The sequence below is a fragment of the Piliocolobus tephrosceles genome, chromosome 1, assembly GCF_002776525.5.
Source record: "Piliocolobus tephrosceles isolate RC106 chromosome 1, ASM277652v3, whole genome shotgun sequence".
Classification (NCBI taxonomy): domain Eukaryota; kingdom Metazoa; phylum Chordata; class Mammalia; order Primates; family Cercopithecidae; genus Piliocolobus; species Piliocolobus tephrosceles.
This window is the reverse complement of record NC_045434.1, coordinates 127693827-127765550: the sequence shown is the minus strand read 5'-3', so window position 1 is coordinate 127765550 and position 71724 is coordinate 127693827. Positions and strand designations below refer to the sequence as shown.

Sequence of the window (71724 nt, the reverse complement as noted above, 5' to 3'; positions counted from 1 at the left end):
CCATGAAATCTTCACAATTTATGTTCTTCTGCCATGGCTTCAGCTGATCCCTCCGTTCAGGTTCTCTGACTTCCCGCAACATCACCCTTACCCCACTAAATGCCAATATCCCATCCCACAGCATGCTTTAAAAGGATTAAAGCCTGTTATCACTTGCCTGTTACAGCATGGCCTTTTAAAGCCTATAAACTCTCCTTACAATTCCTCCATTTTACCTGTCAAAAAACCGGACAAGTCTTACAGGTTATTTCAGGATCTGTGCTTTATCAACCAAATTGTCTTGTCTATCCACCCCATGGTGCCAAACCCATATACTCTCCTATCCCTCAATACCTCCCTCCACAACCCATTATTCTATTCTAGATAAACCTAGCTGACCCCATGGATCCTAAGTCCTTTCCCTATTCCTCTTTCCATTCCTTAAAAACAGCCCTAAAAGCTGCTCCCACACTAGCTCTCCCTAACTCATCCCAACCTTTTTCATTACATACAGCTAAAGTGCAGGGCTGTGTGGTTAGAATTCTTACCCAAGAGCCAGGACTGTGCCCTGTAGCCTTTCTGTCCAAACAACTTGACCTTACTCTTTCAGCCTAGCCGTCACATCTGTGTGTGGTGGCTGCTGCTGCTTTAATACTTTTAGAGGCCCTCAAAATCACAAACTATGCTCAACTCACTCTCTACAGTTCTCATAACTTCCAAAATCTATTTTCTTCCTCACATCTGACACATATACTTTCTGCCCTCCAGCTCCTTTGGCTAAACTCACTCTTTGTTGTGTCTCCCACAATTACCATTGTTCCTGGCCCGGACTTCAATCTGGCCTTCCACATTATTCCTGATACCACACCTGACCTCCATGACTACCTCTCTGATCCACCTGACATTCACTCCATCTCCCCATATTTCCTTCTTTCCTGTTCCTCATCCTGATCACACTTGGTTTATTGATGGCAGTTCCACCAGGCCTAATCGCCACTCACCAGCAAAGGCAGGCTATGCTATAATATCTTCCACATCTATCATTGAGGCTACCACTCTGCTTCCCTCCCACTACCTCTCAGAAAGCTGAATTCACCGCCTTAACTCAGGCCCTCACTCTTGCAAAGGGACTACACGTCAATATTTATACTGACTCTAAATATGCCTTCCATATCCTACACCACCATGTTGTTATATGGGCTGAAAGAGGTTTCCTCACTATTCAAGGGTCCTCCATCATTAACACCTCTTTAATAAAAACTCTTCTCAAGGCCACTTTACTTCCAAAGGAAGCTGGAGTCATTCACTACAAGGGCCATCAAAAGGCATCAGATCCCATCACTCAGGGCAACGCTTATGCTGATAAGGTAGCTATAGAAGCAGCTTAGCATTCCAACTTCTGTCCCTCACAGCCAGTTTTTTCCTCCTCTTTGGTCACTCCCACCTACTCTCCCACTGAAACTTCCACCTATCAATCTCTTCCCACACAAGGCAAATGATTCCTGGACCAAGGAAAATATCTCCTTCCAGCCTCACAGGCCCATTCTATTGTGTTGTTATTTCATAACCTCTTCCATATAGGTTACAAGCTGCTAGCCCGACTCTTAGAACCTCTCATTTCCTTTCTATTGTGGAAATCTATCCTCAAGGAAATCACTTCCCAGTGTTCCATGTCCTATTCTATTCCTCAGGGATTGTTCAGACCCCCTCCCTTCCCTACACATCAAGCTCGGGGATTTGTCCCTGCCCAGGACTGGCAAATTGACTTTACTCACATGCCCCAAGTCAGGAAACCAAAATACCTCTTGGTCTAGGTAGACACTTTCACTGGATGGGTAGAGGCCTTTCCCACAGGGTCTGAGAAGGCCACCACAGTCATTTCTTCCCTTCTGTCAGACATAATTCCTCAGTTTGGCCTTCCCACCTCTATACAGTCTGATAATGGACTGGCCCTTATTAGTCAAATCACCCAAGCAGTTTCTCAGGCTCTTGGTATTCAGTGGAACCTTTGTACCCCTTACCATCCTCAATCTTCAGGAAAGGTAAAATGGACTAATAGTCTTTTAAAGACACACCTCACCAAGCTCAGCCTCCCACTTAAAAAGGACTGGACAGTACTTTTACCTCTTGCCCTTCTCAGAATTAGAGCCTGTCCTCAAGATGCTGCAGGGTACAGCCCATTTAAGCTCCTGTATGGACTCTCCTTTTTATTAGGCCCCAGTCTCATTCCAGACACCAGCCCAACTTGAACTGCATCCCCAAAAGTTGGAAGAGCCTAAAAACTTGCCAATCAAAAAAGTAATTATGCTGAACTCCCTGGGGCACTCTCTAATTAGATGTACTGGGTCCTCTCAATTCTTAGTTCTTTAATACCTGTTTTTCTCCTTCTCTTATTTGGACCCCATGTCTTCCATTTAGTTTTTCAATTCATACAAAACGGCATCCAGGTCATCAACAATCATTCTATATGACAAATGCTCCTTCTAACAACCTTAATCTCTCCCACTGTAGGTTGCCACACCACCCCTAATCCCTCTTGAAGCAGAAACATCACCCATTATCTCTCCATACCACCCCCCAGAATTTTCACTGACCCAACACTTGACCACTATTTCATTTTATCTTTCTTATTAACATAAGAAGACAGAAATGTCAGGCCTCTGAGCCCAAGCCTGCATGTATACATCCAGATGGCCTGAAGTAACTGAAGAATCACAACATAAGTGAAAATGGCCAGTTCCTGCCTTAACTGATGACATTCCACCATTGTCATTTGTTCCTGCCCCACCTTAACTGAGTGATTAACCTTGTGAAATTCCTTCTCCTGGCTCAGAAATTCCCCCGCTGAGCACCTTGTGACCCCCACCCCTGCCTGCAAGAGAAAAACTCCCTTTGACTGTAATTTTCCACTACCCACCCAAATCCTATAAAATGGCCCCACCCCATCTCCCTTCGCTGACTCTCTTTTTGGACTCAGCCTGCCTACACCCAGGTGATTAAAAAGCTTTATTGCTCACACAAAGCCTGTTTGGTAGTCTCTTCACATGGACATGCGTGACAGCATCAGTAATCCCAGCTATTTGGGAGGCTGAGGCAGGAGAATCACTTGAACCCAGGAGGCAGAGGTTGCACTGAGCTGAGATTGCGCCATTGCACTCCAGCCCAGGTGACAAAGCAAGACTCCGTCTCAAAAAAATAAAAAATAAAAATAAAAAAATAAATAAATTACCCAGTCTGAGGTATGTCTTTATAGCAATGTGAGAATGGACTAATACAGTTACCTAATATAGAATAAAGCTCCAGTTCATTTAAGCCTCAGTTGCTCTGTTTTGTGTTTTCTGCATTTCATTCACTTAGCTGAATGTAATTGATGCACCTTCTTTCTTCTTGCTCCCTCTTCATTTCCCCAAACTTCATTGAGCTTCTACCCACTCAGCTCCTGTTCCTGGTCTCTCCTTCCTTTTTACTTCTCTGTTGCTTCCAAATTTTGCCTCCAGATTTACTGGAGAGCCATATTAATCCATTCTCAGTTCGACTTACTTTAAATTCTTATTCCTGCTCCAAGATTCGTCTTGTTGCAGCTCAGAGACTGCTGGGTCCCACCCCTTCAAGATTCCTAGCCAATCAGGCTCCACTTCTCTCCTTCTAACCTAAAAATAAGTCCTATAAGTCCTATAAGTAAGCCATATCGGGTTGGGTTTTAAACATTTCTTTGTTTTCTGGCTTGCAACATGGAGCCACATTCTTCATTCTAGGTCCCATCTGTAATGAATGGTACAGTGTGGGTACCAGCCCAGCAGAGTGGTGGGTAGCCTGCTCAATGGGAATGGGCTCTGGCCCTTACTCCATGTTAGTACCTATGAGCTCAGTATCAGCCCCAGTCATAAATGTACCTGAAGAATTAATTGATCCATCCATCCATTTAATACCCACATGAGTCATGTTCAAGGCTCTAGCATGGACTCTGTTAGGACAGTATCTACAGGGTCTTTCCATGTATCATTATTGCTTGCCACAGGCTTAGAAATGATAAACCCTTGGCTAGCAAGTAAGATCATCCAGAGAAACGGGGGAAGGGATGGCCCCTCTCTTTCTCTCTTTATGCTCCTGGCCTTAGTCTGTTTTGTATTGCTATAAAAGAATACTAGAGACTGGGTAATTTATAAAGAAAAGAGATTTGCTTAGCTCACAGTTCTGCAGGCTGAGCAGTTCAAGGGCATGGCCCTGCTTCCCACAAGGGCTTTTGTGCTGCATCACAACATGGCAAAGGAGATCAAAAGGGAAGTGGACATGTGTGAAGAGGGAGAAAAACCTGAGGAGCATCCTATCTTTATTACAGCCCAATCCATGGGAACCAATCCATATCCATGAGAAGTAATCCAGTCTAGCAACAGTGAGAACTCATGTACTACTATGAGAATAGCACCAAGCCATTCATAAAGGATCCAGCCTCATTACCCAAATACCCCCCACTAGGTCTGACCTCCAACATTGCCACACTGGGGATCAAATATCAACATGCGTTTTGGTGGGAACAAACTAACTCTATCCAAACCATAGCACCTCTCCATTACTAGTGTTGAAAAACTTGACACTAAGTAGCCCTCCCTTTTCTGGTCATTTAGTCTACTACTGAAGATCTGAGAAAAAATGGGATGCTGATCTTACCATTCTACAAATGAATTTGCAATTATACAATTAGACCGTCAGGGATCCAGAAGTAAATAATTTGCATTCAAGGGCAGACATTCCGAGCAAGGAGGGCAATTTCAGCCAGTGTATTTGCTACTGGTTGTGACTATCTACCTGATGTCTTGAGATATAATAAAATGTACAGAATGGATCATTTCAAGGAAAAGTGGGCAAAGACTAAAAAGTGAAATAGGGAAACATGGAGCATCCCAGTGGACCTCCATGTTCTTCAGATGAACTGGGATACATTCTGAGTCTAGTTCCAAATTTCAGTTATTTAGTTATAAATAAACAAAAGCAACAGCAAATAGAAATTAAAAAGTGCCAGGCGTGGTGGCTCACACCTGTAATCCCAGCACTTTGGGAGGCCAAGGCAGGTGGATCGCCTGAGCTCAGGAGTTTGAGACCAGCCAGGCCAACATGGTAAAACCCTGTCTCTCCAGCCTGGGCAAAAAGAGTGAAACTCAGTCTCAAAAAAAAAAAAAAAAAAAAAAAAAAAAGAAAAGAAAAAAGAAAAAAACTAAATTAAACTAAACTAAAAAGTGGGCAATGTATCTAGTTAGATTCAGAAAGCTGAATGACAAATAACAAGATCTCAATTGGGACAAGGATTGCTAGTGTCATCTATGGGTCTATAACAGGAACATATCTTTGGGAAACAGCAGAAGTTGTGAAAGCTTAGATACCTCTGGTTGGAGGATTTTCTTTATCAATCAGCTTGGTACTCAAGTATGGTCATTGCTTAACTGAGGTCGTAGGCCTGATCCTTCTGACTCAGAAGAAGGAAGGCAGCCAGGAGTTACTCATCTGCCTCTTCTAGATTGGATTGAACCTATATTCTGTTAGACACCATTAGCGATACAACTTTTCTTCCTCACTTCCCTCACACAATGAGAAGTAAAAGGTTATAGTTTCCTCTGAAGTAATTTTTTTGGGCCAATATATCAGATTGATTCTGAGCTTTTTGATGGAGTTCTGAGATTTGCTTATTAAGGATTTAAATTCATGCTAATAACTGACACCCAAGTAAAATAATGAGAGCTCGAATACCTAAGCCCTAAACCAGTGCATCTTAAACATTAGTGCAAATGAGTCACATAGGGGATCTTAGTAAAATACAGATTTGATTCAGCAGGTCTAGGGTGGGGCCCGAGAACCTGCACTTCTAATCTGCTTCCAGATCAAGCTGATGCTCCTGGTTCATGGTCAGCATTTTTGCAAGAAGGGCAGAGGGCATTATTTTCCAATTTGGCTACATATGAGAATCACCTAGGGAGTTTAAAAAAAAAGTGCTGATGCCGGGGTCCCATCCCCAGAAATTCTGATTTAACTGGCTTCAGGGTGCATCCTGAGCATCAGGATTCTAGAGCGTGGTAGAGTTTGAAGACCACTAGTCTAACAAGTCTGCTCCCAGTTGCTTGCTGATCCTCTCCTGATTTCTTTTCTAGGAGAAACTGCTGCAGTCCAAGGTATATGTGAACTTGGGGACAGGCGTCTGGATTCAATCCTGCTGCTTTCCTTGTGGTCTGCCTTCCCATCTGGGAATGGGGCAATGATCCTGCTATCTTAGAGGGTTGTTATGAAAATTAAGTGAGGTCTGATATACATGAAGAACCCAGAAAAGTGCCTGGTATGATGTGTTATTACTTCATTATTATTTTCAACAGCTAAACAATTAAGATTCACTAAGCTTTAATAGATGGTTATTTGTTGTGAGGCCCAGGAGTGGGGCTCAGAATGCCTTTCCTCCCAAATACGCTTACCAAAAGAAGTCATCCTGCTAATTTGTTGAGCACTTAAAAGGCAGAGATGCCATTCTGAGGGGAAGAAATTTAAGACCTACTCCCCAAACTGGGTCACTGAAAGCAGGAATTAGGACACCGAAGATCAACTTCTACTTCCACAAAGGCATTCAGGCAACATTTATGGAGTGTCCACTGTGTACAGGGCATTCTGCTAAGCCTTGGGGAGAATTACAAAACAGCTAGAAAGCATGGATGTTTAGCTTTCAAGAGCTTCTGGTCTAATGCAGAAGACAAGTTAGGCACAAAGTAAAGTAGCTTCCTTATTGCCTACAGGACTCATTCATTTGTTCAGTCAATATCCAAAGCTGCTTGTTGTGAGCTAGCCACAATGCTAGGGACTGAGGTTACAAAGATAAAGAAAAAGAAGACGTGTTCCCCCCACCTTCCTCCCACTCCCCCAAGATGCTTATTGTCTGGGAGAAGAGACAGAAAATCACACAAAAAATTATAGAGCTTTGAAAGTACTTTGGGAACCCAGGAGGCCCTCCCCACCACCAGGAGACTAGGCTGTAGAAGAATGTCTGGGAAAATTCTCGGAGGAGGTGACATGGGGCTGCTCAACCCCAGGCTCCTTAGCTTTGCATCTAAAGCGCTTCCGGATCTCTGCCCCACTGATTTTCTCAGCTCTATCTCTTAAGTCAAGCCCATTTCCTATACTCATCCCATTTCCTATACTCATCCATACTCTGTGTCTGACTTTGCTCAAGATTACAAGGTCCATAGCAGCAATGACAGCATTTGTCTTCTTCACCAAAGTGTCCCAAGAGACTTGTGGAGAGCCTGGCTAGTCTTAATGCTTAAATGAATGAATGTGGTCTTTTGTTTGTGCAGGGACAAGCTCGACCAGCCTTGAAGACCCAAGTAAGGCTCAGCCTTTGTTTAGCCATCTCAACAGCAGACAGGTAACTGCCACTTACAAGATACTCCTACATCCTTCCTGAGCCCTACTAGGCTTGGAAGCCTGGTCAGCAGCCCTAGGCAACCAGCCATGAGATCTGGAACTGGTGGTGCTGCCTGCCTTAGACACGATATACCTGCATCTGCCTCAGTTTTCCTTCATGACTAGACCTCTTCTCTGAATACCACCCTACCGTCTAAGTCTTTCAGTCAGCCCCCCAAGCCTTCCCCTGTTGGAGCCAGATCATGTTCCCTTTATCCTTAGCTATGATTCTTGTCCTCTTGTGAACAGGCTGATGGCACAGAACCATGACTTTGTCATCAGTACTCCGAATCCCAATGACCTTCTTTACCGGCATCTGCTGCAACCAAGACAAAGTTTGCGGCACCCTTTTAAACACTGTGCACTGAACTGCTCAGCCTCCATTATTTTCCCAGCCTTGTCCTATCTTCTTCCTCATAACCCCTGAGTCTGGTTTCTACCCCTGTGCCCTAGCCACAGCATTCCTTGTATGCAAGTCAGTCCTAGATTAGCTAGCCCATTTCAAATGCAGCCTCCCTGTTTAATTCCCTCTCAGAATGTAATCTCTCTCTTCCCTGAAGTCCCGTATCACCACACCTGCACCTCACTTAAAGACCTTTTTACTTTACATCACAGCTGTTTGTGTAACTGTCATCCTTTATTTTTCTTTTTCTTTTTTTTCCTTCTTCTGGAGATGGAGTCTCACTCTGTTGCCCAGGCTGGAATGCAAATGCTGTGATCTTGGCTCACTGCAACCTCTGCCTCCCAGGTTCAAGCGGTTCTCCTGTCTCAGCCTCTCGAGTGGCTGGGATTACAGGCACGTGCCACTACACCTGGGTAATTTTTGTATTTTTAGTAAAGACGGGGTTTCACCATGTTGGCCAGGTTGGTCTTGAACTCCTGAGCTCAGGTAATCCACCCACCTCAGCCTCCCCAAGTGCTAGGATTACAGCCATGAGCTACCACGCCTGGCCTATCATCCTTTCTATAAGGCTTATAAGCCAAGCACATGTGTTTTTCATCTTTGTATGCCCCAAGGTCACTACAACTAGACCCTCAGACAGCTTGCTGAAGAGATGAAGAAATCATACAAATTAAATAGGATGCAGTAGTCTGCCTGACCCTCTGGCCCCATTCCATTCTGCCTGCACATTCCCTCCTATAGTAATCACTCTAAACACAGCCTTTCTCATGCCAAATGCCTTTCCCATTGCCACATTCCTTATCCTGAATCAAGTCTGCCCCTACCCCTTTTGCTGTATCTGGCCTGGATCCTACCTTCCCAACCTCATCTATTGACACATCTTCCATCACCCCAAACTATACTTCCATAAGGACCCATTCAACTCTCATTTTTGTCTTGATGTTCTGTTTTTCTTCATCCTGGAAAATTTTCTTTTCCTTCCCCTATTCCTGCCTGGCCATCTAATGTGGTTTGGCTACTGGCCTGGCTCAATAATCACACTCAGCACTAAGATATTTGAGGATGAAAAAGGCCTTTATTTCAAAGTTGTGAGTAGATTTTAAGATGAAAAAGGCCTTCATTTCAACGTTGTGAGTAGATTTTATCTAACAAGAAATGAGTCTTCACAAGTCCTTAAGAGTGGATGGTACTCTTGTTTTGGGAAACCATGTGGTGGGTAGGGCAAATGAAAATAAAAATGTGCCTAAGGTTCTTGAACAGAGAACTGTGAGGAATTGAAGCTGAAGGAGATGTCTTCAGTCTAAGAAGCTAAGTGTTCTGTTTGGTAACAGAAATGAAATGTACAGCTGAGTAGGAGTTGGGTAGGGAGCTGTAGAATGTCCCTCCGGTTGCAACAAATTTAGCTGATGCTGTATCTGTACTGTCCTTTGTTTCTGCAGGATGTGGGATTTCTTTATTAAGAGCTGCTTACTAAAATAATAGCAAATATTTGTTACACCAGGACTGAGATAAATCCTTGAGAGGATTAACTACTGCAATTCTCATAACAATTTTATAATTTTTCAGGCAGAGAAGTTAAGGATCATGTCCTGCAAATAAACGCAGAACCAAGATTTGAACGACAGGGTCCTGACTCCACAGGCTGTACTCTTAACCCCTACTACCACAGTTTTTTTTTTTTTTTTTTTAAATCTCACCCTTTAAAAATTCATTTTTAGATATGTTTTATAATTAGTACCATAGAGCATCCTTGTTCCTTGGGGGTCCAAACTCAAAAAATTTTTACTGGTAGGAATGCCCAATCACATTATGCCACTTTTTCACATTCTACCTTCTTCATTTGCTTGTTGCTTCATATTCATAAATCGTATTTCTCCTAGGAAATTTGCAGTGTCCTTGAAGGTAGGGATTATGTCTTAAACTTTCACTTTATTCCCACAGTAGGCCTAACTGCATTGTCCCTACTCATTGAATTGAACAAAACTGGTGCTTCAGCAAACTTATCCTTCTGGAGTAAAGCAAAGCTAGTGAAAATATATACAGTAGAAGTATAGTCGATTTCCAGAGCTTCTGGGAAGGCCGAAATCGCAGTAACTTAAAAATAATTCTGCTGGCCGGGCACAGTGGCTCACACCTCACTTTGGGAGGCCGAGGCAGGCAGGTCACAAGGTCAGGAGTTCAAGACCCACTTGGACAACACGGTGAAACCCCGTCTATACTAAAAATACAAAAATTAGCCGGATGTGTTGGCACATGCCTGTAATACCGGCTACTAAGGAGGCTGAGGCAGGAGAATCACTTGAACTCGGGAAGTGGAGGTTGCAGTGAGCCGAGATCACGCCATCGCACTCCAGCCTGGGTGACAGAGTGAGACTCTCTCAAAATAAAAATAAAAATGAAAAAAATAAAAATAAAAAAATGAAGTCGTATTTAATTTAGGGCTTTGCTGTCCAGTGAACTCAAACTGCAGATGTGCAGAAATCAGCCCAATTGAAGGTGGCTATAACCCATGCTTTGACTCCCTCTGTTGGCAGGAAGAGTTTGCTTTCTCACTTGTGGGAATTCCTGGCTCAGGTTGTATCATGGCTGTTTACTATACATACAGCCTGAGAAAATTCAGCCAGATTAGAAAAGAGGAAGACAAAACCCACTGAATCTTTCTCCCCAGATGGCAACGAAACACTCTTTTCGTTTTTTTTCTTTTGGAGATGGGGTCTCACTCTGTCACCCAGGCTGGAGTGCAGTGGTGCAAATGATAGTTCACTGTAACCTCAAGCTCCTGGCCTCAAGTGATCCTCCCGCCTCAGCCTCCTGAAATGCTGGAATTACAGGTGTGAGCCACTGCACCTGGCCCCAGTCTTCTAATTGCAGGGCATAAAAAGTACAACCTTGATAGCTCACAGGAGGCTGCACATGGAAAGCCTGGCTTTCCCACACTCTCTGCTAACACTGTATCTCTAATATTTTCCATGATATAGAATTTTTTTTTGGTCTCATCTAGTGGAATATCTAAAATTATTCGTTCGATTCATTAAGTGGAATTAAACACATACACATCTTTCCTTAGCACATTGTTTCTTTCCCAATTCTCCCTTTCCAGAATTTTTATGTATGTGTCTCAATTGTCATTTAATCGCATCAATGGCTCCTCATCATTTGAGATCTGGCTCCAATACCCCAGGCAGAATTCCTCCGTATGGTTTTCCCACAGGCATACAGAGCATCTCTTCTCCCATTTGGGCTGTAAGCAACTCCTAGGACCAGTGGAGACCCTGAGATGCCACCAGTGCCTGGCATATTTCAGAATTCAAAAAAGATTTGCTTAAATAAATACAATTTAAAACCATATTCCATTTTAAGGGCTTATTTTATCCATGTGAGAATTCTCCCTGCACGCAATGTGAAGACATTTATTTCATTAAAGGGGCATAACAATTATATATATGTGTGTATGTGTGTATATACATATACACACATCTACCATGTTGTCAAGAAACTTTGTTTACATTGGAGTAGAATTAAATAGGCCTGGCACCAATCAGGGCTCTGCCACTTACTGTTTGGAGAAGCGATTCACAATCGGCATCCTTGCACGTTCTTGCTAGATGTGCCAAGAATGCAAGACCCTGAACACACTTTACTTGGGCCATTTCTTGGGCCATTTCTCGGCGTTGTGTTTGTAGCGAGCAATCTTGAGGGATGAGGTAATGTCTCCCTATGGAACAAAGAGCAGGCTTGCTTACTGCTCACTATAACATGGTGGGTTCCCCAAGCTCAGCATTCCTCTTCTGTAATGCAACCCATCTTGTGTGTAAGCATGCATCTGGGCCCGTGTGCTTCGTTCCTGTGAGAATTGGGGTCCAGAGAGCCAACTCAAACATGGTGACACTCTGGCTATTGCTTTTGCTGTAATAGTCTTTTATCTCTGACTCAGAAGTCTGGTGTGTTCTGTCAGCATTCACGAAACCGTGAAAACGACCACGTTAGTTTGCAAACATAACAAAATATCAGATTCATCACAGTTCTCCACCCTCACTAGCTGGGTGTCCTTACCCAAGTTTTTCAACCTTTCTTAGCTGCAGTTTCCCTTCTTTATATTGTAAAGGGGACAGTGGTATGTACCCGCCTCATAGCTTTGTCTTGGGGTTAAGTTAAATAAGACCGTAAAATCCCTACCACACTAGACTTTTCCCGGGTGTTCCCTTTCCCTCTTTGAACTCTGCCAGAAACTATTCCGCATTGAGGCCTGGCGATGCTGGGCAGGGTCGGGTACGGGTGGAGCACAGAGTGGGCCGCGGCTGGCGGGTTTGGTGCAGAAGCAAGCTGTGGCCAAGCCGGGAGAGCGCGCCCAGCGGCCGCCCTGCGAATCTTCCGTAGGCGGGGCTGGGGCTGCGGCGAGCTAATAGGAGCGGGAGCCGGGCGTTTGGTCTCGCCGCGGCAGCAGCAGAGCAACCACGCGGCTTTGAAAGTCTATTTCAAAGGACTTCGGGGTCTTGCGGATGGGGATCACTGCGGGCACTGGAGACCTGCAGGTCCGCACCCATCCGCCTCTGATTCGTGGCGACCGCACCCTTCCGGGCAGCGGTGCCAGGCCCTCTGCCGTCCCAGCCACTGGGAAAACCTGGCGGCCGCGCTCGAGCGCGCGCCCTCCGGCCACATGCACCCGCACACGCATGCTCCCAGCGCTCCCACGCGTGCTGGCACCCTCTCAGCTTCCGCCCACGCAGTCGCGGGCCCCGGGCGCGCGGACTCGGGGCGGCTGCGCGGCGTCCTTGGAGGCAGGTGCTGGCGGCAAGACGAGCTGTCGGAGGATGCTGCGGCGCGGGGCGCGTCGCCCCCCTCAGTCCACCAGAGCCCGGATACCTCAGAAATTCGGCTCTGGGTCTGTGGGGAGCGAAATGCAACCCAAACCCCATTTTTCCGAACCCCGCGCAAATAAACACGCACAAGCACGCACACAGACGTCGCCGCGGCTGGCGCTCGCCGCCTCAGGTCTAGGCTGGCCGCCGGCCGGCCCGGGCCGCGAGGGAAGAGCCCAGGCCCGAGAGGGGTCGCCGTCTACGTCTCGCAGCCTGAGGGGTGGCCGCTCGGCCTCGGCCGCTCACAGGCGCGACGTAAGTGCCCGGCGTCAGCGGCCCGGCTTAACGGTGCAACGGCCGGCCTGGGCCTGCAACTCTGGGGTCCCGGTCGGGCTGGAGCGGCCACCAGAGAGACCTGGTAGGCGGGGCGCTTGGGGCAGGAAGGGAGCCGGGGAGGGAAAAGCGCGACTGTGATTTGTACGGCTGGGCCCGGACCGTGAAGGAGACCGGGTTGCCGCTGCCCTCACACCGACCACCTGGGACCGGCGGACTGCGGCCGCTCTTCGCTCAACTGGGTCGCCGACCTTGTTGAGGGGCGACCACTGCGGGGAGGCCGGGAGCCTGCGGCCCGCGTTTGAGGTGAATGGCAGTGTCCTGAGTGCGGCGGCTGGGTCTCGGTGACACTGACGACTGGAGGGGCGGTCGGAAGAGCGCGGGGCCGTCGCCTCTGGCTTAACATGGCAGATGCGCCAAGACTCCAACAGGTGGCTCCGTGGCGCAATGGATAGCGCATTGGACTTCTAGAGGCTGAAGGCATTCAAAGGTTCCGGGTTCGAGTCCCGGCGGAGTCGTAACGCTTTTTATCCCTACCCCTCACAATCTACTTTCTTCTCCTGTCATGTCTCCTATTTCCTTTTTGTTTTTCGGCTGAACGGTTTAACTTGTCTCTCATTCCCTGCTCTCGCAGTTCACTGCATTCGGCTCTTGCGGTCCTTTGCTCTTAAGCGGCTCGAAGGGTGCCGAGCCCCTCAGCTCCCGGAGCCTCGGTGGCTCAGGGCCCGGCTCAGCCGACTCGGCAGTCGATCTAGGTCCTGAGAAGAGCGATGGCGGCAGCGGCGAAGGAAAAGCGACAGCGAAGCGAGGGCTCGCGGTTTCGGCCTAAAGGAAAGTGTAGGGGAGGCCCGGGTCTCGGGTGACACCCCCACGCCTCTAGCGGGATTGTGGCTGCGAGGGAGGTACGAGAAAACGCGCCTACACCCTGCGTGCGCTGTGCTGACTACCTCTCCAGCATGGAGGCTTCCAGATGAGCAGGCACCCGAATCCCAGCGGGAGCCCGTCAAAAATGGGGATTTCTGCCGTCACTCTGGGACTCTTAATTCGGTCCGTCTAGGGTGGAGCCCAGGAATCTGCATTTCTGATAAGGTCACCTGCTCACCTCCCCCATTATTCCAGTGCAAAGAGGTCCTAGGCCCACTAGCCATCAGCTCCTCAAGACAGGAGTTACTATATCTTTTTCTGACAACTGTTAGCTTTGCACAAGGTTAGCAAATAAATCCAGGAATGAATGGAATCTTAAACTCGTAAAAAACAATGAAAGGTAATTCACACAAAAGATACAAAATCGAAAATTGTCAAAAAAGGTACAGGGAAAAGTAAGCATCCTTGTTATTCCTATAGGCCAGCCTCGCAATTCTCTCCACAAGCCATTAGTGGTAATGGTTTCTTGGAAATATTTTCAGATTTATTTTATGCCCATAGCAGCATTTTTAACATCTTTTGTCATAAATATGTCATAAATAACAGTGTTATTGATATATGTGATATGTATCCTTTTAAAAACACAAATTGTAGTATGCTATACTTGCTTGTTTTACTTATGAATACATGTAGAGCTGCCTTGTTCCATTGTACATATGATTTAACAGTCCCTAATAGCTGGACATTTAGATTTCCAGTATTTTCCTATTACAAACAATGCATCAGTGAACATCCTTGTTCTTATATTATTGTATACAAGTACAGGTACATGTATCTGTAGGATAGATTCCTAGAAAGTTGAATTGCTGGTTCAAAGTTTTGTGCGTTCTTAATCTGTACTTTTTTTAATATATATTGGCAAATTGCCCCTTAGAGATCGTATCCATTTTTCTCTCCCTAGCAATGTGTGTGAGTGCCTGTTTCCCCACAACCCACATGTTCTCAAAAGGTGGTTTCTAGCTGTGATTTTAATTCATGTCTCTTATATTGATTTTTAAAAATTTGTGTTTATATTATTACTATTATTTGAGACAGGGTCTTGTTCTGTTGCCCAGATGGGAGTGCAGTGGCACTATCACAGCTCATTGCACCCTCAACCTCCTGGGCTCAAGCAGTGCTTCCACCTCAGCCTTCCAGGTAGTTGGAACTACAGGTGCATGCTGACATACCCGGCTAATTTTAAAAATTTTTTGTAGAGATGGGGGTCACTCTATGTTGTCTAAGCTGGTGTTGAACTCCTGGACTCAAGTGATCCTCCCATCTTGATCTCCCTAAGTGCTGGGATGACAGACGGGAGCTACTATGCCTGGCCTATGTCTTTTATTATGAATCAAGATGAATATCTTTCCATACAGAGAATAATTTGGAATTTTTTTCTTGTGATTTATCTGTTCTTCAGTTGTGTTCATTTTTCTGTGGTATCATGATAAACAGCCCTTTGTGATATATGTTACAATTATTCTTTTTCAGTCTTTTTGTCATTTGATTTGTTTATGGCATTTTGTTTTGTTTTTCTGTCTTACAGAAATTCATGTTTTAGGATTTATCAGTCTTTTATGGCTTCTGGGTTTGGAGCCATACTACACTCAGATTCTTATTTCTTTAATGGCTTTATTTTTATGGTTTTATTTATCTTTGCTTCATCTGGAATGTGTTTTTGTGTAAGGAGTGCAGTGGGAGTTTTGTCCCAAAATCACTTTGAATGAACACTCCTTATCTACACAATGTCATTTGAAATGCCACATTTATATATATAAATATATATATTTATATATATATATTTTAAGCAGAGTCTTGCTCTGTCGCCCAGGCTGGAGTGCAGTGGTACAATCTCAGCTCACTGCAACCTCCACCTCCCAGGTTCAAGCGATTCTCTTGCCTCAGCCTCCCGAGTAGCTGGGATTACAGGCGCAGGCCACCACACCTGGCTAATTTTTGTATTTTTAGTGGAGACGACGGGGTTTCGCCATGTTGGCCAGGCTGGTCTTGAACTCCTGAGCTCAGGCGATCCACCTGCCTTGGCTTCCTAAAGTGCTGGGATTACAGGTGTGAGCCACCATGTCCGCCCCACATTTATAATTTTCTAAATTCCCACATGCATACGGGTTTCTGGATTCTCTTCTGCATATGGGTTTCTGGATTATCTGCTCTATTCTACTGACTTTTCTGTCTTAATTTTGATTCACCAGAACTGTGCTGTGTTACCATTTAGTAGGGTCAGTCCTCTCTCATTACTCTTGTTTTTTTTTTTAAAGATTTTTCTACCCGTTCTTGAATTATTATTTTTCCTCAGCAAATAATACTAGTTAGCACTTATTTGGCACTTGTTATATGCCAGGTACTATTCTCAGTGCTCTATGTATCTTCATTTAATCCTCCTGACAGCCCTACCAGGCAGATACTATTATCCCCTTTCATGGGAGAGGCATCTTAGACAGCGAGGTTAAGTAACTTGTGCAAGGATATGCAGTTAATAAGCAACAAGCCTGGATGATAACCCAGAAAGGCTGGGTCTATGGGTAAAACCACAATTCCTTATCATCTTTTCACATGAGCTTTGGCTACAGCTAGTCTGGCTCTAATTTTAGGAGGTATTTTTGTTGGAGTCATGTTATATTTATAGATTAAAATAGAACTGGGCCAGGTGCTGTGGCTCATGTCTGTAATCCCAGCATTTTGGGAGGCCAAGGCAGGTGGATTACTTGAGGCCAGGAATTTGAGATGAGTCTGGCCAACATGGCGAAACCCCGTCTCTACAAAAAATATAAAAATTAGCTGGGCATGTTGGCACATGCCTGTAATCCCAGCTGCTTGGGAGGCTGAGGCATGAGAATCACTTGAACCTGGGAGGTGGAGGTTGCAGTGAGGTGAGATTGCATGACTACACTCCGGCCTGGGTGACAGAGCCAGACTCTGTCGAGAGAGAGAGAGAGAGAGAGAGAGAGACAGAGAGACAGAGAGAGAGAGAGAGCAATGAGAATTGAACTAATAAGGATGTGGAATCTTCCTGTGTAAGAGCAACAGGAGGAAATAAAGAACAAGTATGCCTTTTCATTTTCAGTCCTTCTGTGCTCTTCTGGAGTGTGTTAAATATAAATCTTGACTTTTTTTTAAAGTTTATTCCCAGATAGTTTATCTTTTTTTGTTGGAATCCTTTCCTCCACTGTATTTTGTAACTCGTTATTATTTATATATAAGAAGGCTTTTGATATTTTAAATAATAATTTTGTATCTCATTAAATTATCTTACTATTTAAAATAATTTTTCAGTTCTAAATCACAATGAGATACCACTTCACACCCAGTAGGATGGCTGTAATAAAAAAGACAGACAATACAAGCATTGGCAAGGATTGGAACCCTCATACATTGCCAGTGGGGATGTAAAATGTGTGGCCTCTTTGGAAAACAGTTTGGCAATTCCTCAAAAAATTAAATATTAGAGTTAGGACCCAGCAATTCCACTTCTGGGTATATCCCCAAGAGAACTAAAAACATATGTCCACACAAAAATATGTACAGGAATATCCATAGCAGCATTATTTTTGTTGTGGTGATTGAGACAGGGTCTTGCTGTGTTGTCCAGGCTGGAGTGCAGTGGAGTGCAGCGGCATGATCACGGCTCACTGCAGCCTCGACCTCTTGAGCTGAAGGGAGCCTCCCATCTCAGCCTCCCAAGTAGCTGGGACTACAGGTGTGCACCACCACGCTCTGCTAATTTTTGTATTTTTTGTAGAGATGGGGTTTTGCCATGTTGCCCCAGGCTGGTCTCGAACTCCTGGGCTCGAGTGATCTGCCTGCCTCAGCCTTCCAAAGTGCTGGGATTACAGGTGTGAACCACCATGCCCGGCTAGCATTGTTTTTAATAACCAGAAAGTGAAAACAATCCAGATGTCCATCAAATGATGATTGGATACACAAGATCTGGTATACCTATTTGATGAAATATTATTTAGCAAAAAAAAGGAATGAAGTAGTGATTCATGTTACAATATTAATGAGCCTTGAAAGCATGCTAAGTGAAAGAAGCCAGTCACAAAAGACCATATATCGTATGATTCCATTTATATGAAATGTCTAAAATAGGCAAATCCATAGAGACAGAAAGTAAATTAGTGGTTGCCAGGCATTGGGAGTGGGGAGAATGTGATGTGACTGACTGCTAATGGATATGGGGTTTCTTTTTGGGATGACGAAAATGTTCTGGAAGTAGTGGTGATAGTTGCACAATTATGAATATACAAAAATCCATTGTATTATGCACTTTTCAAATGGGTGAATTTTATGATAAGTGAGTTATATCTCAATTTAAAAAAGGAAAAATAGTTTTTCAGTTAGACTAAGTTGTGTTACCTGGAAATATACTCAAATTATAAGTTTACTTTTTCCTTTCTAATTTTTATGCTTAATATTATTTTTCTTGTAATAGCATCAGCTAGTACAGTATATCCAGAAAATGTTAAATATTTTTTCATGATAATGGTGATAGTGGACTTCTTTGACTTGTTCCTGGTCATTATAGAAATAGAAATGCTTCTCCACTAAGCATGACGCTAGCTTTTGGGGTTGGTGTGGCATGAGCACACACACGTTTTATCACATTAAGAAAATACCTATCCCTATTTGTCTATAATCTATGGAGATTTTTCTTTGATCTAATATTCCATGATATATTAACAGATTTTCTAATATTTAACTCAATTTACATTCTTGAAATGATGCTATCTGGTTGTGGTGTATACTTATTTTAATATTTTATAATTTTTGCATAGTTAGAAAGATTGATATTTAATTATCTCTCTCTCATAAAATGAATAGCAAGTACAGCATTGTTTGTAATGGCTCCCAAACTGGAAATAACCTAGATGTTCGTCAGTAATAGTCTGTTTAAAGAAAGTGTGGTACATGTATAGAATTAAATACAACGAAGACATTTAAAAAATGAGAAAGATCTATATATACTGCTATATCCAAGAATATCCAAGATTATGTGAAAAAATAAGATATGCAGATGAATATTTTAAATGAGATTCCATTTGTGTTAAATAATGCCCATAGTAACAGTAGAAATTATATATGTTTATTCCTATCATTGTGCATGCATAGATGATTTCTAGAAAGATATTCAAACAATTAGCAGTGGTTACTTTAGGGTAGTCCTGGGTTGGGGGAAGCAGTGGTATGAAGGGAGGGAGCCTTCCTTTTTACTGTATACCTGTATGTAATGTTTCAAGTTTTTTCTTAATAAGCCCATCTTACCTTTATAATAAAAAGTTAATTTTTAAAAAGTTAAAGGTAGGCTAGGCATGGTGGCTCATGCCTGTAATCCCAGCACTTTGGGAGGCCGAGGTGGGTAGATCACCTGAGGTCGGGAGTTCGAGACCAACCTGACCAACATGGAGAAACCCCGTCTCTACTAAAAATACAAAATTAGCCAGGTGTGGTAGTGCATACCTGTAATCCCAGCTACTCAGGAGGCTGAGGTTGGAGAATCGTTTGAACCCAGGAGGTGGAAGTTGCACTTCAGCCTGGGCAACGAGAGCAAAACTCTGTCTCAAAAACAAAAAAATGCTAAAGAGGAAGGAAAAAAGAATACCTACCTGTTCCTGGATCACTTTCAGACAGGTAGCTGTAATACTGCTTATCCATTAAATATTTCTCAAATTTGGTTTTTAAAAAACATTTATTGACCCTTTATGCTCTACTATATGCCCAATCTCAGTGATTAATAAGCCCATTAGGAGCCCATCTGTTAAGCATCTCTAGGAACTCCTCCTGATACTATTGGAGAAACATATAAATATGTCTTTTCAGAGTGATTCCAGCAGGGATCATATCTTGGAAGTCTTGTACACTGTGTTGAAGAGTGTGGACTTTACCCTAAAGGCAATGGGAAACCACTGAATAGTTTTTAGTTGAGAAGCAGGAGGATTAGATGTGTGTTTTGTACCATCTGACTGCAGTGTGGATCACGGGCTGGAATAACACAAAACTGAAAGTTGGAAGACCAGTCTGAGGCAATCGGAGATATCTAGTTAAGAAAATGATGAGGACTAGAACCAGGGAGGTGGTTTGGAGAGAAGGTTAAGTATACAAACTGGAGATGTTTCAGGGGAGGCCAAATTGATAGGCCTTGATGAATTAAGGGATGTCAAGGAGAGAGGGAGCAGTCAGAATGACTCCCATTTCTAATTAGGCAGATGGGTGGGTGCTGAAGTAGTCACTGGGACCACAAACAAAGTAGCAAGAAGTGAGTTTGGGAATGGAGGATGGAAATGAGTTCAGATTTGCAGATGTTGAGTTTGAGGTCTGTGGAGCATCCTGGCAGCTGGATATACAATGCCAAACACATAGCAGGCTCTCAATAAGTATTTATAGAATGAAAGAATATCAGGAGGAGAATTATAGGAAGGGAAATGTATAGGGAGAGGGAAGAAAAAGAAGAGAAGGTCTGGAGCTCAGGAGACAGATCTATGCTTGGGATTTAAAATTCATTATCGTACAGATGGCACTTGAAGCTCTGGACATAGATGAGATCGTGTAGGGAGAGTGAACGGTAAGAAAAGATGGGCCAGGCGCGGTGGCTCACGCCTGTAATCTCAACACTTTGGGAGGCTGAGGTGGGTGGATCACGTGAGGTCAGAAGTTCAAGACCAGCCTGACCTACATGGAGAAACCCTGTCTCTACTAAAAATACAAAATTAGCTGGGCGTGGTGGCACATGCCTGTAATCCCAGCTACTTGGGAGGCTGAGGCAAGAGAATTGCTTGAACCCAGGAGGTGGAGGTTGCGGTGAGCTGAGATTGTGCCATTGCAGTCCAGCCTGGGCAACAAGAGCAAAACTAACTCTCTCTCTCAAAAAAAAAAAAAAAAAAAAAAAAAAAGAGGACTGAGTATAGAGGACAGAAACCCAGCACAGACATTTGAGGTATAGGTAAATAATGAGTCCTCCAAAGAGACCAGGAGAGGGTGTCTAGAGAGATAGGAAGAGATGCAGGGAAATGGTGTTTCCCCAAGAACCAATGGAGCACGTTTCCTCTGGAGGAGAAGGGGGTTAAGAGGAAAAGAGAATCACCTAACATTTTTTGAACACCTGCTTTATGCCAGAACATTTATTTAACCCTTACCATTTAATTATCCCCTAATTCTAAGAAGTGTGAATTATCCCCATTTTACAGATGAGAAAGTTAAGATGCAAAGATGTTCTGGGAGTCAGGTGAAAGGATCAGCCTAGGAATGGTAGAAAAATGCCTGTCCTTCTGAGGCAAGTGGGAGGGGGGCAGAGATAAAAGCATGAAGGTAGACAGGGGACAACTGAAGGTGTTCATGTTGGAAGACCTAGTTTCCTTGTGCTCTCTTTTACAGCCCTACCTCATACCTAGGACCCAGGGAAGGCATTGACAAAGCAGAAGCTGCCTTAAAGGATGAGACACTGCCACTTTTTTGTCGCCTATGACCAATACAGATTCTAAAAGACCAGAGGTCAGGAACGGTTTCATACCAATTTCCTCCTTATCTGGGACCTTCTGCATCTATCTGTTTATATTTTATAACCCACTCACCCTCAGCATGTAACTTTTGAGTAGTAGTTTGTGCAAGGAACTATGCACGAAGGAAATAAAAACATGAGTGAGATAGAGTGTATTTTCTTAAAAGTTGAGCCTAGTGAGGGACAGAGAGCATGGATTGGTGATTTCATTAATTAGGATCAGTTTCAGCTATGAGTGTGACAGGACACCCACAATAACAGTGGACTTTACAAGATAAAGGCTTTTTCTCTCTCATGTAAAAATGACAGCTACCAGGGAATAGCAGCTACTTAATCATGAGAGATCCAGGTTCTTTCTTATTCTTCCATCCTCAAAATGCAGCTTCCACTTCCTGCTCCAAGATGGCTGCTTCTGGTCAACATAATAGGAGCCATCAGGTCAACATACTAGCTTGTGGGAAGGAGATGAAAGGAAAGAGAAGGGCCCTCCTCCAACCTCATCCATCTTTGAAGGACACTTCCTAAAAGCTGCACATACTACTTCTTTCTACTCACATCCCATAGGAAGGTGGGAATTACAGCTTTTTTCCCCCAGGTGGCCACATTCTCAGCCAAAAATTAAGTGTCCTGTAACTACAGAAGAAAGTAAAAGTCCAGCAGTTTCTGCCAGTGATGATGAAATAGGTGTGCAGATAGCTGTAGTGCAAGACAAGAATAAAAGTGTGACAGAGATTTACACTTACTAGTTCTGTGACCATAGGTTAACCTCTGTGCCTCAGTTTCTCACTTATAAAATGGGATAATAGCACCTACCTCATAGGTTTACCAAATGCCTAAGTTATTACATACAAATATAATGTTACATATGTACATACAAACTTAGGTACATAAGGGTAACATAAAAATAAGTTATATGTGTAAGTCCTTAGAACAGGCCCTGATGATAAGTGCTATATAGACATTTGTTAAATAGAAGTAAGTGGAGTAAAAGTAAGCACAGGCAAATAGGAGTATATACATCAGTGGAGAGAATCTGAAAAAGGCATTCTGAAGCATGTAGACTATCAGCTCTGTGATGACTAGGATGACCTCCTTTCCTGTGCACCCCTAGCACCTAGTGTGGTTTGATGCTCAAAATATTGGTTGCTGAATAGGCTTCAGGTCAGTACTAGTTTGTTAGGTGAAATGGAGGCAGGAAAGATATTTTAGGTGGAATTAACCGTATGAACAAAGACATAAAAGCTGAACCTGTCATGGTACTTGGTGTGCATGGAACTCAGTATATGTTGACTGAATGCTCAGTGTCAAGTAGTTTGGTTTGGCTGAAATGTTATCAGTCAGGTTTGGACAGAAAAACACATTGCTGTAGATAATTTAATATAGGGAATTGTTCCACAGGTGACAGAAATGCTGAAAGTGTTGGCAACTCAGATACTGCAACAGTGGGAAACCTCTACTACCTCTAGTGCCAGAGGGACAGTGGGAGATGGTGTTACCAGAACCTGGAAGCCTGAGTCATCTGGCTGGTGGGGGCTGGGAGCATGATGGGGCCGCAACCCAAACCAAGGCAGAGAGAAATACCCTGGTTTCTCTCCTCTTCCTGCCCCTCTGTCTTTTGTCAGTGTCTTACTGTGAAGCCAGTGGGCAAGGGAATCTGGGAAATGTAGTTTCCTGCAAACCAGAGAAAGGGCTGTGAAAAGAGCTGAGAGAGAAATAGGCAAGTAAGTAGCACAAGTGAAGTTTAGGGCATGAGTAGGAAAGCAGTGAATATAAACCTGTGGTGGCGTCATTTTGTGGAGGGGCTTGAATGTCGGGTCTTGAATGTAGGGTTTCTGTATGTGTCATTAGGCAGAGGTGAGCCATAGAGAGTAAAATGCAGTATGGCCTCATTAAAACTGTTCAATGGGGAGGTTGCAGGAGAAAACGGAAACAGTAGCTTCCCTTTGAGTACTTGTTATTTGCAAGGCATGGTGCTAGTTTTTATTTAATCATCTCAGAAAGATGATGTGTCTGGTTCCGGATATGTTCAATTTGAGATAACTTCCTAGTACTTCATATGGTTAATTTATTTGCACAGTTAATTGGAAATGTGAGTCTGCAACAGAGGGTGGGGGATAGAGATGTAAGGATGGAGAATCTGGAGTCATCTAAAGAGGTGAGAGCATAAGTTGAAGGAGAGGGAGGACAAGACACTCAAGTCAAACAGTATAGAGAAAGAAGACGAAGGCAGGCATTAGGGAAACCAACAATTTAAGTGATGGACAGAGTAGAGTAAGAAAATAAAGACTAGGTAGAAGCAGAAAAGCTGATCTTGCTACCAAAGCAGAGCAGCTCAAACTTCAAGAAGGGGAAGATCAGTAGTGTCAAAAGACATTGGTTAGAAGGGATGAAGACTGAGAAAAAAATTGAATATAGCAGTAAGGAGGTATGTAGGAACAGTTTCTCTAGACTGGTGGGGCCATGAGGTGGTAAGGCAGGCTTCATCAGATGGCCGTGGCTGGTTTAGTGAAGGAGTAAGTAGTTTGCTGAGGCTAGGCGTGGAAGTTGGGTTCTGGGAGAATGGAAGTGTCTGGTATCTCCTGCATGCTCTTTGGGTGTAGAGGCTGCATTAGCTTCCCTGCTGTACCCAAGTGCTTATATAATGCACAGGACTCAATTTATTTGTGTTAGCTGACTTGCAGGATAAATGAATGAATTTGGTGGAAAATATTTAAAATTTAATAAATAGATTGTGGAGTAGCAGTGAAAACCCAGCTGAGAGTCAATAGCATCATTATACTTTCCTGAATCTCAATAATCTGGACTGGTAAGAATAGTGTTTCTCTGACTGGGATTGGTGAGGTGAGAGTAACAGAAACAGATGAATTGGGTCTAGATTGGTTAGGGAGAAAAATGTATCTTCATGGGGATAGAGGATTCAGAGAATGAGTGGCTGAAAGGCTTGAAATCATGATTTCACAATGTTTGTGGGGGGAGACCCAGGCATCAGCCATTTTGAAGTCACCATAGGTAATTCCAAATTGCAGCCAAGGCTAAGTTGGAGAGAACTGAAGTAAAGGCTAACAGGATAACAGATTGGGGTAGTCTGAGTTAAGAATCTTGACCACTGAATTCTGAAACAATGAGTCTAAGGCCATGATAGTGATTCACTAAAGTGAACTGGAAATGAGGGTAACTGGAATTGATAAAATTGAGCTTGAGGAACTACAGGGCCATCTTGATTTGAAGGTGTATCTTGTATATCGTCCTAGAAATCCTCTATGCACAAACTTACCTAATTTTACATTTCATTGTTCATTTGAGATGTCTCTAGAACACTGATGTGCTTATGATTTAATTATAGGTCATGGTATTGACCCTACTTCTTGGAAGCATTTCTTCACTTCAAAAACTATGTGACAATGAGAATAATTGCACTTTACCTGAGACTGAATACCTGGTACATGTTAACTTTTTTTTTCCCATTATGATATTTTCTTTAACTTGCCGTTTCTAAGAATGGGATCCTATTAATGTGTATACCAGTTACTAAGGTTTTGTTGAACTTTTTTATATAGCCTCCACGCTCCCGACTCCTTTTGTGACATCCTACTTATGGGACCCAAAATAGACATTTTCCCAGGTTTCAGTAAGAGGAATATTGGTGTTTCTCTAGAGCAGTTGGTTTATCATACAGCAGAACACTGAACACAGAACTCATTGTGTTAGATGCTAAGAACCTAGCCCAGAGCCCACCTTTATCAACTGTAGTCTTACAGCATCTACTTTGTCTTAAGAACATTTTGGGCTGGGCATGGTGGCTCCCACCTGTAATCCCAGCACTTTGGGAGGCTGAGGCAGGTGGATCACCTGATGTCAGAAGTTCAAGACCAGCCTGGCCAACATGGTGAAACCCCATCTCTACTAAAAGTACAAAAATTAGCGTGGTGTGGTGGTGGGTGCCTGTAATCCCAGTTACTCAGGAGGCTGAGGCAGGAGAAATGCTTGAACCCGGGAAGCAGAGGTTGCAGTGAGCCGAGATCATGCCACTGCACTCCAACCTGGGCGACAGAGCGACACTCCATCTCAAAAAAACAAAAAAACAAAAAAACAAAAAAAAAAAAAAGGATTTTGAAACCAGATGATGTATAAATACAGCATTCTTTTAGAAATCTTTCAGTATCTTCTCAGGGGTATTTTGAAGGTCTCTTTCACCAGCACACCTGACTGTGGCAGCACTTTATATTCTTTACATTTTTCCGGTATAAAGCCTTCAAATAGTTCCAGTTGGCCGGGCACGGTGGCTCACACCTGTAATCCCAGCACTTTGGGAGGCCAAGGTGGGTGGATCACTGGAGGTAAGGATGGCAAAACCCCATCTGTACTAAAAATATAAAAGTTAGCTGGGCATAATGGCATACCCAGTAGTCGCAGCTACTTGGGTGGCTGAGGCACGATAATCACTTGAACTTGGGAGGTGGAGGTTGCAGTAAGCTGAGATGGCACTGGGTGATGGAGTGAGACTGTCTCAAAAAAAAAAAAAAAAACAGTTCTAGTAGGTGAACTGAGTTTAGTGACACAGGCCAAAGTCAGTAAAACCTATTTCTCAAAAGACTTCCTTATTAAAAAGCAAAACATAACTTCATCCATTATTTAAATATCCAGATCTTTGTAGAAGGCCAGAAGCACTAAAGGAGACAATTCTCTCATACTAAGTCCTTATTTTATCCAGTAGAAGGCAAAACATAATACTCCAGAAACAAAAGTAGTTTTTTATAAAAGAGAACAGACATAGATGCTTCCCTAACTCCACCTATGAATATTACTGTCAGTTCTGCTATTACTAGGTTGTGACTCCAGTAAATACGAGATTTCGGACATAGGTGTGGGCAGACTTCATGACTAAAACATCAAAAGCAATGGCAACAAAAGCCAAAATTGACAAATGGGATCTAATTAAAGTGCTTCTGCACAGCAAAAGACACTATTATCAGAGTGAACAGGCAACCTACAAAATGGGAGAAAAAATTTGCAATCTATCCATCTGACAAAGGGCTAATTTCCAGAAATCTACAAAGAACTTAAACAAATTTACAAGAAGAAAACAACCCCATCAAAAAGTGGGTGAAGGATATGAAACGACACTTCTCAAAAGAAGATATTTATGCAGCCAACAAACATGAAAAAACACTCATCATCACTGGTCATTAGAGAAATGCAAATCAAAACCACAATGAGATACCATCTCACACCAGTTAGAATGGTGATCATTAAAAAGTCAGGAAACAATAGATGTTGGAGAGGATGTGGAGAAATAGGAATGCTTTTACACTGTTGGCGGGAGTGTAAATTAGTTCAACCATTGTGGAAGACAGTGTGGCGATTCCGCAAGGATCTAGAACCAGAAATACCATTTGACCCAGCAATCCCATTACTGGGTATATACCCGAAGGATTATAAATCATTCTACTGTAAAGACACATGCACACGTATGTTTACTGTGGCACTGTTCACAAGAGCAAAGACTTGGAACCAACCCAAAGGCCCATGAATGATAAAGAACATGTGGCACATATACACCATGGAATACTATGTAGACATAAAAAAGGATGAGTTCATGTCCTTTGCAGGGACATGGATGAAGCTGGAAAGTATCTCAGCAACCTAACACAAGAACAGAAAACCAAACACCACATGTTCTCACTCATAAGTGGGAGTTCAATAATGAGAACACAAGGACATAGGGAGGGGAACATCACACACTGAGGTGTGTTGTGGGTGGGGACCTAGGGGAGGAATACTACTAGGAGAAATACCTAATGTAGATAGGCTGATGGGTGCAGCAAACCACCATGGCACATGTATACCTAGGTAACCTGCACGTTCTACACATGTACCCCAAAACTATTATTAAAAAAAGATTTCATATTTGCTGATATCTCAAGGAAGCAGTATGCTGGAAAAATAGAGGTGAAGTGAATAGTAACATAAAAGGAAGCTACAACTCACTTAAGTATCAACAGAAATGATCAACACTCCTTGGATGCCAGAAACCAGCTTAGCCAGGGTGCATACTTGTACCACTGGAGAAGAGGTAAGCTGGGTTAACTTCAAAGACCCCCTGGCCAACTTAAAATTATATTGTTTAATCCTGTTTTACTCGGACCACAACACTGAATCTGGATAAAAACCAGTTATTCCTTTCTGTTTCAGTTGCCAAGCAAGGAAAACAGCTCTTCTGCCCAAGCTTTCTAGGTCATATTCTTCATATCTTTGTATCCCAACTTTCTGGATCTGAATTTTATAGCTAACAATAGGGCATTGCCTCTCTACCATCTCCTGTCCCCTACAGACACACACACACACACACACACATAAAACTCTTAATTACAATAATGTTTATATATCTTTGAATATTTTTTTAAAGTTCTTTGAACATGTTAGCAAACTTTATCCTACCTTTTAAATTTTCTTTAAGCATTGAAAACTTTACAAACCATCAGTTATCTTAAAATGGTTGAGATTCTTTTTCCTTTTTTCCCTTAAAGAATCTACACCAGGGTGGGTCTTTTAGACACCCCTATTTTCTAAGGGCATGTAATCGATTCTCAAATCAACTTTTTCCAAATAGAAATTCCTGTACCAACAGGGCCCGTCTACGGTAAATTAATTTAGATGATGGTGTTAGTTTTCAAAACGCCTTTAATAAGCAAATAAAGGAGCGATGTAAAATGTAGCAGTTTGCTTGGTAAATCTTAATTGCGAAATTTCTTCTTCTTTCGGAACTTTTTTCCTGCTGCATTTGCTGCTTTTTCAGCCATGATCTCTAAGTACTTCCTTCGGTTGTATCTGAAAAGAAAAATCAGAACTTTATGTTTGATATATCAGACATCAGAAGTTAATATAATCTTGGGGTAAAAGTTGGGAATGGAGTGGTGGACAAGACAGTGTAGTCTCTGACCTCATAGCGCTTGCTTGCAATCTAGGGAGAAAAAATGGCAACCGTAGTTGGAAGACTTTCCTACTATATGCACTATATCCATCTATCTATCCATATATCCATATATCATCTATATCCATATATCATCTATATATGCACTATATCCATCTACCAGGCTGTATCAAATGCTTTAAACATTTTTGATGGATAAAAATGCAAAAATCAGGACTAGAGCAAAACACACTTAAGCTGAAAATCCACAGTATGATTTATTTCTTAGAACTGACCAATGGTTTTCAAAGTGTGGTCTGTGGAGTAGACCCTTTCAAGGAATTCATTAGGTAAAAACTATTTTCTCAAGAATACTAAGGCATTAATTGCTTTTTTCACCCTCATTCTCTCATGAATGTAGTGTTTTCCACGGGCTATGTGATGTGTGGTATCTGCAGAAGCAGGTATGAGCCTCTGTCTTTAGTTAAGCCACACATTAAAGAGATTTGCACTAAATTATTTTTCATAAAAATATGTTAATACGTTATGGATTATTTTAAATGAGTTAAATTATCTGAAATTTTATAAGTTTATACATATTTTAAAGCAAAGTATACATATTATAAAATAAATATAAATTCCTTTACCTTCTGAACTCAGAATCAGCCAGCAGTTCTTCCACAATAGTTCTTTTCCTTTGCTTCTTGGGAATTCGTGAATGGTAGAAATCAGCTGGATTGTCAACAATGGTTCCAATCTGTGAACAATTGATTGATATAAGTCATGTACTATCTGAGTGCCAAGATGTTTTCACACTTCAGTGTAGCTCTAATTATATTTAGAGAAAGGAATGGAAAGAACAAGCTTACATTACACTAATAGTAATGTAAATTTTGCCACTTATTTAAAGCAAAAAAAAACAAAAAACAAAAAAACACTGGTGCTACTAATTATGTTTCTTCAGTAGTTTATAGTAGATCACAATTTCTTTGCTAAACACTAAATTCATGATACATAGTGTAACTAAAGGAGAATAGTGGAACAGATAATATATACTTTTTGTTCTAATTTCCCAAATCAATGAATTAGACACATAAATTCTACTACATACCTATTTTGTTTCCTAGATCATCACAAAGGCTGCCAGCTTAGCCTACTTAGTGATCATTCTGTATCTGTTCATACACTCAACTAAATAAAATTTACAGTGATTACTATGCACCAGGCACTGTCTTACATGTTAGGGAAACAAAGACAACATCTGGTTCCTGCAGTGAGGAGCCCACAGTCTTAAGGAAGCTCCATAAAAAAGTAACTAAAATATTAAAGCATAACATGTGCTAAACAAAACACTACAGATGCTCTGAAGACAAAGTGACCAACTGTACCTAAGAGAGGTAAGGAAGATTTAACAAAGAATGACAATTTAGCTTGAATTTATATGGGTAAAATTTCACCAAGTAAACAAGAACCATGGATATGCAAAGTCAAATAATGCAGGGACTGGTATGTACACGTTCTGACAAGACTGAGTAGCTGAGTGTGTTGGAATTTGTTGGGCTATATGACAAAAGGCAGGTGTTGGGTATGGATTATTAATGGCTAAATGAAGGGATACAGACTCAATCCTATGTCATAATTCATCACTGAATGTTTCTGAGCAGAGGTGTAACATGAACAGATGAAAACATTTTAAAAACCACCTTGAATTAGTACACGATACCCTCTTTACCCCTCCATCCTGTATGGACTCTTGCTGTTAGGCTAGTACTATTCATATATTCACATACGGAACTTTATAGGTTCAGCAAGTTTTAGCTGACCTGGAAACCATTTGTAACACGATCTCCCTAATGTGATCAAATTAAAAGTTAGTGGCTGAATTGGGTTATGGCCATTATTATATGGCCTATGCAGATATGGTTCATACATTAGGCATGCACAATGGAAATATCCTCTATTTCAGGAGTACATTTTAAAGATCACTATAGTGCTTTCCAAACTAAAATTCACAGATCATCATCACTATTCTGTTTGCTTCATACCTGGAAGTACTTGGGGAAGCCATCTCTATCATTTTTCTTGTAAAATCTTTTTGGGTCCATGCTGGCTCTCATCTTCAGTGCTTTGAGATCATTTTTCAGTTCATTTGTCATTTCTGGAGCTTTCATACCAAACCAGCCATCCCCTGCTGTTTTTTGTCGTTCTTCCTGAAATTATGATTTCAAAAATAAACATTCTAACAACTAAGAGTATACATTATAATTCATTTCCCCTGAAGTAACACAGAAAATTTTGCGAATTAAAAACAAATGGTTGCTTTACTGAAAGCACTTATGTCCAGAATCATAGAAATAAAAGGAATTAAATCACAAAAAGTGACTTCTCTGCTAAATTAGGCACAGGATTATCAGTTTCATAAATAAGGGCTCCGTAAAATCTGTTTTCTGTCTCAAAGAGTAACTGCTGACTTGCTGGGAGAATAACACACAACTTCAATTTTTATTGTCTAAACAGACTATATGCAGTAAGAGAATGTACAAAAACACCTTCATTTCTAGAGCTTATATGTAAACATTTTTATTCAGTCACCCAGGAGTCTCAGAAAGCCACTCATACAAGGATCCAGAAACTTGTGTTGTTTCTACAATAAAACAAAAAACTACTATTCTTTTGAAAACTCCTAGCAAGTTAATTTTGTTTCATTCATACAACAAATATTTAGTAAGTGCCTACCATGTGCCAGGGTGCTCCATATATTAGTAACATTACTAGAGTACCATCCTCAACTTTCCTCCAAGCTCTCTGGATAACTAGTTGAAATGGCAGATAGAAGCAATCTATCTATATATATATATTAAAAAAAAAACCCTCTACTTATATATGCACCATTGTGGCTGCAAAGATGTGAAAATCTATACATAATGTGTTCATGGTACTACATTTTACAGCCCTTAGAAATCTGTAATTATTTTCTTTGGACTGATACATAGACCAACAGATACAGTTTAATTGTGCAGTTATGTTGTATAAGTTGAAAATATATAGTCAAACATATCCAAGCATTTTAATTAAGTCACTGTACTTACTCTGCGTTTTTTCTGAAGTTGATACTTTGATTCACTATATGGTGGAACACAGTGGTTTTTTTCAAACTCAGGTGTAATGACAGCTTTCTGCAGAAGCTATAAAAACATAAAATTGGTTTTAAAATAATGTCAGAATGTTATATAAGTTCAGTTTAAACTTATGTAAGTTTTAATATTTTTAGTCAGCCTGGCAAAGTGGCCCACACCTATAATCCCAGTGCTCTGAGGAGGCCAAGGGAGGAGGATCACTTGAGGCCAGGAGTTTTAGACCATCTTAGTCAACATAGCAAGACCCTGACTGTAAAAAAATTAGTTGGGCATAGTGGCACATACCTGTAGTCCCAGCTACTCAGGACGCTAAGGCAGAAGGATCACTTGAGTCCAGGAGCTTGAGGCTGCAGCAAGCTATGACTGTGCCACTCACTCTAGCCTGGGTGACAGAGTGAGACCTTGTCTCCCCCCACCCAGCCGCCAAAAAAAAGAAAAAAGAAGAAAGAAAAAAAAAGGCCAGGCACGGTGGCTCACGCCTATAATCCCAACTCTTTAGGAGGCCAAGGTAGGACAATCACTTGAAGCCAAGAGTTCAAGACTAGCCTGGGTAACATAGGAAAACCCCATTTCTCCAAAATAAATATATAAATTTGTGCAGTCAAATCTGTTTATCTTTTCCTAAATGATTTCTGTACTTCTGTTACTTGATTAGTATGATTATATTCTCCTAAAACTCTGTGTGATTAAAGGACCTCAGCTTAATTAGTATTTTTCTCAGTACAAGAACCAAATAAGACTGCTCTGTAGCCCTCAAAATAGTTTACAGGAATATACTACAAGCATTAATTTGGGACTGACATTTGAAATGATCAACTCAGAAATTAACTGTCAGCTACCCAATTCAGGTTCAGGCCTAGAAGTTTCTGTGTGGTATAGGTAGTCGTCTAGGCTTTCCTATCCCTCATAAAAGGGGGCATGATATTTACTTAACAAATGATTAAGAGTTTGCTGGGTGTCAGTGCTGTACTAGGCTCAAGGACAGTGATTCTGAATTGGGAGCATTTGGCAATGTCTGGAGACATTTTTGGTGGTGGTGACAAGGAAGACTACTACTGACATCTAGTGGGCAAAAGATAGGGATGCCATTAAACATCCAACAAAATTATGCAGCCCAAAACATCAGTAGTGCTGAGACTGAAAAACCCTGTTTTAGGAATATAAAGAAAAGATGGTAAGTTAACATATCACAAGATCAATAATGAATCAGATCTATGCTAGAAGTTATGGAAACACAGAGGGGCTGTGAGGAAGGACTGGAGGTAAAATGTTCTCCAAGGGCAACGATCAATTATTTTTGCACTTGCTTGGGGAAAAGCAGGGTAAGTTCAGGCAACTACAGTAGTCTTCAGTGGCAAGAATAGAGCAGATGACAGTTGGGTGGGGTAGAAAGGTACCTTGAAGGATTTAAGATAATACTATGTCACATCTGTGTGTGGTGTGTTTTTTGGGGCAGGGAGGAGACATGTGGTCTCGCTATATTGCCCAGGTTGGTCTCAAACTCCTGGGCTTAAGCAATTCTCCTGCCTCAGCCTCCTAAAGTGCAGGGATTATAGATGTGAGTTACCTTGCCCAGCTGAATTTGTGTTTTTAGACAGAGAAATCTAGAAGTACAGAGAATGGCTTGAAGATGATGATGAAAACAAGATCAGAAAGGAAACCACTGGGGTAGTCTAGATGAGAAACAAAGGCCTGTACTAGCTGGTGACAGTCGCTTAAAAAGGAGAAAGCGGAGAAAAAATCTTCCCCTAGAGGCTTGGTGACTGACTACAAAAGGAAAAGAGATTTTGGTTTCATTAGCCAGAAGAGAGAATACAAAAAGAGGATTCCTGGTTCAGGCAGGGAAAGGGGAATTAGTGAGGTCAAGTGCCTGAGGACATCTAAATGAACAAATAGACACTTGGATTTAAAGGTCTGAAAGTGAAAGTGAGAGGCATCAAAGCTAGAAAATACAGATTTAGGAGAAAGCAGTGCAAGGTGTTGGATAAAGCTAAGGGTTTGGGTAAGGTTACCCTAACAGTAGTAATTCCTTCTGAAATTATATGTAAAATGTTTATATGCACATGTGTATTTTTTTCCTGGTGGAAGAGGCAGGCATTCACTGCTTTCAGATTCTCAACAGAGTCTACATTAGTTAAGAACTTAAGAACTAAAAGTATAGCAAGAAAAGGGAAGAAAACAAAACCCCTGGGATCATAATTGGTGGGTGTAAGATGAGGAACACTGACCCCGTATTGATTTATTTTAAAGCATTATCATTCATAGATAGGATTTTATCGTAAAAAGAAATGACTCTTTTAGAGAAGGAAAAAACTAACACATTACGCCAATGTGGTTTCACTGTAGGAAAATTAAATCTTTTACCAAGGACTAATTTCTAAAAGTGATTGGTTAGTTCTGTGAAAACCTAACAGCACAATTAACTTACCTCATTTTTCTTTTTCTCCTTGATCTGTGTTAGGGTTCTCTTGTTGGACTGTAGTTTATCTGCATTGAAATTAATATACAAACCACCCAACTGCTTGATACTCAGACCAGGGTCTATGCTGCTGCTTGTCAACTTTAGACTGAAAAAGAAATCATGACTTAAAGATCAAGTAATTAAATCAAAATGGAAACAAGTAAGATTGCATTTTAAAAAATCACTTATTCTTCTCTTGCCTTGTATTGTCCACGATAAAGGAAAAAAAGCATATTATTTTTACAAGGAATTCCTGAAAAAACTCTAAATAAATACATTTTTCATCATTTTATTTTATTTTTTGAGACAGGGTCTCACTGTTGCCCAGGATGGAGTGCAGTGGTGACCACTGCAGCCTTGAACTCTTGGGACTCAAGTGATCCTCCTGCCTCAGCCTCCCTGGGTGGCTGGGACTACAGGTACGCACCCCACACCTGGCTCATTTTTTCTTTTCTTTTTTTTTGTAGAGACAGAGTCTCAATATGTTGCCCAAACTGGTCTTAAACTCCTGTAAATAGATATTTTCAATCTAGTAAAGTCATTTAGAAGAAACTCTGGATGCACAATGAATTAAACCAAAAAGGTGTTGGAGGAACATATCCAAATTTATTCTCCAGATTTTCTTAGAGAAGATTAAGGCAGGCCGGGCGCGGTGGCTCATGCCTGTAATCCCAGCACTTTGAGAGGCCGAGGCGGGAGGATCACTTGAGGTCAAGAGTTCAAGACCAGCCTGGCCAAAATGGTGAAACCCCGTCTCTACTAAAAATACAAAAAATTAGCCAGGTGTGGTGGTGCACGCCTGTAATCCCAGCTACTAGGGAGGGTGAGGCAGGAGAATCTCTTGAACCCAGGAGACTGAGGTTGCAGTAAGCCGAGATTGCATCACTGCATTCCAGCCTGGGTGACAAAGCAAGACTGTCTCAACAACAAAAAAAGAAGATTAAGGTCATATAAAATACCAATAGATTTCATAAAGAGATTTTATAAATTACAGAAAAGAAGAGAATATACCTGATGATTCAACTTCATATATAGGTAGTGAGTTAATAAATGTACACATCTTCATTTCTAAAACTAATGAGAAAAGCAGGTTCTTGAACTTCCAAGTTATCAAAACGTAAATGTTTTTTCCTGGGTGACTAAGGGCATTTGCTAGTGTCTCTAAAGTGAGTCTCGAACAGCAATGAGCATCCATCCCACAGAGTGTTTTAAAAATACAAATGTCATACCCTAGACCTACTGAATTGGGATCTTCTAGAGTTGACCCGGGCTCCTGCTATATTTATGTAATAATTTCTACTTTATATTATGGAACGGTCCTTTTTAAGCAAGTACACTTGGACTGACAGTAACTTTCCTCCCTAATTATCCATACACACTGAGTAGGTGAAAGCATAATCAACCTCTACTGGAAAGTGAAATCATTCTTGTGCAGTAATTCTCAACCCTGAATGTATGTATGTAGTCCCCTGGCTGGAACTACAGGCACATGACACCATATCCAGCTTAGTTTGCACTCAATCTTTTTTTTTTTTTTTTGAGACCAAGTTTTGCTCTGTTGCCTGGGCTGGAGTGCAATGGCATGACCTCGGCTCACTGCAACTTCCACCACCTGGGTTCAAGCAATTCTCCTGCCTCAGCCTCCTAAGCAGCTGGGATTACAGGTGCCCGCCACCATGCCCAGCAGGGGATAGTCTCGAACTCCTGACCTCAGGTGATACACCCACCTCAGCCTCCCAAAGTAAGTTTGCACTCAATCTTAAATGATCATTTGACATTATGGAACTCTAAGTTCTCAAATACTCACAATATTGAAAAATACTCACAATATTGATAGACATTTGGGATACAACCTGAATGTCTATCATTACTTGAATGGATAAATTCATTGTTGTATAGTCATACAATGGAATACCACTCAGCAATAAAAAAGAATGAACTACTGGTATATACAGTAACATGGATGAATTACAGAAACAATATTCTGAGTGAAAGAATGCAGGCGGAAGAGAGTACATATTCTCTTTTTTTTTTTTGAGACAGGGTCTCACTGTCACCCATGCTGGAGTGCTGTGGTGCGATCTCAGCTCACTGCAACCTCTGCTTCCTGAGCTCAAGTAAGTGATCCTCCCACCTCAGCCTCCCCAGTAACTGGGACCACAGGTGCTTTCCACCATGCCCAGCTTTTTTATTTTTATTTTTTTTTTGTAGAGATGGGTTTTTCCCATGTTGCCCAAGCCAGTCTTGAACTCCAGGGCTCAAGCGATCCACCTGCCTCGGCCTCCCAAGGTGCTGAGATTACAGGCATGAGTCACTTACTGCTCTTATCACATACAAAAATATTAACATATGATGTCCTTTTTTTTTTTTCTTTTGAGACAACATCTCCCTCTATTGCCCAGGCTGGAGTGCAGTGGGACAAGGGACAACCATGGCTCACTGCAGCCTCAATCTCCAGGGCTCAAGCAATCCTCCCACCTCAGCTTCCCAAGTAGCTGGCACCACAGGCGCACAGGGCACCACACATGGCTAATTACAAAAAAAATTTTTTTGTGTAGAGATGGGGTCTCCCTATATTGCCCACGCTGATCTCAAACACCTACTTGGGCTCAAGTGATCCTCCTGCCTCAGCCTCACAAAGTGCTAGGATTACAGGCATGAGTCACTGCATCCAACAGATTTCTAATGTCACCAAAAGGAGCACTTTTAGTTATGACTGCTGGGAAAAAAATGACTAAAATAGGTATCCAAAAAGACAAGGGAAATGCTGGATAGAAGAGCTATTCCATGAAGAACCCAAGGCAGTGATTTTCTCATTCCCCAGACTATTTCATATTTTTATGGTAACCACTTGAAATATATGTATCAAAAACTTATAAAGGAAAAACTTACAGTTTAGCCTTTGTGCTATTTAGTAAGTCTTCTTCATCACTAAACTCATCTTCATTTTCGTCATGGTCTGATGAATCTTCTTCACTTTTTTCACCCTCTTCCTCTTCTTTTTCTTCCTCAGTGGCAATCTCACTTGCCTTGTCTTCCTCTTCCAAGTAAAAATTTTTATCAGCACTCATTCCAGGAGTTGTGTCAATTACAAACAATGCATTGTCACATGACAGACTTTCTGTGTCTCCACTTAATGACTCCCTTTGGCCACTATTTTCAACAAAACATAAAGTATCCTCTTCATTCTCACTGTTTTCAGACTGTTGGCTTTCATCACTGCTGAGAACTAATAAGACAGAATTATCTTTACCCTGAGATGTGCTGGGCGCAGATGTGTATAGTTTGGTATCACATTCAAAATCTACATTCCCTTCACTGTTCATGTCTTCACTGACCCTTATAACTGTGGACTCTTCTTCATCATCACTACCACCACAATCACCAAACTCTGTCAGGTCACTTGCTTTTATGGGGCTCTTTTTCTTGTCATTCCATCTGCCTACTTCCACAGTAGCAAATGTTTGAGTTAATGATTTCATTACAGCCTCAGAGTTCAGATTAGAGTGCACTGATACAGCATTTTTATTTTGGGGGGTTGAATGTCGCTGAGAAAGTAACTGTTGAAGGCTAATGTCCTGAAGTTCAGAAAGATTCTTCAGCTGAGAACTTTTCTCATTAATTTCTTTCCCCTCATCTGTTATTCCATTGGCATCTTCATTCAAATCCTTACAATTCTGTTTTGTTTCTTTAAGAGATTCAACATTGGCCTGTTCTTGCACTGTTAATATATTTTCTGAACTTCTGTGGGAGAAATCATCATCGAAGTCATTATTATAGAAATTTGGCTTATTTATCTCAGAAAGAGATCTTGCTTGTAAATGGGAAGTTGGTCTGGTATCTGAATCCTCTGAATTCCCAGGTGTGCCCACGATCTGTTTCTCATTTCCTGGTACAATCTTACTATCTTTCTTTTCAGTTTGTGCCTTTAATTTCCTCTGCATACTCCTGGTTTTTCTAGTTGCAATTTCAGAGAACGAAATGTCTGAGCTTGATGTCTCAGCAACAGCTATAGCTTCTGTATGAGATTCTTGGCTTGGATCTGTCAGAGATTTAGCCTTACTTCTTCTGGTTCCTGTCGTTTTTTCTGTGGGAAACATAATTCTAGAAATACCTGAAACATGAGATTCTGCTTCAGAGACTATTTCTTCAGTGTAAGACTCCTTTGTTGGAGTTACTTTCGGCTTTTTCCTAACACTAGACACTGGGGAGCATGCAATTAAGATCTGCCTTCTCCTAGTTACCCTTAAAATGATATCATGGTGCTCAGACCCAGAAGAATAATTTGACTCTGCCTCAGAGGTCTCTCCATCTGTAGATGGTTCAGTACCCTTTGGTAATGAGCCTATAGTTCTGCTCTTCCTCTTTCTAGCTTTAGGAGTTCTAGGGATTGAACTTTGTTTCCCAGTGGTCTGTGATTCAGCAGTAGTTCGGGCATCAGATCCAGTACTACTTTCTGGATGCGCTTGAATCCCATTAGCAGCAGAACTCTGCAAACCAGAGAAAACACACTGTAAATTAGGTAGGGCTGGAACAAGGGCAAAGCAAATGAAGTACTGACCCCAAAAGCTAAAACCCAATAAACAAGATTACCTTTAAAACAAAAAACAAACAAAATCCCCGCCCAACTCATGATTTTTAAAAAATCAAGATTTGGCAGGGCAGGGTGCCTCACGCCTGTAATCCCAGCACTTTGGGAGGCCGAGGCAGGTGGGTCACGAAGTCAGGAGTTCGAGACAGCTTGGCCAATATGGTGAAACCCCGTCTCTACTAAAAGTAAAAAAGTTAGCGGGGCGTGTTGGTGTGCACCTGTAATCCTAGCTACTTGGGAGCCTGGAGCAGGAGAATTGTTGGAACCCGGGAGGCAGAAGTTGAAGTGAGATGAGGTCGCGGCTCTAGCCTGGGCACTGCACTCTAGCCTGGGCAACAGAGCAAGACTCCGAATCAAAAAAAAAAAAAAAATCAAAATTTAAACACTGGATCCAACCCTGCATTTACTTCACTTGCCTCATCCTTCCTAGATGTAACTTCAGAAGCAGAACAATTAAAATTTTTCTGTTTAAAGTCAAATATAATGGGTAGAGGAACATTCTGACCCACCTATAGGAGAAGAGGGGGGGAAGGAATATTAACTCTGAACAACGATGTGTTTAGGAACACACTGATGGAATCAGCCGCCCTTACCTTTACGTAAGGAAAAAATCGCCGCCGCTCCGTTCCCTGCATCGCAGAGTTAGAATGAGACAGCCGACTGACGCCACTAAGAGTCACCAGGTGACGACACCACAGCCCTCCTCACGCCTTAAGGAGGTGACGCTGGACAGCTGCCAGCCTCCCCACGTGAAAACGAAGATTTTTTTTCCAATTCCCCTAAATGGGGCTTGTGCATGGTGGCCGAAATTAACCCTCCTTGGTACCGTGTTTAACAGTATGGTTTAAAAAGCTTGAACTATGCTTCTGCATTAAGGAGTTGAACGACCCAAAGAAAGTTATCTAACCTCTCTTCCATACTAAAAACTGCCTTAAAAGACAGTGGTGAGGGCTAATTTTCGTGACAGTCTTAGCACGGGGCCTGGGAAACCCAAGCGCGCGGCAAGCTGGGGTCCTCTGTCGGCAGTCCTCACCCTTAAGCGGACCCTTGCGCCGCCCCGCCTGCCTGAGCGCCGCTCTGCGAAGCGGGGAGAAGTAGGAAAGACTGGATTTCCTACCTTCTGCCCGGAACTTTCAGCCGACGCGGCTTGGATGCTGGCCTTAGCCCGTGCGGATCTGGTAACCACCATCTTTCCGACTCCCCCGCGACCACCACTACTTCCCTCTTCCCTAGCGCTCCGGAAATGCGTCAGAGAACTGCCTCGAGCGCGTTTTCCGCGCAGATCCGAGAGCTCGCGAGAATCTCATACCTGCCTTCGGTCAGAGACCGAGGGAGTGGGTTTAAGTGTGCGCTTCAGAGCTGTAGAAGACAAGCCAGATTTTTGCTGACAAAGACCTTCAGGGGGGCAGCGAAGCCCGCAGTGACAGAGGGCCTTAGCGTACGGGTTCACATGAATTGTAAAAACGCACCTACAGGCCCATCCGTTCATTTGTTCAGTAGAATCGTTTGAACCCGGGAGGCCTTCTTTCATTTCTATGTTCTAAAGAGCTTAATGTAGCCCTTTGTGTGTCCAAGGGAGACGTTTGAGGTATTTGTACTTTTTTTAAAAAAGGCAATATTTACTCGTGTATTGTTTGTGACGCTAAATATAAATAAAATAAAATTTAAGGACTTTGGTTGGGGTAAAAGGGATATAAGGTGCCCGCAGGAACTCGGAGACAAAGTAGAAAGCTATATAATCTAAACGTGAGATGGTGTTTAGGGATTGGGAATAGCAGAAAAGAAAAAAACGTTAAAGAAATTGTAAAGGAGAGGAATAAGGTTTTGTTGTTGTTATTGTTGTTGCAGTGAAAGGAAGAGAATGACCAGAATCAAGAGGTTTGTTTTTGGTTATCTTTTGGGATAAAAGGTAGAGAACTATGTTTGAGGGGATGGAGGATTGAAAAAATAAGTAAACGCAAATTATTGTTGGAGGTGAGAAAGGATGGATGAGTGCCTCACCAAACCTAGTCTCTACTTCTTTATAACAGAAAATCAATTTTTTATTTAAAGTCACAGAACACAGACTTTGGTGGACACACTGCTTCTCAGCTTAAATTGCTTATTTTATAGTCTCCCTTGCAGCCAAATGTGGCTACATGACTACGTTTTAGCCAATTAGGTATAAATTGTGTGCATGTCTTTAGGGACGGCATCTAAAAGAGAGGAGGCCGTCCCTGGCTTTTTTTTTTTTTTTTTGGAGACGCAGTCTTGCTCTGTCGCCCAGGCTGGAGTGCAGTGGCGCAATCTTGGGTCACTGCAACCTCCGCCTCCCGGGTTCAAGCGATTCTCCTGCTTCAGCCTCCCAAGTAGCTGAGATTACAGACGCCCGCCACCATTCCCGGCTAATTTTTTTTTTTTTTTTTGAGACGGAGTCTTCCTCTGTCGCCCAGGCTGGAGTGCGGTGGCCGGATCTCAGCTCACTGCAAGCTCCGCCTCCCAGGTTTACGCCATTCTCCTGCCTCAGCCACCCGAGTAGCTGGGACTACAGGCGCCCGCCACCTCGCCCGGCTAGTTTTTTGTATTTTTAGTAGAGACGGGGTTTCACCGTGTTAGCCAGGATGGTCTCGATCTCCTGACCTCGTGATCCGCCCGTCTCGGCCTCCCAAAGTGCTGGGATTACAGGCTAGAGCCACCGCGCCCGGCCCCGGCTAATTTTTTTTTTTTGGTAGTTTTAGTAGAGACGGGGTTTCACCATGTTGGGCAGGCTGGTCTTGAACTCCTGGCCTCAGGTGATTCGCCCGCCTCGGCCTCTCAAAGTGCTGGGATTACAGTGCTGGGATTACAGGTGTAAACCACCTCGCCAGGCCCTTGTGACCTTTTAAAGTGCATTTTACTTCCTGGAAAGTTGGGTTCACTGGTTTTCAGGCAGCAAGTTTGTGCCATAAGGATGAAGGCATGCTTTAGAGATGGCATAGCAATGAGATGGAAAAATCAACTTGTGGAGCTGCCCTATGAGCCCTCAAGAGCCTTCTAGATTTTTTCACCTGAGGAAAACACCTTGTTAAAAGCCACTGTTACTTACAGATTTTTCTATTTGCAGCCCAGCCTAATGCTAACTGAAGGACTGGATAATAAACAGAGATGTGGCTGTAGCCAGAAAAGAATGCACCTTCTTTTGAGGCAGGAGGGAAGAGTTGATATTTGAAACAGAGAGGAGGATGTGAATGCAAGTATGTTCAAGTGGAGTGAAGAAGATAAGATTTTGGATGGATAATAGCCTCTGTTATTATCTATCCAAAAGAAGTAGGTGATACATCTCAGAAGAATGGAAATGGTTTAGATCAACTTTTGTGGCAAACATGGTGAAGAGCAAAAATAAATTTTAGTAGGGCCAAGTAGCAGTGAGATTATGTAAGAAGATGAACAGAAGAGAAAGGCTAGATTTGAAGAGGAGACAAATTGTGTAGAAGGAAAGTGAACCAATTGGATGTAGGCTGCGGATATCAAAGCATCAAAGAACAGCAGCATCAATTATAATAGTATTGGCCACTTAATATCTGCTGGATACTAGTTACATGCTTTACATGTATTCACTCATTTAATCTCCACAACTTTAATGTGAGCAAATGCATGGAAATAGAAATTAAGATGACAGAAGTAGGTGTAGAAAATTGGAGAGAATATTAGAAAATCACTCAATGTCTAATATTCACTTGCAAGTATGGCCCTTTCAGGTAAAGAAAAAGAAAAAGGAAAAAACAAACTCATATATAATCTGAGGTCAAGAAACAAACATAAGATATGAAAATTTTCAGTACATATTCATAATATGAGAAGATTGAGCTCGTCTATCAACAAATCTACCATAGGCAAAAAAAGTGTTTTTACGTGGGCTTACCAGGTTTGCCCTATTCTTTGCCTATCTTCTTTATCTGAAGTGGATTTAGGGCAAATACAGTATATCTAATTTTAGGTAAATATAGTATATACAATACAGTTGACCCTTGAACAACACGGGTTTGAACTGGGAGGTTCCACTTATGCAGTGATTTTCTTCTGCCTCCACCACCACTGGACAGAAAGACCAACCCCTCTTCCTCCTCAGCTTACTTAACATGAAGACAAGGATGAAGACCTTTATGATGATCCACTTCCACTGAATAGTAAATATATTTTCCTTATGATTCTCTTAAAATTTTCTTTTCTCTAGTTTATTGTAAGAATGCAATATATAATATATACAACATATAAAATATATACTAATCAACTAGTTATCTGCAAGGCTTCTGGTCAATAGTAGGCTATTAGTAGTTAAGTTTTGGGGGAGTCAAAAGTTATCTGTGGATTTTCAACTGTGCAGGGGGGGTCAATGCCCCAACTCCCACATTTTTTAATGGTAACCAATAGTATTACTCAGGCCCAAAAGGAAATTTACCTTAAATAATCTATATTTTATTAATTAAATCCTTAAACTGAAAGGTCAAAGCTCCCTGGAATTTTAGGCATTAACCAAAAGATGACAGTTTTAGTGCATGAGCCTTCTAAAAATACATATTATTCATGGTCATTCTGCATTGTTATATGTAAAACATTACTATTAAAATTAAGTTTGACCTGTAAGATGGTCCAGTGATCCCATTTTCTGGTCTTCAAACCTTTGAATGTGGGCTGGACTTAGTGACTTCTAATGAAACCAATATGACAAAAATGATGGATGTCACTTTCAGGATTAGGTTAACAAAAGGCTGGCTTCTATCTTGCTCTCTCTCAATCATTCACTCTGTAGGAAGCTAGCTCTATGTTGTAAACTGTCCTTTGGAGAGAACACTGTGGCAAGGAACTGAGTGAAGGAGGCCTCTGGCCTACACCCAGTGAAGAATTAAGGAACTCAGTCTGACAATGTGTGAGGCACTGAGTCCTGCCAACAACTACACAAGTGAGCTTGGAAACAGACCCTCAATCCAGCCTTCAGGTGAGACTGCAGTCCTGACTTATCTATTGCTGCATCTGGATGCCTCAAAGTCATCCAGATGCAACAATAGATAACCAGTAGTTATAGATTAACTTCGTCTCTCCTGAAATTTCAAGTAAAATAAATAATACAGGCCGGGTACAGAGGCTCATACCTGTAATCCCAGCACTTTGGGAGGTTGAGGAGGCAGGATCACTTGTGCCCAGGAGTTTGAGACCAGCCTGGGCAACATAACAAAACCCCATCTCTACAAAATATATATAAATTAGCCAGGTATGGTGGCATGCACCAGTAGTCCCAGGTACTTGGGAGGCTGAGGTGGGAGGATCACTTGAGCCCAAGAGGTTGAGGCTGCAGTGAGCCATGATCATGCCACTGCACTCCAGCCTGGGTGACAGAGTGAGACCTCGTCTTGAAAAAAAGAAATAATATAGTATATACTCATGTCTAGCTTCTTTCACTCAACATAGTGTTTCTGTAATTCATCCATGTTACTGTGTACGCCAGTAGTTCATTCTTTTTTTATTGCTGAGTGGTATTTCATTGTATGACTATACAACAATGGATTTATCCATTCAGCTGTTGATAGATATTTGGGTTGTATCTGGTTTTCAATATTGTGTTTGGGGACTTTTAGAATTCTGTAATGTCAAATGATCATTTAAGAGTGAGTGCAAACTAAGCTGGGTGTGGTGGCATGTGCCTGTAGTCCCAGCAACTTGGGAGGCTGGAGCAGAAGGATTGTTTAGTTCTGGAGTTCTGTGCTGTAGTATGCGATGATCACACCTGTGAATAACCACTGTACTCCAACCTGGGTAACATAATGAAAACTGATCTCTATAAAAAACAAAAACAAAAAAACAAAGATTGAATGCAAATACAGACATTTCAGACAAACAGGATCTAGAAAGTTTACTGTCCCTAAAGATCTTTGGTAAAGAATTACTAAGGAGGCTAGGTGCTGTGTCTCATGCCTGTAATCCCAGCACTTTGGGAGGCTGAGTCCAAGAGTTCAAGACCAGCCTGGGCAACATAGCGAGATCCTGTCTCTACAAAAATAAAAATTAGCCAGGTGTGGTGGTGCATGTCTGTAGTCCCAGCTACTTGGGAGGCTGAGGTGGGAGGATGGCTTAAGCCTGGGAGGTTGAGGCTGCAGTGAGCCATGATCATGCCGCAGTATACCAGCCTAAGAAACAGAGTGAGATCCCTGTCTCAAAAAAAAAGTGAACTTAAAAGGAATAGAATGCAAGAATCAACAGTGAGTAAAGAGGGAAAAGAATGAAAGTAAGTAATATTCATTGTAAAACATGAACCTTAAAATAATGGACCAGCAGACACATCAAAATCTTACATGACATTTTACACATTTAGTCATTGCTGAGGAAACATGTTAAAGCTTTTGTTGACTTCTCTGGTAGCGGAACTGCATATGACCATATCCTGATATAGTCAGAGGAGATAGCAAGTTTTCATCTTTTTGTAACATGTGACTTTTCCAAACTTAACCTATTTTTGTCTCAACAGAAGCCATTCCTTTCTATAAGAATAAGCTTTTGAAGGTGTTTTCCTTGAACTTCTAAAGTTTACATATTAACTGCTCCATCATTCAATAAGGGCATATTTACAAACCAGGCAAACAAGGGTTTCTGCCCAGAATGCCCACCACACCTTGTCATCTGACCCTACTCTAAAGCTAATTTCTTCAGGAAAGTCTTTCTTATCCTTAACCTGCTACTCAGTCCCACTTCCTTCCACATGCCCCAATCCTTTTCACTACTTCTATCAACAGATACAGCTTTTTTTTTTTTTTTTTTGAGACGGAGTCTTGCTCTGTCGCCAGGCTGTAGTGCAGTGGTGCGATCTTGGCTCACTGCAACCTCTCACTCCCTGCTTCAAGTGATTCTCCTGCCTCAGCCTCCTGAGTAGCTGGGACTACAGGCACACGCCACTATGCCTAGCTAATTTTTGTATTTTTAGTAGAGAGGGGGTTTCACCATGTTGGTCAGGATGGTCTCGATTCCCCGACCTCTTGATCCACTTGCCTTGGCCTCCCAAAGTGCTGGGATTACAGGTGTAAGCCACTGTGCCTGGCCTTTTTTTTTTTTTTTCTTCTTTTTTTTTGGGACAGAGTCTGGCTCTGTCACCCAGGCTGGAATGCAGTGGTGCGATCTTGGCTCACTGCAACCTCCACTTCCTAGGTTCAAGTGATTCTTGTCCCTCAGCCTCCCAAGTAGCTGGGATTACAGGCATGTACCACCATGCCCGAATAATTTTTGTATTTTTAGTAGTGACAGGGTTCACCATGTTGGCCAGGCCGGTCTTGAACTTCTGGCCTCAAATGATCTGCCCACCTCAGCTTCCTAAAGTGCTGGAATTATAGGTGTGAGTCACTGCCAACAGAGGCAGCCTTTTATTGCTCTTATTCATATACAGATTCCTCCCTTTCACCCCAAATATACCGTACGTTCCTTGAAGATAGGAGTTATTTTTCATCTGTGTCCATCTGTAGCACAGTGCCTAACACATAGCAGGCATTCAATAAATCTTTGTGGAATGAATGAATGCATAAATAGCTTTATGATTTGTATGTTTTAAAATTATTAATTTATTTTCAAATCATACTTAGTTTGAGTTCAGATAGTTCAAAAATCAATATAATGCTTCAGGATGCTTCCAGTTATTGAAAAAACCCAATTAAAAATATACAACTCACACTTTATTTCGGTTAAATTCATAATGTAGGTAATATTAAAAATTATTATAAATATTTAATAATGCTTTATAATTTGCTATTATAGTACACCACTACTGACACATAAAAAGTTGACTTATCTAATTAAAACATTTTCCCTTCCTATGTTTCTAATTCTGAAAACTATAAAAATATTAAAGTCATGTTACATATTTTTCAAAAATAAAACTGCCATATCCCATTGCCAACTTTACAGGAAAAAGGTATACGTTCTGGTATAATAGGAAGTTAATGATGAAAAAAATAGGTTCAGAATTTTAAGTTGGTATATTTGAATATGAAAACATAAATGACACAAATGGTTTAAATCCTCATTAAAACAAGCTTTACATTTTTTCGAATGCATATTTTGCAGAAGGATGAACTGCTAGCCAACATACAATAAATATATCAATTGTTTACATTCCCAAATATTGAAAATACTGGCTGAAAAATCTAGAAAGACAATGTTAAAGGAGCATAATTAAATAAGCCTTAAACCTTTTTATCATTGAAAATTAAGATCCTAATTTTAGTTACTACTTGGCTCTGGTATGGGAAAGTCTGAACTATTCATGCAAAACAGAATAATTTTTTATTTTCCATTTTATACATAGCTGCTATCCAAATGATCTTTTTTGAAAAATGAATAATTATTAGCTATTATTTGTGATTCAAGTTCTAGCAATGGCCATCCCTAAATGGATATTCTATTAACGTACTAGCACAATATGGTCTTTTACATCATGTGAAAATACTTGCTGCTTTTGGTGACTACAGTTTCATGGATGGGAATTCAAGATAGACTCATAATAGAACAAATTCCAAATTACAGTACATTGTGTTAAAGTAAGGCTCCAGTGTATTTTGGAAATGTAATAAACAAGCTACAGCTTTTTTTTTTTTTTTTTTCATATTTACTGGGAAAAAAAACAATTATATAAACTTTTTCTACCTTGGTCACATTGGATTCACATCTCCTCAGAAAACATCTGTTATATAAACTATTGATGACTTAGCTTTCAGTTTTAAGTAATTATTTCGTAGTATTACCACTCTATTTTATGGCTTTTTAAACATTAAGTCCTTAAATATTTGAAAAGTGTTCACTATATTCTTATAGTTCATGAAAAAAAGATGTGAACATCAGCTTAGAAAGCTTATATATAAAGCCTTAAAAATCAGTGTTTTAAAAGATTATTCAATAATAGAAAATCAAGAGTACAGAGGTAAAATTAAAAACTTATTAAAAAATTCCATACACAATCCCCTTCAGAAAATGAATCTATAACCTTGCTTCTTTGTGAAGAGTTGAGGGTGCGTGTAGGAGATCACCAAAAAGCTCTGCTGAAGTTTAGACACATTAGCAACCAAGTTTTTTTCCCCCACTTTCAAAATAACCCTTCAATCAATCAATTTTTATAAGTCCAGGGTTATAAAAATAATAAATGGGATATTAAAGTTCCCTCTTAAAATATCTTGGCCACTTCACTGTATAGATTTAAAATAAAATTAACACTTGTTTCAGGACTTATATGAAAAAAATAGGCATATCCAAATGTAAAGATGAACTATATATATATTTAATAACATTACGATTAATATAAAGGCTAGAAGGCTTAAGTAGCTCAATATCTAAACAAGTTTTACCAGGCAAATCACATGATTTCACATAATTTCTTTTTTTTTCAGACACAGTCTCGCTCTGTTGCCTAGGCTGGAGTGCAATGGCGTGATCTCAGCTCACCGCAACCTCTACCTCCTGGGTTCAGGCAATTTTCGTGCCTTGCCTCCAAAGTAGCTGGGATTACAGGCGCCCGCCACCACACCTGGCTAATTTTTGTATTTTTAGTAGAGACAGGGTTTCACCATGTTAGCCAGGCTGGGCTCGAACTCCTGACCTCAGGTGATCCACCAGCCTTGGCCTCCCAAAGTGCTGGGATTACAGGCAGGAGCTGTGCCCGGATAGATTTCACATAATTTTAATGATCAAATTACCCAATCAGTAAACCACAAAATCTTAGAAAAAGGGTCTATTATATTTATTTTGAATATGGAACCATAGTTCTTTTCACCTAGGTTGAGAAAACTTGAGCGAAATTAGTTTTATTTGGGCCCATGGTTTAAAAATATTGAGACAGAAGAGATGTTTATTTATTTATTTATTTTTGAGATGCAGTCTCGCTCTGTTGCCCAGGCGGGAGAGGACTCACTGTAACCTCCCCCTCCCGGGTTCAAGCGATTCTCGTGCCTTGCCTCCAAAGTAGCTGGGATTACAGGTGCCCGCCACCACGCCTGGCTAATTTTTGTATTTTTAGTAGAGACAGGGTTTCACCATGTTAGCAGACTGGTCTCAAACTCCCGACCTCAGGTGATCCACCCACCTCGGCCTCCCAGAGTGCTAGGACTACAGGCATGAGCTGTGCCTGGTCAGATTTTACATAATTTTAATGATCAAATTAGCCAATCAGTAAACCACAAAATCTTACTTAGGAAAAGGGTCTATTATATTTATTTTGAATATGGAACTATAGTTCTTTTTCCCTAGGTTGAGAAAACTTGAGCAAAATTAGTTTTATTTAGGCCCATGGTTTAAAAATATTGAGATACAAGATTTTTTTTTTTTTTGAGATGGAGTCTTGCTCTGTCACCCAGGCTGGGGCGCAGTGGCACGATCTCGGCTCACTGTAACCTCCGCCTCCCAGGTTCAAGAGATTCTCCTGCCTCAGCCTCCCGAGTAGCTGGGATTACAGGCAAGTGCCATCACACCCAACCAATTTTTGTATTTTAGTAGAGATGGGGTTTCACCATCTTGGTCAGGCTGGTCTCAAACTCCTGACCTCGTGATCCGCCCACCTCGGCCTCCCAAAATGCTGGGATTACAGGTGTGAGCCACTGCGCCCGGCTGAGATACAAGAGACTTTAAAAGAAGTTTTCAGATTATTCAGGTTACAGACACAAATTTATAGAATTAAGGAGATTTATAGTATACATCAACATTCATAGCTTATTTATTTGCAATTTTGTGGTTCTGAAACTAATGAAGAATTATACTAAATGACCTATATAGTCTCTTTTAGCAATAAACTTTCAATTATATTATTCTGCTTTAAAATAGTTAAGACTATATCTCAAAGTTGTTTAAGTAGATAATGTTGGCCCTGAATTAAGGATTTTTTTTCCATCCCCTTTCTGGCTTTTAGTCCTTCCTAGTCAGTTATTAATGGGGAATAAATATCACACATTTTACTCAAGTGATTCTTAATTCCCGGCTCTATGCCCCCTCCTCTCTCCAGAGCCCACAGTATCCTAACATACGGTAAGTACTCAATACTGAGGATTCTTGAATGAGTAGCAATATATACTAAGGATGGATCAATAATTTAAAAGAATCTGGAGGTGACGGTAGTTGCTTTTATAAATCCCCCAAACAATAATTTCAAAGCTTCTAGTCTCCTTTTCAGATTTACTTTGGTTTGTCTTTATAAGTAATAAAAAGAGATAATACGGTACAAGAATACATGGTTACATCATTACAGCTAAACTATAAGCAAGGACACATAAAAAAATTTAAGTTTCCATTCATGTATTGAAGAGTGAATTTTATTTACACTACTAGTAAATCCCAGCTACTCCAGTTATTCTGTTATATCTCATCAATAACAGGAAAAATATCTTCTTCCAGTATTTCAGTTTTAACAATTGTAATTAAATTGCTTAGTTATAATAAGAGTTAAGAAGCAATTAATGAATTTTTTTTGGAAATAAAAAATATGTATATACATTACCCTGATACCTAGGCCAAAATATATCTAACAACAAATTTCCTTGATTTATATTAGTCATAAAAATAAAGGAAAAATATATTGTAAGTATTTTCTTTATAGACAATTTCAATTAGAAAACAATAGTTTAAGGAAAGCAATAAAGTGGTTCATGAGAATGGATTGATATGGAGGCAAGATAAGTATTTAAAACTTGACAGACAACATACTGTCAAATATGACGAAAGAATATCTGCCTCAATGACACCATTTACAGGCAGTAACTAGATTTTTACACATCTCCATTTTCTCTCATATTGAAGGAAATTACAGGTAAGTTATGCTCCTAAGTTAGTTAAGAACCCCTTCTTTTAGCTTGTAAAATGTAGCCTTTTGATTTGATAATTCCTCTACTTTTCACAATGACCGAGTATCGCAGTAGCCACAGTGGCACCCACTCGTGCGCTTGAATGTCAGGAATGCTTTCCTGAAGAGCTTCTTGGAAACTTGCTTCAGAAAGCAGTTCTAAAAGAAACAACAACAAACAAAACTCCAGTGTGTTAAATTGGAAAACAAAAAAGCACTTTACTATGTAGGTAAGCATTTAACATAACAAAAGAAACCCTCAAAATTTAATATATAATATGCTTATCCTTCATGTGTGTGCTATGAATCTGAACCAGAGTATTAGAAACTCCCAGGCAGTTATTTAAAAAAGTAACTACAACTGTACCCCAGCCTATTTAATTCATAACTTTTGGTAAGTGGAGCCTAGACATCCGCAGTTTTTTAAAGATCTCCAGGTGATTCTAATGTATAGTCAGGAAAATACAGGAAAGTCTAAAGGAAAAAAAAAGTAACTGATAATCCTATCAATTGGAGATGATACACCATTGTCATGCACTTTCTTACAACTTTTTTGGTGTATATGTGTATATATCTTCATATATATATCTCCATCCATATCTTGAATCTCTATATATCTCTATGTCTTATATCTGTATCTGTGTGGGTATACCTGTATCTTACAAAACTAGAAATCATACTGTAGTTACAGCCTTATTTACTTATCTTTTTCCACTTATATTGTGAATATTTTCCCATGTAATAGTCTGTGAAAAGATCATTTTTAATAATTTCCCCACTACTATATTATATAGCTATCATAATTCATATATTTCCTTATTATTGGTCAAAACATTTGTTTTTCCTAATATTTTGCTAATAAAAATAATGCCAGGATAAACATTCTTTTATATATATATATATATATATATATTTTTTTTTTTTGAGATGGCATCTCACTCTGTTGCCCAGGCTGGAGTGCAATGGTGTGATCAGTAAACCACAAAATCTTACTTAGGAAAAGAGTCTATTATATTTATTTTGAATATGGAACCGTAGTTCTTTTTCCCTAGGTTGAGAAAACTTGAGCAAAATTAGTTTTATTTAGACCCATGGTTTAAAAATATTGAGATACAAGAGATTTTTTTTGGGGGGGATGGAGTCTCGCTCTGTCACCCAGGCTGGAGTGCAGTGGCGCGATCTTGGCTCACTGTAACCCCCGCCTCCCGGGTTCAAGAGATTCTCTTGCCTCAGCCTCCCGAGTAGCTGGGATTACAGGCAGGTGCCATCACACCCAACCAATTTTTGTATTTTAGTAGAGATGGGGTTTCACCATGTTGGTCAGGCTGGTCTCCAACTCCTGACCTCAGGTGATCCACCCAACTTGGCCTCCCAAAGTGCAGGTGTGAGCCACTGTGCCCGGTCACAAAAAACATTTTCAAACAAAAATCAGTTTATTACATACACAAAGTTGTGTGGATGGGAGGACAGAAGGATTATATGTATTATAACCATATTAATTACAGTACATTAAAATGGTGGTTTGCATTACAAATAACTCTAAGTTTAAATATATTAGTGTTATCCAATGTATAGACTTTGTATAATACATTTATCAGGAATGCCAAAAAAAGCCATATACACATAAATCATGCCCATTTTACAGGTGACATTTTAAACAATGAAAACACCAATGGCTCTGATGACACCTGGGGCATTGATCCATAAAAACCCTTTCTAAAAATAGAAATATTTGTACCAGCAATGCTTTCTTTAAGCATTTGAATACAAATCATTGCAAGACCATTTAAATAAATTTTCGTTATCAACTATATCTTACCAAAAGTCTACACATAAATTTATCTCCAAATATGGAAGAAACAAACCATCACAATAATGCAGATGATGAACATTTTAAAATGCATGCCTGGCTGTGGAATGAAGGGCCAAAGTACAAGTACATTCTTAAAGCTAGATACACGCCATATTGCCAGCTGCTTTACAGAAAGGCTATGCTTTACACTTCTACCAGCAGTTGATAACTTGAGAATGCCGCAGTGCCAATTCTTTTTTTCTTTTCTTTCTTTTCTTTTTTTTTTTTTTTTGAGGCAATGTCTTACTCTGTTGCCCAGGCTGGAGTGCAGTGGCATCATCACAGCTCACTGCAGCCTCAAACTCCTGGGCTCAATGCATCCTTCCATCGCATTCTCCTGAGTAGCTAGGACTAGAGGTGTGCGTCACCACGGCCAGCTAATTTAATTATTATTATTTTTGTAGATATGAGGTCTTACTATGTTGCCTAGGCTGGTCTCAAACTCCTGGACTCAAGTGATCCCCTGCCTTGGCCTTCCAAAGTGCTGGGATTACAGGTGTGAGCCACCATGCCCAGCAAATTCCAAGTTTATATCCAAGCTCTCTATGACTGCTCTGATGCCATATATATCCCACCACTCCTCTCCTCACTGCCTCTTCTCTGGCCACACTGGCCTTGCCTCCTTGCTGTATCCTGAAAACTTCAAGCACATTCACACCTTGGGGCCTCTGAATTAGCTTCTCCCTTTTCCTTGAACACACTTTTTCCAGATATTCACATGGCTCACTCCCTTCCTGCAGGTCTCTGATTAATATTGCCTTAGTAGAGAGGCCTCTCTGACTGTACCATATAAAACAACAATTAACTTGGATACTCTTTCTGCTTCAGCCAAATTATCTCCATAGCATATACTACCACTTATCATATGTAACATTTATTTTACTGTCTGTCTCCTCCCATTAGAATATAAATTCCATGAGGGTTTATTTTTGTCTGACTTGGTCCTTTATCCCTAGTATCCAGAACAATGGCTGGCAAATGGTGCTCAAACGTCTATTAAATGCATCAATCAATATGGAAAGATTCCACTGGGGTCAGAAGCAACCTACAGATAGGGATTAAGTGAGCATCTTCACAGTTTGATTTCGGAGTGCTAAAGGACCCACCTACTCCCAAATAAACTGCTGTGATACCTGAATAGCATTAATAGTAAACGCTCAATCAATGTTAGCTATTTTCATGTGCCAGGTACTTTTCTGAGTACTTTACATGTATTAAGTCAGTTAATCCACATGCTAACCCTATGAGATCGATACTATTATCTCCTTTATGGGGGGAAACTGAGGCAGAGAGGTTTGGTAACTTGGCCAAGGTCACATCACTAGTAAATGATAGTTTTCATAAATAGAATGCAAATGTCTCCTTGGAAAATTAACATTAATATGGATTTGTTTATCAGATTTTCTAACAAAGAGGACCTTGAGGGAAAGAGATATAATACAGATTGGATTTAATCGAAATGGGGGGCGGGGAACAAACAAAAAGGGAAAGTTCTAAATTCAGGATCATCTACTTTACAATTTTACTCTCTAGTTAAATTGTTATTACACTTCTAGTAGAAAGGGTAATGGAAAATAAACCCATTATGGGGAGTAAGGGTAATTTTTAGAACAGGGGTAGACCTTCAGGGAAATTATAAACAAAATTCTATTTTAGATGACAAGCAGAGTTAAATGTTTTACAGTTTGGTTCCTTAAAAAAATTAAAAATATGACACAAGGCCGGGCGCGGTGGCTCAAGCCTGTAATCCCAGCACTTTGGGAGGCCGAGACGGGCAGATCACGAGGTCAGGAGATCGAGACCATCCTGGCTAACATGGTGAAACCCCGTCTCTACTAAAAAATACAAAAAAAAAAAACTAGCTGGGTGAGGTGGTGGGTGGCGGGCGCCTGTAGTCCCAGCTACTCAGGAGGCTGAGGCAGGAGAATGGTGTAAACCCGGGAGGCGGAGCTTGCAGTGAGCTGAGATCCGGCCACGGCACCCCAGCCTGGGTGACAGAGAAAGACTCCATCTCAAAAAAAAAAAAAAAAAAAAATATATATATATATATATATATGACACAAAATCAGAGACTCTGCTATTCATTAACTACATACTTTTAAAATTTAACTATGGTTGAACTCTTTAGTCAGTAAACATGACAAATTAAATCAACAGTCGCTTCATTATAGATTAAAGTGTCTGATGGTTCATTAATGATAAATGCAGGATAAACCTATACATTTTCACCGAAAGTCTTAGAATTAAAAAAGACAACCAAGTATCAAATTATGTCAGTAATACAAAAAATATAAAAAGGATTAAATCTCTCTCCTCATATACATATGCAATATATTTTGCCATATTAGCACACATTCTAAATGTCAACATTTAGAGATGTGAAAATAAAACACTAGACACCTTAATCTCTTCCTATTTCCTTTCCTACTAGAAAAAGGATTGAGTTTTTTTCAAGTGAAGCTAGAAGAGGGTACAGGCTGGATCATCAGCTGTTGGTAACAATTACTGTTAGAAGAGCCTCCAAAAAGTAAACAGACACATGACATCTGCCAACATATGGAAAGTTAAAATTTAAATGACTTACAGTTCAGAATAAATCAGCATAACAATTTATTAGATTTTTCACTAAAATGGCTTAAAAAATCAATTTACTTGATTGTGAAAGCTCTACTGGGAAGGCAAAAGTCACTGTATTTTATTCTGGTATGATTTAAATGAAAATGGATAAAGTTTTCAGACTGTAATATTATAATACTAACGTTTCAAATCAGAGAGATTGTATAGTGGAAAGGCTCCAAAATAATGCAAGACTTAGGCCAAATTCAAACTTTGCCCAAAGCCAGCTGGGTGACCTTGGCTGGTTCCTTTCACTCTGAGGCTCTATTTCCTGACTAAAAAAATGTATCGTTTCAGTTGTTGTGAGAATTAAAGACAACCTCTCTGAGGCATTTGGCATGATGCTTGGCATTCAAGGAACAATAACTATTAAAACTCTTTCTCCTCCGGAGATCTCCGCCTCCTCTGATGAAACAGTGAAGAAATGAGAATGAAGCAGACTGCTAATAAATAGCATAAAGTTTTAATAGATTATCCATAGCATTCTTAAAATGAGCAAACTGAATAAACCCACCGATATTGTGTCATCTTTTTAGGTGTGGAAGTAAAAGCTGAGTATTTTTTTGGTGGGAATTATCTATGAAATATAATTTCCTCTAATATTTATTAAATCAGAACTTCTAGGGTGCTGACGAGTTGATGGGTGCAGCACACCAACATGGCACATGTATACATATGTAACCTGCACGTTATGCACATGTACCCTAGAACTTAAAGTATAATAAAAATAAAAAATAAAAAATAAAAAAAAAAAGAACTTCTATAAAAATGTCATCGAGAATTAAAACTTTCACAAGACATTTCTCACTTATAAACAAACATTTCTCATTTATACCAAAAATACTTAGTAATATACAGGCTCTCTGAAACATTTATCTTTGCAAGTTATGTTCAATATTATCTTCCAAGTCTTTCTAGTTATCTTATAAAATGTTGCAAAAAATTATTCTATAAAAGACAGACAAGCCATTCTCATTAATCAAATAATATTTCTGATTAACACTAAACATGTCTTAATAAAATACCTACTTACATATCCTAAGTTGCTTATTAAGTTTTGAATTATATTACATGTGCCACTTTTTCCAGATATTTATCTCCTTGAATAAAATAGCCTTTTGGCCAGGCACAGTGGCTTATGCCTAAAATTCCAGCACCTTGGGAGGCTGAGGTGGGGGAATTGCTTGAGTCCAGAAATTCAAGCCCAGCCTGGGTGACGTGGTGAAACCCTGTCTCTACAAAAAATACAAAAATTAGCTAAGTGTGGTGGTATGTGCCTGTAGTCCCAGCTACTCGGAAGGCTGAGGCAGGAGGATAGCTTGAGTCCGGGAGGTGGAGACTGCAGTCAGTTAAGATCATGCCACTACACTCCAGCCTGGGCAACAGAACAAGACTCCATCTCAAAACCAAATAAAAAATCAAGTGGCCTTTTGGTCCCGTCTTTGCTATGCTAGATAGTATTATATATATTACTATTTAGAATGTCTCAAAAGATCTTTTCTGTGTAGTTTAATATTTGTGAACCTCAAAAGACCAGATGTTCAGGAAATGATCCCTTCACTTTTTTTCCCCCATTGGTACAGAGATAAAGTTTTCTGAAAATAAAGACATATATGTTTTGAACTAACCATTAAGAATAGTTCAGATAACACTGGATTTTTATCACTGTCCACACTTAAAATTATGTATCAGCAAGTGCTTTTTTGTAAGACAAAGCTTATGATCAATCTCTATAGTGAAAATACCGGTTTTACCTTTTGGATCATTGTGAGTCAACAGTTGTATGTCAAATTGTTTAGCAAATGCAGTCAAATCTGGTGGCATCACACAGCAGGAGGCAAGATTAACTTGGTTACTATTTGGTTTTACCTAGAAGTAAAAATAAAATCATGATATCACTACTAAATTAAATATAATACCAAAAATAGAAAGCAATAACATAATTTTAGAACATATGAAAAATCACAATCCACAGTGCTTAAAGCTTACAAAATACTTTTACATTAATATCATTATTAATATATGCTTTTCTAACCCAGGTTAGTAGTAACAGGGAATAGGAATTCCCTATTACCTTTTCCCTATGTAGTATGTTGCAAAATGTATTTTGCAGTGTACCACTAGGGGGAGGAAAAATCCAACACAGTACTACACTTTTTTTTTTTTTTTTTTTTGAGATGGAGTCTTGCTGTGTTGCCCAGGCTGGAGTGCAGTGGCATGATTTTGGCCCACTGCAACCTCCACCTCCTGGGTTCAAGCAATTTTCCTGCCTCAGCCTCCTAAGTAGCTGAGATTACAGCCGCCCGCTACCACGCCCAGCTAATTTTTTGTGTTTTTAGCAGAGACGGGGTTTCACCATGTTGGTCAGGCTGGTCTTGAACTCCTGACCTCGGGTGATCTACCCACCTCGGCCTCCCAAAGTGCTGGGCTTACAGGTATGAGCCACGATGCCTGACCCGGTACTACACTATTAAAAAGTCTCCTGCTAGAACCATTTAACAATCTAATACATCTGCCTAGAAAACAAACATGCTTTTTGTTAGTTTGTTAAGTGTGATGGTTTCAGCTATAGAGGGAATAGGTCTTAAAGGTAGAGGATCAAATACAAGTAAATATATTTAAAGTGTAAAATATGGCTATGAATCAGACACATTTTGAAAGAGAAGAACTGACAGCTTCCAGCAGCTGCACTGGTTAATTTACATTCTGAATCATTTAAGTCTGTCTGGTAGTTTCTTGACCTCATTCTGGCTATCATCAAGGAGAAGGGGAAATACTTTCTCTAGGTCTTCCTGTCCATAAGAAACTCTGAAAGCTCTGAAAAGGAGAAGGCTGAAGAAGAAGGAAAAGGAATAAAGAAAAATACTGAGAGTAAAGGTAAAATGCTAGCAAGTGACTTTCCTAATAATGTAGGTTATTAGACCAGAGAGGGGGAATAATTAATTTATGACACTCACTCCATGTCAAGTTGTATGAACTGACAGTCTTACACATCTTTGAATAACAGCAAAATATTTGTTATATATAATGTTCCCTTACTTAGGAAATTAGAGTCATGGTCTAATAGTACCTAAAGAAAAAGAAGGTTTTTTTTTTTTTTTTGAGACAGAGTCTTGCTCTGTCACCCAGGTTGGAGTACAGTGGCGCGATCTCGGCTCACTGCAACCTCCGCCTCTGGGGTTCAAGTGATTCTCCTGCCTCAGCCTCCTGAGTAGCTGGGATTACAGGCATGTGCTACCATGCCCAGCTAATTTTTTTATTTTTAGTAGAGATAGGGTTTCACCATATTGGTCAGGCTGGTCTTGAACTCCTGACCTCATGATCTGTTTACTTCGGCCTCCCAAAGTGCTGGGATTACAGACGTGAGCCACTGCACCCGGCTGTAAGGTTTTTCTTTAGGTATTATTGTTTTCAGCACATAAGTAGAACTGAAGGAAATGGCCTTAATTCATTTGGCTATAAATGTTTTAACACACATTTTCTAGTATTTTTGTCACTCATTTTAACTGGGATTAACATTCAGTTCAATCAGAGATATAGTTAAATAAAAAGAAACAAAAACTCCAAATGATTTAGATAAAACCTGCCTCAAAACTCCTCCAGAAACAAAACAAAACTCCCACATGTGGAAAAGTCACCCTGCAGGGATGGTCACTATGTGCATCATGCTCAACAGTGTGCAGCAAAGACTGAAAAGGGCAAGTTCTTCCCAGAGTACTCATGATCCTGCCATCCCTTACCTGTGCCCACTGATACAGCTGTTCCAACTGTGTTTTGTCTAGATCAGAGGTACCTATGGCAACAATCTTTTTGCTCTGAACTAAGTTTTCTAATTCCTCCCAGTAAGGCTGTAAATGCTCCAAGGAAAGATTAACTCCATCTTCAATAGGAGGCGAAGCAATGATCACAGAATCCAGCTGTGCAACTCCAAGGACTGAACAGGCTGATAGGAAGGAAAACACAAAGAGAATAAATGCTTGTTACATCATAAAAACAAGTATTTCTAATGTTTTCAAAGTATCTCACTGAATTCTGTCCATATTCTTCACTAGTTTTCAAAATAACAGATTATTTCACAGTTTACTTTTCATTTAGAACATTTCCATCTTTCAAAAATGTGTAAGTGCCCATTTACCTACTTGCTCTGTGTGGCAGACAAGTGGGTTTCTCTGACCTGCCTTCTTCCTAGGCAGCTTGCAGCTACTACATGCTCCTCTTTCTGGGGAAAAAAATTTCTTGTTTCCTAGGTCCCAGAAGTTTTTAGTAGCTCCCTTATCTTCATAAAATTTTCTTCTCCAGCTCTGCTTGCTCACTACTATCGCATATGGATGATCACAAGAATTATGACTTAATATTCTGTAACTGGTAGTCACAGCAAAGAATAAGCTTGAGACACTGAAAAACTGAATGTTTGGTCTTAATCCACATTTATAGAGGTAGATAACTTCTTAATTTCTATAAAAATAATTTAAGAGCTTATTTTAAATGATTATTCATTCTAAAGTTACATTAAAGAGCCAATTATTTGAGTTTTCAATATATGTAAATACTGGAAGAATTTTTTATTATCACAATAACCTAAGTGCTAAAAATAGATATAAAATACTTGAATTTTTTTTTTTTGGCCTCTAATACTAAAAGGGCTAAGAATATGATTAAGAACTTCTATCTCCAAACAGATAGTGAACATTTAACTACATTGCACCTTTTACATTCCTCTTGCGTATCAAAATATGACCTACATAAGTCAGTATGATTTTACAGAAGCCATAAGAAACTAGGCTAGAACTTTAAAAGGTAAAATTGGAATCAACTCATTTGCTTTTTACCTGGACCTAAACACAAGTTATAACTAATACACCTACACTAATTTAAAGTCCACTATTAAGATAAAAAATTCAGTTTTTGCTTACCCATGTCAACTGCACTTCTAGTTGATGATGAAGAGTTTGATCCTACAATGAACAGTTTTGCTGGGTAACCAAGAAAACAAAACTGATTACTACATTTGGATACACATTTCACTATATGCTAGCATTAACACTACTATAATACTAAGATGACAGATAATCCTGAATGAATTATTTTTCCTTTCCCAGTCACATAACTTTATAGTTTTAAGACATAAATGTATAGTTCCACTGTACTTTTAAAATCATGTGCTAGTTGCCAACAAATATGTTTATCAAAACAAAAAGTAAATATTTATTTCCCATTTATTAGAAGCAGGTTAGATAACTATTGGAGCTTAAATTAATTGAAATTTATATTTTTATGACTTAAACATTAATAGAGCACACTATATACTTTCTCCAATAAACCAAAATCTATATACAAAGACTAAATTAAAAATGTAATGAGATGAAAACTGAAAAAAAAAAAAAAAAAAGTCCACAATTCTACCTTCCCAATACAATCATTTTCATTTTCAGACGTTATCTTCCAGTTTTTGGTCATATGAAGTAGGGCATAACATTATTTCCTCTTCTATTTGGTTTAACTTTATGTAATAAATATTTTAAATGTATTTCTATGTAGTATTTAGTTATCTTAAAATTAATTTAAAAAATTTTTTGTAGAGACAAGGTCTCATTATATTGCCCAGGATGGCCTTGAACTCTTGACCTCAAGGGATCCTCCCGCTTCAGCCACCCAAAGTGCTGTGATTACAGGTGTGAATCACCACAATTTTTTCTTGAGACAGGGTCTCACTCTCATCCAGGCTGGAGTGCAGTGGTGCGATCACAGTTCACTGCAGTATCAACATTCTGAGCTCAAGTGTTCTCTCACCTTAGCCTCCCAAGTAGCTAGGACTACAGGCATGTACCCCTACACCTGGCTAATTTTTTTCATTTTTTTGTAGAGACAGGGTCTCGATATGTTGCCCAGGGACTCTTTAACTCCTGAGCTCAAGCAATCTTCCCAAGGTGCTGGGATTACAGCACCACATCAGGAAAAATTTTTTTTATCCTAATAGTCATGTGCTTACTGTGGAAATGAGGAAGACCTATAAAAGTAGAAAGACTAAAAAGAATTGCCAGTCTCATCACCCAAATTATTGTTTAGATTTCTGTGTATTCTGTGGCTTTTTTTCCACTTAGGGGTGGCCTTGAATATATTCCGTGTTTTTAGTGTATAATTTTACATACTTTTTTTTTTTTTGAGACAGAGTCTTACTGTGTTGCACTGTGGTGCCATCTTGGTTCGCTGCAACCTCCTCCTGGTTCAAGCAATTCTCATGCCTCAGCCACCCAAGTAGCTGGGCTTATAGGCCTGCACCACCATGCCTGACTAATTTTTGTATTTTTAGTAGAGATGGGGTTTTGCCATGTTGCCCAGGCTGGTCTCGAACTCCTGGCCTCAAATGATCCACCCGACTCGCCTTCCAAAGTGCTGGGATTACAGGTGTGAGCTACTGAGCCCAGCCAATTTTACATGCTCATTTTTTAATGGTTGAATATTATTTTGTAGTTTTGAAGAGTGTCATTTATTAAATGAGTTCTACTTATTGAACATTTAGGTTAGTAAATGTTCCAGTAGTAGTTCCAGTTTTCTGTTTTCACATATATAATGCCAAAACAAACATCTTAGTAACTTGTTGTTCAGCATTATACTATATCATTTCCCAGGGATGAATTGTTAGAAATGTGATTATGAGTCAAAGCACGTGACGTTTTGTGCCAGTCTTGTTATATTTTAAAAGATGTGTGCCAGTTTGCCACACCACCACCAATTAAGAATTGCTGTTCTATCAACATAGGATGCTATTACTAAATTTTTTAAAAAAACTTAGTAGGTACGATACATACCTACCTAGGACCACATTAATTGTCATTTCTTTGGTTACTAGGAAAGTTGAGTCATTTTCTGTATTTGTAAGATCGAGGTTTTGGTTTCATTTAAATTCAACTTTATGTGTACATATTTACTTTATGTAAACTCACTGTTCAAAAAAATAAATTTACTCAATAGACAAACAGGTAGAGGAGCAGAAGAGCAAGAAAAAAAAAAAATCGAAAGAGGAAATGGAGAAAAATAGGGCTAATGAAATACCCTTATATAAAGTGCCTGACATTCGACATATGCAACACATTTTCTTGTATGTTTCTTACATGAGTCCCTTCCTTCCGACTGCTAGGTGATCTCTCTAAAAACACTGCTTCCCTGAGATTACTCCTTATTGAACAGCCATCCCAGCTTCTCTACTAGATGAGAGTCAGTATTTACTATTTTGGTCTAACTTTAACCCCTATAACTCTATGAAAACCTTCCCCACTACTATTCCTCTGTCCATGAATTTGTGCTGTCTGAAATGGCCTCCTCTCTCTGAAGGATGAGGCTTTTTTGGATAGGTAGAAAGAGGAAAGCTCTTTAGATGGGGAGAATTTTGGTACCTATTAAGAAATCTCAAGCCCTGTAGGAACTGAAGACAACTTCTAAGAGACCTAAGATGGAACTAAATCATGAATTACAGTCAACCTCAGAAAGAATGTTGGTTTACGTCCTTTCCAACACAAACAGCAATGTAAAATTAACAGGAAAAAATGGGTTTTGGAGTTAGGCATACCCGAGTGAATTCCTGGTTCAACCACTTACTGGTTGTATGACAACCTTCAAGTTATTTAATATCACTAATGCAATGCGGTTAACAGACTTACCTTGCAGGATTGTTTTGAGAATTAAATGAGAAAATATAACCATAAAGTACCAAGTATAGTGCCTGGCACAAAGCAAGACTCAATAAATGGTAGTTACTATACTTAGATTAAAAAGACAATACCCTATCTCATCTTACATGCAATTTATTATTATTAACCATCTCAATAATAATAAAATAGCAACAACCACAATAACAACAACAAGGTAGCAAACAATAGCTACCTAGAACTTACTTTGAGGCAAGCACTGTGCTAAGTGCTTCTTTTGTTATTTCATCCAGTTTACAAAGAAGCGAGAGAAACAGATACATCCCCATTTTATAGATGAGAAAACTGAGGCTCAGGGAGGTTAAAGTCTTTGTTGGCCCAACATTATACTAGCCTGTAATCTGCATACCCAGAAACTTCAAAGCTCAAGCTTTTAATGATTATGCTAACTGTAAGGTGAGGGCAGAGATGGCACATCTTTTCATTTTTGTATTCCTTGAGTATAGTAGTTTCTGGAAATTGTCACTCACTACATTTCCTGAATGGGTGTTACAGTATTTTCTTTCTCTTCATGTAACTTGCCCAGGTTTCTTTTTATATTTGCAGGTGACCTCAGACATTGTTTACCAGTATCTTAAGGGGTGCTTATGCTTGCTTTGGGTGGACACTGCTTCTAAGCCTTCCCTTTATCCTTTCCATCTCCTTCATCTTAATCTTTCTACTGCTCTGAAGTTTGACACATAAATTATATGACATGATGACACCATCATGAAGAACAGCAAGTTGAAGTTCTATTCTGACTCATATAATAGCCAGCATTGACCTCTTAGAACTCCATCTTGGAGTTTAAGTAAAATTATGTTAAAAAATAATTTTTGTATTTCCCACATTTAGTGTCTGAGCAAAGAAAGGCTTATTCTAATGCCTAACAAAATCTATTGCTTCCACTATGTAACAAAATAAATTGAAAAGACTGTACTTTACCAGAAACTTTCATTTCTTCTCTTTCATCAGGATTTATCTTTTCTACTGCATGAGATACAGTACATTCCAAGACATCTGGAAATTCCTATAATAAACACAATATTTAAAATAAATATAAAATTTAATGCTTCTGATTAATTATAAAATTTTCTATTATCCATAATGCCTTTTAGAAGCAGAGAACCTATAAGACAACAGAGCTATTTACCTGAGGTCTGGGTGGCTGGGTGGGCTTCACAAGGGTTGTAAAGCTCTGAAATAAAGGTAAAATGGTGTGTGTGTGTGTGTGTGTGTGTGTGTGTGTGTGTGTGTATCTGTTTTCTGGGAAAATCTGTCTCATTTTGACCAGGTATTTAGAAAGAAGCATGATCAAAAAAATTAAAAACAAACAAGCAGTGGGGACATATGTGAGGAGTTAGAAACACTAGCACAGCCGATAATTTTACTCGAAAAAGAACCAATGAAAAATAATATCCACTCTAGATGACATATTAAAAACTTTCTACATTAATTACAAGCTTTTTCTTTTACTTTATAATTTATTTGGGTTTTAATGTTATTGAACTTTAACCTGTAAGACGGATTTAGTTTTTGTTTTTTTTTAAATAGACTTTTTTTTAAGAGCAGTTTTAGGTTCACAACAATATCAAGTAGAAGGTAGATTGAACAGATTTCTCATTCACTCCCTACATTCACATCCACACAGCCTCTCCCATTATCAACATACCCACCACAGTGGTATACATTTGTTACACTTGATGAACCTACACTGACATGTCATAATCACCCAAGTCCAGTTTATCTTAGGGTCTACTCTTGGTGTTGCATAGTTTATGGGTTTAGAAAAACGTATAATAACACATATCCACCATTACAATATCATACGCAGTAGTTTCATTGACATACAAATCCTGTGTTCTGCCTATTCATCCCTCCGTCCCTGCTAACCCCTGGCAACCACTGATCTTTTCACTAGTTTTTTTTACTAGACTAGCAAAACTATAGTCTACATAGTTTTGTTTTTTCCAGAATATCAAATAGTTGATATCATACAGTATGTGGCTTTTTCAGATTGGCTTCTTTTACTTAGAAATATGCATTCAAGTTTCCTCTATGTCTTTTCATGGCTTGATAGCTCATTTCTTTTAAGCATTGAATAATATTACATTGTCTGGATAGTTTATATATGCATTCATAATTTATATATACACTCGCCTACTAAAGAACATTTTGGTTGCTTCCAATTTTAGCAATTATGAATGGGGCAGCTGTAAATATCCGTGCACAGGTCTGTTTGTGGAAATAAGTTGTTAGCTCCTTTCGGTAGATACTAAGGAGCATAATTGCTGGACTGTATGACAATTAGTTTTATAATCACAAGCATTTTATTTTTATTTATTTATATACTATTATTATTTTTTTGAGACAGTCTCACTCTGTTGCCCAGGCTAGAGTGCAGTGGCACGATCTCAGCTCACTGCAACCTCTGCCTCCCAGGTTCAAGTGATTCTCCTGCCTCAGCCTCCCAAGCTGGGATTACAGGCACGTACCACCACGCCTGGCTTTTTTTTTTTTTTTTTTTGTATTTTTAGTAGAGTCAGGGTTTCGCCATGTTGGCCAGGCTGGTCTCAAACTCCTGACCTCAGGTGATCTACCTGCTTCGGCCTCCTAACGTGCTGGGATTATAGGCGTGAGCCACTGTGCCCGGCCTGTAATCACAAGCATTGTAAACCAAAACTTTTGTTTTCCTGAGTGCAACAGAAAAAAGCAAAGGCCATTTGAACGTATTTTAATGAATAATGCACAAAGATAATGAGAAAATATTAGTACATATATATCAGAAACGTATTAACTTACATTTACAATATCATACAAAGTAAACAGCTAAGGCTTTCCCATGATTCTTGAGCACTTTCACAGCACATATCAGGGGTTCAGTAAGTGTTTACAAGTCAAGCATAAATAGAATAAATAGTCATTTCAGAGAAACAGAGATTGATTTAAAAAAACCATTACTCAATATCTATATAGTAGCTATAGAGTTACATGGTTGTGGATGCCCAGAGGAACCACTATTCCCAGCACATGTCCTTTTCCATACTTTTAAAGTAGCCTAAGTAATGTGCTGTGAGCCTTTGACTGAGTTGGATTTCAAAGAGTGGTTTAGGGTTTTGAACATTAACATTTATGACAGTAGCCATATACTGACATTTAATGGAACACAGTTCCTTACTGTTTCATCAGAAACTGACATTTGAAAAATTACTTCTAGTGACATTGAGTCTACCAAAGCAATCAATCAATCACAACTGATAATCATTCCTCTACTAGACCAAATATAAACTGAAATAAAACACTAATAGTGAGGAAACCACAGTGAGGAAACCGTGGTAGAATTAAGCATGAGAATCCTAGTATCTTGTCTGGTTAAAGAGTTGCCTACAGTCTAGATTTTCTATGTTATGCATAAGCCTACTGGATCAGAGTGCCGTCTCAGCAAATCGACCACAGAGAGTTTTATGGCTAATTGCCTATTTGACTTCCCTAACAAAACTGAAGAAATTAACTTCCTGTTTACTTTACTTCCTTTTTGACCTGCATGATTTTTGCATTCACATTTCACTTACCCTCACCAAATCTGGGTTGATTTGGGAACTCCACTCATTCAAGGTTTTTTGGATACAATCACGAAGCTGCAAAAGGAATGCATTTTGAAACTGTTAAATCAAACTCCGTACTTTTCTGTACTTCTACAATAAGAATATATTAATTTGATAAGCAGGAAAAAAAAGATAGCAACAGGAAATACCATACAAACCCCAATTTTAATTCTACAAGGTTTTTGTTTCCTTCAACATAGATAAATTCAGGCCTGTTTTCACCCTACTCTTGTTTCTCAAATGTTCTTGAACTAAAGCAGTTGTCTAATTACTTTAAAGTGTTTTTTTGTACCAGTGAAAATTTAAGCAAACTGTTAAGACATAAAAGCATTCACAGGCCAGGTACAGCGGCTCATGCCTGTAATCCCAGCACTCTGGGAGGCTCAGGCAGGCAAATCACTTGAGGTGAGGAGTTCAAGACCAGCCTGGCCAACATGGTGAAACTCTGTCTCTACTAAAAATACAAAAATCATGTGGGCATAGTAGTGCATGCCTGTAATAGCTACTCAGGTGGCTGAGGAAGGACAATTTTTCTTGAACCCAGGAGGTGGGGGTTACAGTGAGCTGAGATGGTGCCATTTCATTCCAGCCTGGGCAATAGAGCAAGACTCTTTCCAAAAAAAAAAAAAAAAGGCATTCATAAAGAAACAAAAATAAGGTTTATAAACAGAGGAACTTGGAGTCAAGCCCAGGCTGTCTGACTGGAATTCATATCACAATTATGCCACATTTCTCAAAGACAAACAAATTAAATTATTAGAGAATAAGTGTGGCTGGAAAATCCTACCTCAGATTCATCTGTGGTGTTTATTAAAAGTTCAGACTCCTGAGCCTAATCCTAGACCCACTGAATCACTCTCCAAGAGCAGTCTGGGTTTTCGTTTTAACAAGCATCCCAAGGAGTACTTTATCTATGTACTCTAAAGTCTGAGAACCACCAGGATAGACATATCTTGCAGAACTCAACTTGTATGACAGTCCAGAAGTCATTTCCTAACATTTAGGTGCACCTCTAACCTGTTCTTCCATGTTTTCTTAAACAAAAAAAATTTTATACAAATATTTTCTAGTATGTTGTAAATTAATTCAAACATACTTTATTAAAGTGTATTTCAGACTTATTTGATAGTAGTCCAAAGTAAGACATACATTCACATAGTGAGCAAAGACCTATATACATATAATGGAACAAAACATTCACAAAACGGTATTTATTTTCACAACATGCCAGGCACTCTAATGGCTTCTAACATATTAGTTAGAAAAAATATACTGGTCCATGACTCACTGAACTGATTTATGACCACTAATGGGCCAAACCTGGGAGTCTGAAATCACTGCCTTATTAGATAACCAAGGACATAACGTTTTGCATTCTTCTGTGGGCAATCATTGAAAACACAAATGAGTAACTAGAGGCAAGCCCCTGAATTGCAAAAGCACTTTCCTAATAGAAACAGCAGATACTAAACTTCTAAACTATCTGAACTATGATTGCTTATGATAAAAATTGATACAACCACTTTACTACATATATCTTAGTATACATGATTACAAGACATAACTGGTTTATCAATTTAAGGGCATAGAACTACCTATGTTAAGATTCACAATCCATAATAATAATTTATGTGCTATTCACAACAATTCAGTTGAATTCAAATTACAAGGTCTAGATCTTTATGTAAAGCGTATTTATAATCAAATTTAAGTCAGTGGATGAAAATGAGTTGATAATCATTCCAGATAGAATTACAAGTCATAACATTCTCTTAAAAATTAGTGAACATTGAAGGAGCAGAACCAACTAGAGGTTAAAAATTCTATCGCAAGTGCTTTGGCTCAAAACATGGGAGAATTCTAAGAAATTTCCCTCTGGAAGGATGGCTCATTTGCACACTTGAGGCTTTCCCAATGAATTTCTCAATTCAGGAAAGTACGTATATTTTCATAGTATTCACCCTCTTCTTGAAACAATTTCTTTAATTAATCTTGGATTCTGCAAAATGTCAGGACACATCGTAAAACAGTCTAATGTTATAATTGCATAGGAAATTCATTGACTTTATCACAAACCTAATGATTTTTAATCTTGTAAATTATATGTTCGCTATATTGACTAAACATTAACCTTGTACTTGGGCTAATGTTTGTCATTAACATTAATGTTTACGTTTGTTCTCTGCTCTCTTCATTCTTATAATACACATGCAATATCACTGAGGATAAGCATCACCACAACTTAGCCTACCATTAGATCTGGAGTTGTGTAAGAATTTTTTCAATACCATGATTCAACCAGTCAAACAGCCTTACAACAAAGAAGTGGGCAAAACAGTCCTATAATGGTCCACTTAAAAGCTATTTGATTTCATAAAATTCCAGTGAAACAAAAAATCTGGACAGAGGTCATAACAGTTTTTAAAAAATCAGAACTAGAAAAGACTTTGTAAGAAATTTAAATGAACTCTCGACCCAACATGTACATTTTCTCAAAAATAACTGATTTGTTCAGTTTCTTTAATCTCTTCAGTGAGGCTGAACTGTTCCAAGTAGTATATCCCAATTTGGAGCTCTGGATGTTACAAAGTTCTTTTTACATAGAAACAAAATGTGCCTCCCCTTTTGCTCTTACCAAGCAGTCATAGTTTCCCTACAGTATGATGCCATTCCTTCAAGTTTTCCTCAAATGTTTTCTAGTTTCTTTAGTTTTATCCTACTCTTATGAAGTGCCCTAAATAAAACACTAGAAAGCAGAATTAGTCCTTTGAACAATGTTTTACAAACTGTGGTGTGTGACTCCGAGCATCAAGAAATCAACATTTTAAAAATTAAAATAAGACAGAAAAAATCAGAATACAGAGTATAAAATAAGGGCTAATATCTTTCTGTGAAACCTGTTTCAGATATACTGATTATACAACTATTACCTGGATTGCAAGGTAAAATGTACCTGCTACTGTGTTTGCAGTCAGAAACTCTTTTGAGTCACTACTTTAGAGTATGCTATTGTGAGATAGGTAAAATTTCACCCAATAATATCAATATATGTGCACAATTCTGTATTGATGTACCACCAACAGTACTGGAAGAAATTAAGACTCTATGTACCGAATACAGAAATATTTATCTTTGGGAGAAACAGCCAAAGTAGGTGGTTTAAATAAAACAAAACATACACACTGAGCTGCAACATAAACACAGAATATGGTACAAACTCAGATTCCTACTTAAGTTACAAGCAAGAGTTCTCATCTCCTGATGGGCACTGACCCCAACAGCAGGCCTGGGCAGAGGTCCAGCACTTAACTCAGAGGGATACTGTGTGCTGCTGCATGGTCTGTTACCAACATCTCACAGAAGAGAGCAGAAACCGCCTACGAACACAGCTGATACCATAATACGACATAGTTTAGGAAGGTTTTTCTTTTAATTAAGATTTATCTTTCTGATGAAACCAGATGATAGGGAGACAGATGCCTGTACGGTGTGCGTTTTCATATATTACCTCTTAATTCTCACAACAACCTGATGAGGAAGGTTTTATTACCCAACTTTAACTTTCCTAAAGTCATATAGCTCCTAAATCTAAAGGTTTTGTTATTTTTTAACTACTAGAATTGTCCCATACCACCAATACGCACAATGTGCAGTGGATGACTATTCGCTCAGAAATGACCAACAAATAGGTAACAAGTTTGTAATTCCAGATTAATCTCTGTCACCTCTAACTAGTAACTAGTCTTTTTATTTTCCAGTTTTTACAAAACTTTTATTTTTTAATTGATAGGTTATATTTGTACATATTTATGGGGCATATGTGGTATTTTGTTACATGCATAGAATGTGTAATGATAAAGCATACATAGATGCACAGATATATGCATAAAATGTGTAATGACTAAAGTCAGGGTATTTAGGGTATTCTAAAGCCAAAACTGAGTGCTTACTCATTTGCCTCACGGCAATAGAGTCTAATGTCAACATTCTAAAAGTTAGGTGTACTATGAATACTACTTCATCCGAATGCACCAAAGGACAATCTCCGAAAATATTCCTTTACCTGGACAGGGTGGGGGAAGGAAGCGAGAGATGTGAAGAGGGACGGAGCGACGTCCTGGCCCTCTGTGACCTCCGTGCCAGGAAGAGGGACCCAGGATGTTTGAGAGTTTTGCCACCAGCCTTACAGCACCGAGAGAGGCGTCACTCAGTGCGCAGCTGCACCCGCTAAGTTTTTTAGACGCGTTGCCCTCAGTAGCGGGTTTGGACCCGAGGTCGCGCCGACACTGGCCCCAGCATCTTCCCGCGGGCGGAGCCCAGGTGAGAGCAAGGCCCTGCCACCCTCCCTCGCCCGCGGGTGCTTCTTCCTTGCCGGAACCGCCTGGCCAGGCCCAAGGCCTGCCCCGGGAGCCCCGCGGCGACGGTCGCCGCGCTCACCTCCTCGCTGTGCGTGGACGGGCACTTCTTCCGCAGGCGGCCCCAGTTCAGCAGGTTCCCCGTCTGCAGGTGCAGGGTGCGGGCCCGCGCCAAGAGCGCCTTGGCCGCGCGGCTGTCGGTACCCATGGCAGCGGCCGCCCAGGGGCCGAGCGGCGAAGGGGCTGCGGGCTGGCAGGCAAGCGGCCGCCCCACAGGACGCGGTGCCCGAGGCCCGAGAGAGGCCCGAGAGGGAGCGCGAGGCTGCCGGCGCCGCGCGGCTGGAGCCTGGCCTCCGCTCGGGCCCCAGGGAGGCCGGACGGCGGCTGGGCGGCGGCGGGAGAGGAAGGCACCGGTGGCTGCGGCTAGGGCCCCGGCTACTGCGGCCGCAGCGGGAGAGCTGACTCCAAATTGAGGGAGCTGCTTCCTGGTAGACAATGACTAAGCAGAAATCGCGGCCGAGAAAGTGCTTCGTAACCGTTACTCGTCCCGCGGCGGGGCAGGGGCGGGGCGCGAATCGGCTGCGGGACGCCGGCCCGCGAGTGACTGGCCCTCAGCCTGCGGCGGGCGTGGCGACGGGTGGTGCGCGGAGGGCGCGCGGGCCGAGAGAGCGTGGCGGCGCGGCCCGGAGCGCAGTGCGTCGCAGGGCTCCCCCTGGTGGTCAGAGGACAGCGCGTGGCAGACACCGCCTCCACCTGGTGCGGTCTCGGGGCGTTCGGGTCGTGGCTCCGCCCACTGCCGCCCCGCTGCTGCCCCGCCGCCGCCCCGCCGCCCCGCCGCCTCCCCGCTGCCGCCCCGCTGCAGGCTTTCTACACGTCTCTTTAAAGGGCGGCCTGAGCGGCCACCGAGGCTCGGAAATACTACGTAGTTTTCGTTCTCAGAAGCAGCTGTTTGTGCGCAAGCGCCCCCTTCTTCTTTTCGCTTCGCTACCTTCAAGGACCTTCTCCCAAACTGCTAATATATTTCTTCATCCATTAATTAAAGGTCTATTGATTCACGCTATTTGCTGGTAGTGTGTGAAGTCAACGAACAAGACTGAGTCTTTGCCCTTGAGACGCGTACACTCTACCCAGAGACAAGTTCTAAGCACAGAAAACAAGTAATTTTATAAGAACATCATAGGGCAGTTATTCTCCAGATGAGTTCAGATTAAAGAGGACACTTGAGCCGGTGAGATCACAGAAAGCTTTTATCACCCACCCCTTTAGAGGTGGTCGAGATTATTTAACCCTATTAGGTTTCACGTGTGGTGGTGGACTCGGTATGAACATCAAA

The 71724-nt window shown here is 40.4% G+C and overlaps 3 protein-coding genes and 1 non-coding gene across 7 annotated transcripts; 2 read left to right on the top strand and 2 right to left on the bottom strand.

The window, feature by feature from the left end:
* Positions 1-12595: 12595 nt before the first annotated feature.
* LOC111555119 lies at positions 12596-14750 on the top strand. Its single transcript, XM_023230994.2, has one exon. It carries the CDS (start codon positions 12631-12633, stop codon positions 13090-13092), a length of 462 nt encoding a protein of 153 aa, XP_023086762.2. The 5' UTR covers positions 12596-12630; the 3' UTR covers positions 13093-14750.
* Positions 13385-13469, top strand: TRNAR-UCU. The gene is given in 2 exon segments: positions 13385-13421; positions 13434-13469. It is a non-coding gene; the product is annotated as a tRNA-Arg (tRNA).
* A 13275-nt stretch (positions 14751-28025) lies between the features above and the next one.
* Positions 28026-40403, bottom strand: DNTTIP2 (deoxynucleotidyltransferase terminal interacting protein 2). 2 transcript variants are annotated; one of them, XM_023231036.2, is made up of 7 exons: positions 39057-40403; positions 36765-38362; positions 33840-33978; positions 31364-31459; positions 30320-30484; positions 28922-29031; positions 28026-28192 (listed from the first exon to the last, which is right to left on the bottom strand). In XM_023231036.2, exons 1-7 carry the CDS (start codon positions 39096-39098, stop codon positions 28099-28101), a joined length of 2244 nt encoding a protein of 747 aa, XP_023086804.2. In that variant the 5' UTR covers positions 39099-40403; the 3' UTR covers positions 28026-28098. The 2 variants fall into 2 exon arrangements, with proteins under 2 accessions (XP_023086804.2, XP_023086803.2); XM_023231035.2 differs by having other exon boundaries at positions 39581-39727.
* Positions 40404-46011: 5608 nt separating this feature from the next.
* Positions 46012-71149, bottom strand: GCLM (glutamate-cysteine ligase modifier subunit). Of its 3 annotated transcripts, none has more exons than XM_023231077.3 (8): positions 70474-71149; positions 66004-66069; positions 63377-63461; positions 59660-59719; positions 58882-59061; positions 58487-58689; positions 56501-56615; positions 46012-50437 (listed from the first exon to the last, which is right to left on the bottom strand). In XM_023231077.3, exons 1-8 carry the CDS (start codon positions 70597-70599, stop codon positions 50268-50270), a joined length of 1005 nt encoding a protein of 334 aa, XP_023086845.1. In that variant the 5' UTR covers positions 70600-71149; the 3' UTR covers positions 46012-50267. The 3 variants fall into 3 exon arrangements, with proteins under 3 accessions (XP_023086845.1, XP_023086846.1, XP_023086847.1); XM_023231079.3 differs by lacking the exon at positions 70474-71149 and adding an exon at positions 70100-70232 and having other exon boundaries at positions 46114-50437; XM_023231078.3 differs by lacking the exon at positions 58882-59061.
* Between the last annotated feature and the right edge of the window lie 575 nt (positions 71150-71724).

Bases quoted from the DNA above. Each gene is read 5' to 3' on its own strand.
- GCLM (XM_023231077.3), bottom strand. From the start codon at position 70,599: ATGGGTACCGACAGCCGCGCGGCCAAGGCGCTCTTGGCGCGGGCCCGC. The intron at 59,062-59,659 runs GTAAGCAAAAAC...CATATGCGATAG, and splicing joins TAGAAGTGCAGTTGACATGG to TAGTGAGCAAGCAGAGCTGG. The intron at 56,616-58,486 runs GTAAGGGATGGC...TTTTACTTCTAG, and splicing joins AGCTGTATCAGTGGGCACAG to GTAAAACCAAATAGTAACCA.
- DNTTIP2 (XM_023231035.2), bottom strand. From the start codon at position 39,652: ATGGTGGTTACCAGATCCGCACGGGCTAAGGCCAGCATCCAAGCCGCG. The intron at 33,979-36,764 runs GTAAGTTTTTCC...TTTCTTTTTCAG, and splicing joins AATAGCACAAAGGCTAAACT to TCTAAAGTTGACAAGCAGCA. The intron at 29,032-30,319 runs GTATGAAGCAAA...AATTGTTCACAG, and splicing joins GCTTCCCCAAGTACTTCCAG to ATTGGAACCATTGTTGACAA.
- LOC111555119 (XM_023230994.2), top strand. From the start codon at position 12,631: ATGCTGCGGCGCGGGGCGCGTCGCCCCCCTCAGTCCACCAGAGCCCGG.